At 32.9% G+C, this 72,089-nt stretch overlaps 1 protein-coding gene across 2 annotated transcripts; it reads right to left on the minus strand.

The window, feature by feature from the left end:
- Positions 1–32,881: 32,881 nt before the first annotated feature.
- On the minus strand, positions 32,882–33,785 carry LOC126892713 (uncharacterized). Of its 2 annotated transcripts, XM_050662350.1 has the most exons (3): positions 33,673–33,739; positions 33,098–33,257; positions 32,882–33,045 (listed from the first exon to the last, which is right to left on the minus strand). In XM_050662350.1, exons 1-3 carry the CDS (start codon positions 33,721–33,723, stop codon positions 32,930–32,932), a joined length of 327 nt encoding a protein of 108 aa, XP_050518307.1. In that variant the 5' UTR covers positions 33,724–33,739; the 3' UTR covers positions 32,882–32,929. The 2 variants fall into 2 exon arrangements, with proteins under 2 accessions (XP_050518307.1, XP_050518306.1); XM_050662349.1 differs by having other exon boundaries at positions 32,882–33,257; positions 33,673–33,785.
- Positions 33,786–72,089: the final 38,304 nt, after the last annotated feature.

Genomic DNA, 72,089 nt, shown 5'->3' on the forward strand with positions numbered 1-72,089 from the left:
ATTCCACCCATTGCATGGAAAGTATTACCATCAATCGTGCAGGTGTTATGATCCGCGTTATCATAAATTAATTAAATATATGAATCATGTGAAAGGGAATGATTGGCAGGGTCCTGAATAATAGATGCTTCAAAGCGCAGAGTTTCTTTGTATGAAGAACACAAAACTAAGTTGGATAAAGAGTCGATCAATCCTTTTGACGCGTATTTTTTGTGCATCATCGACGACAAACCAAGTAAAATTGGAGATAAAACGAACGTGGCCTAGAAGATGTGATTATGCAATGAGATATTGTAGCAATTTTTTTATCCACCTTACGAACATTGACACTACATTTTTCTTTATAAGGTTTACACAGTTTTTAAAAAAACTTGCAAAGTTTTAGGAACATCTTTAAAAATATTTTCTTCATTTAAATCTGGAATTTCGTAACAAGTCATATCATATAATTTAGAACGTATATCTTCAAAAACAATTTCACCAGCCATTTCAACAATTCTGATTCGTTCTTCTTCTTTATTTCTTAATCTGTTTTCGTACCAGTCTTCGCGAAGTTTCTTACTTGCAGAACCATTTTTGTGTAAAATTATCATGTCTCTTTTGAATAAATGGCACTCGATTTCATTCTGAAAATGCTTTTTCAACTTATTTTTAATTGTTGTGTAGTCTGGAAGATCGCCTGAAAATTCCTCTTTTATTTCATTGACAGAAAATTGACATTCTCTTTCGTTGTCAATGATGTAATTAATGAGATAATCAATAAAATTCTTTGTATTTTCATTTTCTGGGCGACCAAACTTTCTGTCACTTCTCCTATAAAAATTACCCATACAATCCTTGTGATAACACGCTTGTACTTCAACTAAATTAGGTACATTTTTCAAATGAGCTAAAATGTTTTGGTCAACGTCAATCACATTTTTTTGTTCTTTAATATGTTTTAATAAATTTTCTGTTGTCTCCTTATTTTGAACATATCTCACTTTTTCTTTTTGAACCTTGAAGCCGTCTGTTGTGAACCGGTTGTACTGCAGCCACTTGGCTTATTGTACATCTTCCATTGTTTATGAAACCCATTCCAGAATTCTGGAACCCTGTACCAGCTTGTACAGGTCTAGTGGGTGGGTGCCATATAATTTTGGAGTCATTTCGATGTCTCCGAAAAGTGTTTGCCGCCTCCGATCCAATGCCTCACAGTCATGCAAAATATGGTTGACTGTTTCAGGTTCTCTGTTACAGAGTCTGCAGCTCAAGTCTCCATGAAACAGCCCCATTGTATGCAGGTGACCCTTAACTGGCGCATGTCCAGTGAGGAAACCTGTTATGACTCTGAGCTGATTCCTGCTTGTTTTCAGCAGTAACTCAGCTCTACTAGCACATGTCCGTCCGATATACATCTTGCCATGTGTTTGACCGGGTACACTCTCCCAGTGTGAGTTGTGTTGGCTTCGGATCCAGGCTTTTTTTCGTTCGCGGACGGTGCTTTTTGGCACTCCCACGGCCGGCTCTGGACCCAGGTATTTTGTAGCTGATGCTCTCTTGGCAAGTGCATCAGCTCTTTCATTGCCGTATATGCCCCGATGACCTGGAACCCATACCAGTATAACACTGTTATGTTGTGCCAGTCTATCAAGTTCTTGTCGACATTCCCACACCAGCCTAGAGTTCACCTTAGGGCTTATAAGAGCCCCAATGGCTGCTTGGCTATCTGTGCATATGTTAACCCGCTGCAGTTCGAATGCCCTCAGGTTGTTTTCTCTTGCACACTGCAAGATTGCAAAAATCTCTGTCTGAAATACGGAGGTACATTCTCCCAGTGGAATAGAAATGTTGAAATTTCCACCACTATAGAATATTCCTGCGCCCGAACCGTCTGCAGTTTTAGACCCGTCCGTATACCAGGTGCAACCCTGCAGTCTGGGTCGAGAGTTTCCTCTGTCCCATTCGTCTCGTGGGCAAATGTCCACTTGAAAAGGTACTTCAGGCATATATCTTGATGTCATATGGTCAGAAATCATCATCCATTCGGCATCATTAATTTCATTCGTTATTTTACTATGTCCTGATTTAACTGGTACGTTGCTCAGGTTTTCTCGCAGTCTATAATAGCCCATTCTCGCCTCACCTCTTATTGTTATATGTAAAGGAGGGAGATCCAGTAGTGCCTCCATAGCTGCCGTAGGTGTGCCCCTCATAGCCCCCGTGATCCCGAGACAAGCAAGTCTTTGCACCTTGCTTAATTTGATGATGGCACTTTTTTGCTGCACTTTTGGCCACCATACCACTGATGCATATGTAATTGTGGGTTTTACTACCATGTTATAAGTCCAATATACCATATCTGGTCTCAAACCCCACATTTTTCCATGAGTACGTCTGGCTACCATTAACGTAGATACCGCTCTCTTCGTTATTCTTTCTATCTGCTGATTCCAAGTAAGTCTTGAGTCTAATATTATCCCGAGATACTTTACTTCACTCACCAGATTTAAATGTATACCATTTAGACTTAGAAGGAATTTAGTAAATTTCATGATTTTGGACTTTAGAGGACTGATGTTAAGCCCTACATTTGAAGTCCATTCTGTAACTACTGTCAGAGCGTGTTGCATTCGATCTCTGACTGTACCATTAAATTTTCCGTGGGCTAAGATGACTAGGTCATCCGCATAGCCCAGGACGTGATGCCTATCGTTGTCGAGTCTAGCTATCAGGCCATCCATGACCAGATTCCACAATAGAGGAGATAAGACTCCCCCCTGTGGGCAGCCTCTGGCTACCTGAGCTGACACTGTATCCCCTAGCAACGTAGCATATATCACACGGTTTCTCAGCATGCAGTCTATCCATCTACAGCTTGTTTCGTCTATTCCTTTTAGACGGATCGCCCTTGTGATCGCTTCGTAAGAGGTGTTGTCAAATGCTCCCTCAATATCGAGAAATGCACCCAACATCACCTCTTGGTTTTCTAGAACGTACTCCACTCTCTGTACAAGATGGTGCAGTGCCGTTTCTGTGGAGACTCCCACTCGATATGCATATTGTCCCCGATGTATCGGACTTTCAACCAATACACCATCCCTGATATGCCTATCGAGCAGTTTTTCTAAGGTCTTCAGTACGAATGACATCAGACTTAATGGCCGCAGAGACTTGGCCCTTTCCTGTCCGATTTTGCCAGGTTTGGGTATAAAAGCCACCCTTATCAGCCTCCATGCTTTTGGTATGTACCCCAGCCCTAAACTAGCCTGCAGTATCTTACACAATTTTTTGAAAAGAAGGTCGTTTCCCTTCTGTAGAAGTATTGGATAAATCCCGTCCGGACCCGGTGATTTATATGGCTCGAATGAGTTTATTGCCCATTTGATTTTGTCCTGGTTTATAACTTCTTTTGCCACATGCCAGTTTTCCCTAGAACCATAATTCATGATATCCAGTCCGGTTTGCCATGTGTCTAGTGGTATCAGTTTTGTCTCAGACTCAGGAAAGTGCACCCTGAAAAGCTCTTTCAGGGTGTCTTCACCATTCTGAGTGTATTCACCTGACTCTTTTTGGAGCGAGGGAATACTTATCTGAGGGTCCTTTGAGAGAACTTTATGGAGCCTTGCCATTTCTGAAGTCCCTTCTATCTCTTCACAATGCCTTCTCCACGATTCTCTTTTTGCCCTTCTCAGTTCCTTATTGTAGTCAGTCAGAGCTTTGCGATAATCGCCCCACTCGCCTGACCTTTTGGCGAAATTAACCTTTTTGAACCTTACGGATAGGAACACCGCACAAAAAGCATTTAGATTTATAGTCAAAAGTAAGAGCGTCTTTATTAACTTGTTTTCCTTCCATTGCTTTTATTTGCCATGAATCGAGGTATTTAGTTATTAGAGCATCATCATTATAATTTTTCTGACAACTTTTATGAATAAAAGCTGATGTCATATTTGCAAATTTTTTGTGTCTACTGTCAAATCTTTTTTTTAACAGACTCCACTAAACGTTTCAAAGCATTTTCTTTTATTTTATACAACTGCTTATTATCTGCCTCATTGCAGTTTATACAAACAGATTCTTCTATATCCATAGTGATAATCTACAAATAAAAAATCATGATTATACAATTTTCTCTTTGAGTAAAACTAAATTTGCTTGTGCAAATGAAAAAATTATTGTTTGTTAATATTGTACTGAAGTACCTATTTCTAATTTATTTCGAAATATATTGTATTAAATTATTATTAAAAATTTGTTACTTAAAAAAATAAAAAAAATTCAGGTTATTTTAGTCATACTATTTATGAAAGAAAATGATAATATTTCATTGATTAATTGAGAATAAGACAAAGGTAGTATTTACTTTTTTATGTAGATTCCACAATTTCCTTTAAAATAAATAAATTTGTCACTAAATTCTTTTCACAAAATTATGTTTAACACGTACGTTTGATTCACTGTATGTGTCATCATGGTACACATAATGGCCGCGGCGCGGCGTCTGGCTGGGCTGCACCTACTCGCTATGCAACTTACATTACGTCTAAGAATCTGAAAATGGTGAGGGGTTGCCAAATAAATTTCTGATTTTTGCCTTTTGTGACAAAACTTTCCACAGTAACGTATATATTTTTTTACAACATCAGAAAATAGAGGTTTCAATAAACAAAAAAAAATGCCAACTTCTTTAAAAAAGCTAAAAAAATTTCGGGAGATTTTTCAATTGAAAAAATGCATTTTCCCTTAAACAGAAAAACAAGAGTTTTAAAAAATATTTTTATACAAAAAAATTACAGCGTGTTTGGGACATAAAGAGGTAAGTTTCCACCATATTTGGTAAAAAAAAAAAATTTTTCAGTGAGAAAAAAAATAAAATCAGAAACATCGAATTTTCCAATTTTCTCGGATATTTTGAGGTTATGTGAAAAATGCTTATTTACATAAGTTTGTAGATCTTCTTATAGCCTACAACTTTGCGATTGAACTTTTTTCGATAGGATGTGCCGTTTTGCCACAAATCGTAATTAACCGTTTTCACCCCTAAAAGCGCTCCCCCAACCCATGTTCCTTTCATCCAGATTTGGTGAAAAATGTACCACATGTTATCTAATATGTGTACTTTCATTTGGAATTGGTCTCATCCTGCTATTAATTTTTTATTGTTTTTTTGCTATTTGCACTGGTCTATAAGAGTTATTAGCAACATAAGTTACATTACATTATTTTACAAATATTTTTACATTACAATTACAACAGATGAACTAGACCTACATTCTTCAAAAAGTTTATAACATTTATCGGATTACAGTCTTCTTTTAAAATCGAGAGGTTAGTCGCAAGGTTAGGGTAGGGTGGCCCAAGAGCACGCACGTAATATATTTTTTCTATTATAAAATAAATGGTTAGGTTTTAATTATCAAATCAAGAATGGCTGAAATATGTAATATATAAGATAAAAAAATGTAAATACTTTTTGACTCTAAAGTTGTACAAAACATAAAAATTTCAATAATACTCAAATGGTGCACATGCGTACTCTTGGGAATGCATCGTCTTAAGAGTACGCAGTAGGTTTCCTAAGAGTGCGCATACCTTTTAAAAGTACAACAGAGCAAGGAACATTGAAATAAACGAAAAATTACTGATCTGTTACATATATAAGTTTATTAATAATGAAAGTACATTAAAAATATAAAATAATCTTTAATTATAACAGAAATCACAACAGAACTGACCAACTGAATAATATGTGCAGGCTTCATGCCACCAGACTTTACATTTAAAGCACTGGATCCAGTATTCATCTGGTGGTTCCACAAACTGTTCATTACATGCAGGACAAAATATGTCTTTCTCAGGCATTTGATTCAATTCCGATTTATTTTCATTATCCTCAATATTTATTTTAGCTGATTTTGTTTTCGACAACACCTTTCTTTTCAACTTTTTCAAACTTTTCACCAAAGTGTTCTGATTTTTATCTTCATTTCTGTCTCCATCTATTCTGTCTCCATTTATTTGTCTTTTAACAGCCTTCTTTTTGTTGGAATTTTTTCTTTGAGCTTCTGCCTCTAACATCTCCAAAGAGTCCTTAAAAGGCGTACTTGTTAAAATTTCTGATTTTTGTGCTCTTCTTTTTCGAACCTCAGGACATTCCATTTTTGGTAGTGGCCTAATTTCGGATGGAGACCGAATGGGAGTTGATAGCTCAACGTTATCAACTAAAGAGTTAGTTGATATTTCCGGAACTTGTTTAGCTTGATTGTCTTCTGAACCATTTTTATTAATGATTATCAATGTTGGATCAGGAACATCTATTATTTCAACTTGATCCATACTGATTAAAACTGGTGTGTTCAAAAGATCAAATTTTAACTGATCTACTGATTCTTTTTCATTATTGTCAACTAAGGAAATTTCACAATCTACCACTTCTAATGCATCATCAGGGAATTTTTTTTTACTTCCACAAGCTTCCTCCCATGTGTTAACAGATTCTACCTCCTTTTCTACCTCCTTTTCGTTTTCTCTGTTTGGGGCAGATTCTGCTGCTTCCACCGTCAATATTTCCTGTTCAGGTTGATTTTGGGTAAATGGTCTATCACTTACCATAGAAGGAGCGAAGTCTTCTTCTGAGAATATTTGTGGATTGAACGGAAAAATTCCGGTCGATTTAAATGCGTTTACAGCCTTTTCAATGTTGGCAACTTTATAATAAGATTTTGAAAACAAACCAGCTACGTCAGTCTGGTTAATAACTTTACCAGGATGACTGACGAGCCAGCTGTCACAAAATTGGCTATAAGTCGACTTAAAAGGCGCAAAAAATCCTTTATCAAGCGGTTGAAGTTTTTGACTTGTGTGGGGTGGAATAGTCACAAGATGAATATGGTTCTTTCGGCAAAAATTAATGACTTGTAGGGTACGATGTGAAACATGATTATCAAAAACAAGCAAAACAGGTGTTTCTTGATTAGATCTCACTGCTTGTTGAAAATGTTGAATCCACTGAATGAACAAGTCTGCATTTATGAACCCTGATTCTGAAATTAATTTTAAAGTTCCACTTGGAGCTTCTTTGTAAAGATCTTCGCGCATCCTTTTCCTGGGAAAAATTAATGCTGGTGCTACGTATTCTCCACTAGCGTTAAAACAACAAACTGCCGTGATTAACTGACCACGTTCTGCACTTGCGGCCTTTCCAACACTTCTTTTTCCTTTAGCTGTGATAACTTTTGGCAGTTTATTGGGAACCGTACTAATCCCAGTTTCATCCATGTTATAAATGCGGTTGGGAGGAAACTTAAACTTTTCATACAAGCATTGAAGGTTGTCAAAAAATCTATCAATTTGAGGTTTATTAAAACCCATTATCCTCCCTATTGAACATTTTTCGGGTTGTCGAAGCGTTAATTTCTGCCGTAGACAAAAGTTTCTAACCCACTTGTCACCTGCAGCTTTCTTAGTTGAATTAAAAGGATGTTCAATACCATTCATGACAGCATATTCAAATGCTAACTGCTTAAGGTCTTTTCTTGTTAATCCATAAAACCTTACATCAAGTTGTCTTAGGTGATCTGCTAGCTGGATTTCCATTTCATTAGAAAAAGCACATTTGAATCTACCTAAAGATGTAGGTACCGTGCCACATTTTAAGCGCTTGCGAATAGTGGCCTCAGGAATATTCAGTTCTCTAGATATTTGCCTTTTCGATTTTCCATTTTCGATATCAGCTTGTATTTGTTCCATCAGTTGCTCGGTAAAAATCAGCTTTCTTTGGGACGTTCTCTTGTAGGTGTGGGCACTCATTTTCTGAAAAAAAAAACAATGCTATAAAAAGATATATACCTACCTAACTGTTATAACTGTTGATGTAGCAGAGTGATTTCTTTTGACTATTTTTCTTCTTAACAGTAAGTAATAATTAACCGCCCTTTAATAGTACACCTTCCCAAGAGTACGCACTGCGTACTCTTAGGAACTTTAAAATGCGTACTCTTGGGGCAGCATACCAACTGGTACATAAAATCGTTTTTTTTTATTTTCGAAACAAAAAACGTAATAAATCAAGGTAAAATAAATAAAGGCAAACATAATCTGTAAAATAATCATATTCAAGTGTAATAAATGTTCCTACTTACCACACAGCACGTTATTTTCAGCAAGAGCAAAACTATACATATAACCTATACTGCAATCACGTTTTTACACAATGGCCTCTAAACAAAGTGTAACTTGTCAATTTGGCATCAGAGTTTCTGTATTTCTACGGGTACAAGTTGAAAACGTATATAATAGATGTCACTACCACTTCTAAAATATATATTTATATAAAAACAGGTGTGCGCACTCTTGGGCGGGTGCGTACTCTTGGGACACCTTACCCTATGGTTAGTTCTTATGTTGTTGTGTTTGTTACACTCCGTTAGTATGTGATACACAGTTAGGTCTTTATTACAGAACTCACACTTAGGAGGATTGACTCTATTAAAAAGGTAAGAATCAGTCAATCTTGCATGGGCGTCCACAGGGAGGGGCAGCTGCCCCCCCTAGAGAGGCTGAGTTGAGTGTAAAATTGGTGAATAAGCAATATAGAAAAATACAAAGTTGTAACTTAATCTTGATTTTGAATGCAACCACTCTGTTTCTACATTTTAGCTGGGACGAAAATACCACATAAACTTAACAAAACTTAAACGAAAAGTTAAAACCTGATATTATTTTATTTACCTAATATTTTTAAATCTGAAAGCAACAGCAGTAGCAACCACCCCTGAATTCGTAGAACCAAATATTTTGATGGCCTAGTTTGATGGTATAGTTCTGGGAATACATTTAACTCAAACCGAAAGTATTTCCAAGAACAACTAATAAGTCCAAATATGCAATTCAACGAATTTTAGATTCTTTGAAGTTTGAGCACAAGCTTTGCTCTAGGATTCATTATTCATTTCAGTTTGTCAGTCATTCTTTAGCTTTAGTAGATAGTAGATGTTAAAGTAATAAGTTGCAAGAGTGATCTCCCGAATTTTAATATTCGTACGAGTGTTTTGTGTCCTTGGTGTATTTGTTTTACGATGGATATTAGGAAATTTTTTCCACTTGGTAAGCTATAACTAGTAAATTTAGATACTACTTTTAGATTAGTTACGCTATTGACTAGTCTTGACTATCATTTTTAAAAAGAATTTTTATTATTGAATAATATATGTTCGTAGGATACTTAAGGGGATGGGTACGAACTTTCGGCTTCAGTGCTATTTAAATGGGATTCATTTTTTTTTGGAATCCTGAGAAAACTAATAAGTATTTTTGAAAAATTGAAACGCAGAATGAAAGATTACGTTATTATCGAGGGACGAAAGTCCCTGAAAACTTCTATAATGTTTATTTTAATAAGCTACACAGGGGTGAAAAACTAAGAGAAAATTTAGTGTGATTTTTAATTTCAAATATCTCATTCAAAAGAAACTTTTTATTCATTCTAAGGGACTTTCGGCCCTCGGTAATAAAGTAATCTTTCATTCTGCGTTTAACTTTTTCAAAAATACTTATTAGTTTTCTCAGGATTCGAAAAAAATGATTACATTTAAAATACATTGAAAATTTTGACAGTCGTCAAAATTTTGCACTTTGTTCCTTTCCCCTTATATATAAAAAAAGATGTGTGTTTTGTTTTTGATATTGTTATATTAAGGTTTTTTGAAGGAAATTAAATTTTCAATCGGCATTTTTTGAAGTGTAAAAAATATTATTTTTTTCTATAGGTGATGCCTAGAAAATAATGCAAAAAATAAAGCAATATATATTTTTTAAATATTTGCCTATCACTTTTTTCTATTGCAGTCACATTGCTTCATGCAAAAAACTGGCATCTTTTACCTTTTGAAAAGTTGTGATAAAATTTGATAGATTTTTTTCAAATTTCGAAATTTGGTTAAATAGGGAAATTTTTTAGATAATTTGATGGATAGTGAACTCAGAATTAATTTACATTATTTGGTTTGCGAGAAAATTAAAAAAAAAAATTAAGAAACTTTTTAACCTAATAATTTCTAGCTAGTTTTGCATTGCCACGTTTCGGTTAGATGGAACTATCATCAAGTTTTTTATTTCCTATGAGCGTCATATTGGATTTTGTATGACGTCAATTGTGAATGCCCAGATAACACAAAGACATCTTAAAGTAATCTAAAAGATAACTTACTAACGATGTTTTAGACGTCTTAAAGATGTCTGGTATTTCCGGAAAGATATCTTTACGACGCACAGTGGTGAATTTCGCCGAAAACCTGGCCAAAATGCAAAAATTTAAGTTTATATATTCCCGGAAATTTTATATGAACCTTGTTTAGTAGGTTTCTGAGTATCATAAACGGCCGTTACGGTAGAACAATAAAAGCAGTTCACATATTTACATTAGTGCAAAGTTGGGATTGAACGACAACGGACCGAATAAAATTTAAGTGTGTTATACAATTGAGGTATTGTTCGGATTTTATTTAAAACTATAGACGTGTATTATTTTGTTATTTTATAGTGGATACTATTTCTGGGGGTAAGTGGAGTATTTTAATATACTTTTTAGATTTTTTTTCCTAAAGTAAACTTTATTTACAACGTATTTACAAAATAGTGGCAAGAATTTTCAATATTTTTCTGTTTTCCAAGTTTTAAAAAGGGAAAAGTAAAAAAGTCAGCCTTGGTCAGAAAAGATTTTTTGCGTAATAAATAGTTCAATATGTATATAAATAATCCCCAACAAAATCATCTGCAGCAAGTTGCAACCTTAGCGGAATTTTTCATTCAAAAAAAATATAACATGCTTCAGACTTTCTACATTAAGAGACTTTAATGTTATGGTTAGTTAATCAAGTAAGAACAAAATATGAAGCATCTTATCCAGTAAATGTACAGTTCTTTTTAAACAAGAGCCGCCGTTTTTTTTTTAGTTTTTTTTGCTTTCTTCTTCTTTTTCTTAATCTTTCAGTCATTTTCCGTTATGTATAGGCCTATCTGTTTGCATTCTTATGTATATTATTTTTTAATAATTTTGGTTGTGTGAGACTTTTTTAAAAAATTACATGCATAAACGAAACTTTGTATTAAGAACCCAAAAATTGCTAGGTCAACTTTTAATACATCTAATTTTTTGTAAATGGATCCGATTAATTATAATTATTTATTGCAGGTTTAAAATGACGCATATTGTTTTTACCAGAAATGAAATGGTTGAATTTCTAAGAAATTGTCCATTTAAAAGTTTTAAAGGCAAATATGATTACCTGTGCCAAAAAGTGAATATATCCATGAAAAGTGACGAACTATCTGAAGATTCGATGAAAAAATTGGAAAATTTTATTAAGCAGTATAAAACTAAGTAGGATTTATCATCGAGATCTTATCAGAGATTCTGTAAAAAAAATCAAACTTGGCTAGAAACTACTCTGGAATTCTCTGCGAATATCAGTAAAACTTCTCATGGGAGACCACAGCTAGATTTTTCTTCATCAAGTGAACGATCAAAAAGAAGGAAAACAGAAAATGTTCGTTCCAAATTGAGTTCCCAAGAACTAACATATGCAGCCCAAATGCAGTTTAGAGCTAAAGGTGAGGTAGATACAGCAATTGTAATGAAAGATATTGCTTTTACTAGTCCAACTCGGGCAAAGAAATATAAAGAAGCTTACAGTAATGCTAAACAAAACATTAAAATATTGACTTCAGATGAAGCGTTATCGATGGTGGTTGAGGGGAAATTAACAAAATCTCAGTATAACCTCATTAGAAATACCGCCAGAGAGCACAACAGTAATATGTACCCCAATTATGAGGCAATTATATCAGCCAAAACTAAGTGCTATCCTGATAATCTACATATCACTGAATCCGTTGCTGAAGTTTCTTTGCAAAACTTATTAGATCATACAGTGTCTCGACTATTTCTTAGTATTGAGGAAGTTACTGAATATTTGAAGCCTAAGGTATTGAAAACCCTTTACCTTATCACAAAATGGGGTTGTGATGGAAGTTCTGGTATGAGTGAATACAAGCAAAAATTTTCAGATCCCAATGTATCTGATAGTAATATTTTTCTCACTTCTATTGTTCCTATACAATTAATATCAGGTAATCCTAAAATAAAAGGAAATGTTGTTTTATGGCACAACCCTCGTCCATCATCTCCAAGATACTGTAGGCCAATCCGCGTGCAATTTCTTCATGAAACGACATACTCTACAATTCAAGAAGTGAAATATATTGAAAACCAAATATCGCGGCTACAACCCACATCAGTTACGATCAACAACTGTAAGATAATTGTTAACCATGAACTAGTATTTACAATGATAGATGGGAAGGTGTGCAATGCAGTATCTGAAAATTCATCAACACAAAAGTGCTATTTGTGTGGTCTTTCATCAAAAAATTTTAATAACATTGAGTTAGTTATGAAAACTCAAGTAATAAATAAAGAACATCTACAATTTGGATTATCCTCGTTACATGCTTGGATTCGCTTCTTCGAGTGTATTCTCCATTTGGCTTACAAACTTGTCATTCGTAAATGGCAAGCTCGTGGCAAAGAAGATAAACAAAAGGTTGCTGAAAATAAGAAAAAGATTCAAGAAGCATTTAGACAGAAAATGGGTTTATTGGTTGATAAACCAAAACCAGGATATGGCAGCTAAAATGATGGCAATACTGCTCGACGATTTTTTGGTGATCCCGAAACTTCTTCAAAAATCACTGGGGTCAACAAGGATCTTATTTCCCGTTTTAAAGTGATTTTAGCAACAATTTCTTCTGGGCACAAGATAAAAGTAGAACCATTTAAAATTTACTGTCTGGACACTGCTACAAGATTTACGGAACTGTATCCCTGGTATAATATGCCAACCACAGTTCACAAAATATTGATTCATAGTGCTGAAATTATTTCGTATGCCATTTTACCGATTGGCCAACTTGGAGAGGAAGCCCAAGAAGCACGCAACAAGGATATTAAAAGGTATCGAGAGAGCTTCTCTAGAAAATTTTCTAGACAGAAAAATATGGAGGATGTTTTCCATCGCCTTTTGATATCCTCAGATCCCTATATTTCTAACTTAAGAAAACTAATCCCCAAGGAATTTAGTAAATATCCTGCTGAAGTAATACATTTCTTGGAAGAGCCTGATGTTAACCGGGAACTTGCAGATGAAACATCCACTTCTGACACACAGTAAATAAACATTTGTTTGAGCATGATATTAACACTGTAATTTCAAAAAATTAAAATTTATTTGATACATTAAAAATAGGTAATTTTTAATTATTTAAAAATCCCTACAAAACTGTAATAATAATATTATGTTCAAAGTAAATTTCAAATGAAATATAAAAACGGGACATTCTGTATATATACATTTTCAAAACTAAAAGAATATTCTTTTATGAAGGTATATATCTATACTAGGTAGGTACTATATATATATATATATATATATATATATATATATATATATATATATATATATATATATTTATTTTTAGCATCTTATGACGTCCCCCCATGTTAAACCGTAGTCTCTCGTGGCTTCCAGGTCTTCGTGAACTCCGATATACGGTTGCCACGAGGACTTTCCCTAAAATGTATCGCAAAAGAAAGGTACCACTTCCTACAATGCTTACACAAAATATTGGCCGGACGTCCTCAGTCACGTTATCTGTATAATAATATACACATTACTTGGAGCAATTGCCGTCAGGCGCGCCATGTTCGCTTGCTGTATATCTAAAATCACTTTAACGGTTTTGATGGCATCCAAATATATATTTATTCAGTTTGCGGTTGTAGTGGTCTCCGTATATTTGAGTTTATGTCCTCATGGCTTCCACTGCGCTGTTGTCACCTCAAATGTTGGAATTTAGACTTCGGATATTTTTATAATTGATTATTGTAGTATGTTGAAAAAAATATTGTTGTGATATATTAATGATATTTTTTTGTATAATTAACAATATATTTTTTTCACTGCAAAAATAAAAAATAAAAAAGTATGTTCATTAAAATTGATGAATTTATCATAACCAGTTGCCGAATCTGCTGGTCTAATTGCTCAATTGTAACATTATAGAAGTGTTAAAATTGAATTCTTAATTTTTTATTACAAAACTTTTACATCGACAGCGTAGGGTACAAGAGGACGGCTTAAGTAAAGTAAGTACAAAATTTTTAATAATATAATTTGTTCAACTAATAGGTGCAAAGGTGTCTGGAAAATAATAAAAATGTTTAAAACATTGCTTACTTATTTCATACACTCAATGTATTTTTTTATGTAAGGATATAGAAAATAATATTTTGAAAAATATTTAAAATATAGTAGTAAGTCTTAAATTTCACATTACATAAAGTAGTTAAGTCTGCTAGTCTACAAAATTAAAAACAAATAGAATACATACTTAAAAAAAATTAAAGCACTCATGCCATACCAAACGAACTACATTCTTACATATTTTAAAAAGAAAAATCTTTAATTTTGCCCAACCCGACTAAACTATCGGCAGGTAAAAAGTCTGCAGTATGCGGGGGCCCTACTGTTGAAATAGATTAGAAAATTAAAATAAACTTATCTACCATTATGAAATTCTAATTTGACACAAAAAACTGTATCCTGGATTAAGAACAAGTGTGTAGAATACTCTCGTGAATTAAGAAGCGTTTCTACTGTAGGGTGACCATATCATAAATTTGAAAAAAATGGGACACATCCAAGCAGCAGTAGCGCACCTATAATTTTTCTCTGGGGGGAAGGGGGTTGGCTTGGGCGTCGAAATTTTTTTCTATATTTTGTGAAAGACAAGTTACATTTTCCTGCTATTATTTATATATTTTTCATATGCCCTGGGGGAAAGGGGGTTTAACTCCCAAACCCCCCCTGGGTGCGCTACTGCCAAGAAGGGTTTGGAGCGATAATACACAAACAGGGATTAAAACACCGTCTTTTAGCTAATTTGGAACCTATAAATCCTTTTCAATTTTAAATGTGTAATTTACGTACGATCAAGACTGCGAAACGCAGAAAACTAAAAAACTACGCTAGAATGACGTGGCTAAACAACCAATCCGTCAAAACAAAACAGGGAAGAATAAAAAATAGCGAGAAACACAGCAAACTCAACAAATAAAAAGAAGAAAAATGACGGGTTTCGCTGGAAGACATTAAAAAAGACAGAAAACCATCAAATATAACAATTTTACAAAAAAGTCAGATAAAAAAATACGTCCAGCATTAAAACAAGAGTACTAAAAAACAAAAAAAAAAAGAGAAACCCTGTTTGAAGACAAACAGATCAGCAGAATATGAGAAGAATATTACGAAAAAATGCTATTCGGTATGAAGGAAACAGATGAAGAAGAACAAGATAACAACGAAGTAGAAATTTTCACAGAAGAAAACGTACAAAAACAAATATTAAAAACATAGAAAACGGAAAAGCAGCAGAAGAAAATGAAATAACAGTGGAAAAATATACAGAGGAAGAGAATTACATAAGGAAATAAACCAGCTAATACAACAAAAAATATGAACAAAACAGACTACCAGCCGATTGGAACGCAGATATTATAGTAGGTACCTATATACAGTAAAACCCCGCAAATCCTAACTAATTGGGGGGACAGCCTTGTTCGGATTCCGAAAAGGTCGGATTATCCGAAAGTTAGCCTAACTAATAATTGAAAGTTTACTTTGTCGTTGATTTTGAGTCGCTGTGCCTGTCTCTCTCCCTCTTCCACCCATCTCAGATTGATGTCACTGATGCAGAGCCAGTGTCATTATTTGTGCTTAGTCGTTAACTCCATGGCTTGATTTCTAATTTGAATAAGCTCCATTTTTCCCCGTTCCCCTATACAAGATGGATCAGAAAACTAAGAAGAAAGTGTAATTACAGAATGGATTGAAGCTGACGACAAAGGGAGCGAAGAATTTACGGATGAATACATTGTAGACTTGGTTCAACCTCAAGGCAACCCTAATGGCTAATGAAGATGAAGAAAGCGAGGGAGAAGTTTCCCTGTCATATTGAGTGTCACACGCAGATGCCACTAAAGCTCTGGGTGTGGCTCTACGTTACGTGGAGCATAACTCTGCTGCATTACCAGTAGATGTAATGTTTATGTGTAAATAGAATTAGAATTAAACAATGGTTTCGAATTCACCTGTATAAGTTACAAGTTGGGAGGGTCAGGTAGTAAAAAAGTTACGAATTGGCCGGTGTACATTTTGATTTGAAAAAGTTTGTCATTAAGAGTTACGAGTTGGCGCGTGTCCATTGGAAGAAGGAGAATGTCACGGTTAAAGAATTTAAGGGACTGGTTTAGATGCAGTTCTATAGAACTCTTTAGAGCAGAGGTGGATAGATTAAAGATAGTGATGATGATATCCAACGTCCGATTAGGAGACGGCACTTGAAGAAGAAGAAGATATTAGATTTTACTGATTATGCCGCCCCCTTGTGATGCCGCCTGATGCGGCTGCCTCACCGCATCATAGAACGGCACGGCCCTGAAAATTACAGTCTTTTCGTTTAAGTCGCTACATGTAAAAATAAGTAATTAAATATCTTATATCAGAGTATTCATTTTTAGTAGATGAACAAAGGTTTAAAATGGCAGTTTTTGAATTTTGGTGCGATTATTTGTTGCTTCGGAAGTTGCAAAAATAAACTTTTGCAAAAATAAACTTAAGACTGATATTACATGAAAAATTGGGTCAAACAGTCCATGTTCAGTCCAGATATAACAAAAAATTTCAAGGTGATTCGTCAATTAGTTTACATTTTATTCAATTTGTTTAATAAAAAATCCTTTTCTTTGCAATGATAAAGCATGCTTTTCTTCATAAAATAATAATGATACAGCAATTTTGTGGAAACTACATGAAAGAAGAATACATATGTTTTCAAAGTTTTTAAAAAAATAATAAAAACTCATTTGTATCATTCCGAAAATATTTTAGTAAAGTAGAGTCATTTTTGGCTTATAAACAATTTGAATAACTTTGTTAGTATTGACTGCAAACTAAATTAATCGACTAAGGGATGGAAAAAACCTACCGGTTATACCCTAAACCCAGTTTTTTTAATTCGAAACAACCGGTTTTACCGGTTGTTTTTTTGTCCCGGTTATAACCGGTTTTTTTCTTTTTAAAGTAATAACCATTGAAAAACCGAATAAGTTGCCTGTGGAAAAAAATTAATTTAGAGAAAAATGAAGAAATTTCTATATATTTTCGATCTTAATCATATAATATTATAAATAATAAATGCGAAGTAATTAACCCAAACAACCATAATTCAACTTTTATTTACTAATAGAGAACTGGACGAAAGTGTCACATCAGCTTTTATGAAACAATTTTGAGAATAGTTATTTAGATTAATAAATCTTTCAAAGACTGGTGAAATGGTGCATCTGATGATAATATTTACATAAAAGTATGTGATCTGCTTGAAATCGATATTCCAACCATCATCAGCTAAAAAATTGTTTATACTTGAGTACTTGAGACTTAAGACTCTTGTATAATGTGAATACCGAAATACGATTAGGAATCTCCATTATGTAATTTTTAAACAATAAATAATTCTTACGAAATAAATGGTAGGTATTATACAAACGTATTAAAAAATATTGCCTACTGAAATTTTTTGATGGCAATAGAGAAGTAAATACTGAATTGGTTTATCTAATTTATTTTGTAAAATACCTATAAGTCATTTGGACATTTTTTAAAACTTGATAGATCCAAGGGACATTTTGATAGATCGATAGGATCATCACTTTTTGGAATATCCCAATTATTGACAACGCAATATACGCCGACGCCGTCTACAACGAGCGACGAATCAGAGATTGGGGTACTCTGGCCCATTTTTAGGGTAACTTGAAAGCGCCTGGGAAAATTTTTATAGGTTGAATTGGTTGGGGAATTTTTCGGGAGGAAAAGTGAGCAAACTAAAGTGCAATATAAATGTAACATTATAACTTAATGAGTATTTGCTTTTGATTAAAAAAAAACCGAAAACCTGTTTTTTTAACAACCGATTTTTTGACCGGTTATAACCGCCAGGTTAAACCGTCAGTTAAAAAAACCGGTATAACCAAAAACCGGTTTTTTGTTCAACAAGCGCCATCCCTAGACTTTAGGATTTAAAAAGCTGGTACTTTTACATTATTATTATATTATCGGTTTATAACGTTCTTCGTCTTCCGATACCCGTTCGCCATTCCTCTCTGTCCGTACATTGATCTACTTGCAGACCTCTTTCATCCATGGCTTTGTTTATTCCTGCCTGCCAACTTTTCCTCGGTCTACCTCATCTTCTTCTATCTTGCAGTTTCCATTTTTGCCCTTGTTTTGGGATTCTGTCTTCATGCATTCTTTATACGTGACCAAACCATCGTAGTTGTATTTCGTTGGTTTCGTCGTTTATTGTATGTGTGACCTTCATTATTTCTCGTATCCGTTCATTGGTGACATGTTCTCTTCTTGATCTTCCTGCAGCCCTTCTCCAGAAATCCATTTCGGTGACCTCTAACATTCGTTTTGATTTTTCCTTCATATGCCATACTTCGCAGCTGTATGTTATAATGCTTTTCACTACGGCGATATAGATCTTTTTCTTGTTTTGGTTGTTTACCTGCTTGTCCCAGAGTACTGAGTTTAGGAGCCTAATTGCTTTCCTGCCCTGAGTGTTTCGTTCTTTAACGGCTCCGTCTAGTGTTCCATCATTCGTGATTTTCATATTCATACCCAGGTATTTATATTCGTTACATTTACTGATTGTTTCTCCTCCTTCTATAGTCGAGGAAATGAAGCATTTTGACTCGCAATTTTTTCGTCCAGCATGGATTTACTTGAAATTTTCACAGAAGGTAGGGCGTAGGGAATAGGCCAAGGATCATTTTCTATATCATGCCGCTGTACGCTAAAAGCTTGGGGTGGTTGCCACCCCATCTCGGGGACGGGAAATTTTTATTGCATTTTAACCATGTAAATCTATGTAAAAAGTAATTCTAAGAAAGAAATGTTTTTTACATTTTCTTCGTAAAACTAATATTTTTCGAGTTATTCGCGCTTGAAAGTAACAGTTTTTCGACGAAAAAATCGACTTTTTTAGAGGGTTTTTTGAGAATACCTCGAAAAATATGCATTTTATCAAAAAATACTGTAGATATGAAAAATTTATCTTTTAGTAACACAAATTACCCCTGTAGTTATCACATTGTTTTCGATGTGTACTTTTACATAAATGTTAAAAAAAACTTTTACCTTGATTAATTACGGTCAAAGTTAGGCACTTTTTTTATTTAATTCACAGCTAGTTTCTTTATAACAATTAAGAAACCTAACTAGCGCTATTTTAAAGTTCAAGGTATGTATATAGTTTATGTGTAAAAGTTTGAGTAAACTTGAACAGAGTTGTTAATATATCTTTAAAAATGACGTCCTAACGAAATCGACTCGTGGTCTGTGGAGCGGAATTATTAAAATCCGTGCACTCAAAAAATGAAATTAACTTTTCAAAGATATGTTGCGCTTAATATCTCCGGAGTTTGTTGATGGACTTTTATCATTATTTTTTTAATTTATATATACCTGTAGTTTTGTAGAGTATGTTATGTACACATATACCCACCTAACAATACAAAATGTTATGTATACATATACAAGTATATGTATACATATATAATTTCATAAAAATCGTTCAAGCGGTATCGGAGGATTATGGCAACTAACATTACGACAGGAGAATTTGATAGATGTAAATAAATAGATAACTATTAAAAAATAGGGGTTGGTGGTAGAAAGGTGAAAATTAAGGGTTGTATATATTTTTAATGGTACATAATATAAAATGAAGGTAGACAATTTTCTCCAAAACAATAAAAAAGTGGCAGGGGGCAACCCCCCTTATAACGTATGGGTGTAAATAATAGATTACCACCTATTTTCAGTCCTACAGAATATACGTGTAAAATTTCATAAAAATCGGTCAAGCCGTTTCGGAGGAATATGATAACTAACACTGTTACAGGAGAATTTTATGTACATAGAAGTAACTGTGAATTAAATAAGTAATAAAAGTGGCTAACTTTGCTCGTAATTAACCTAGGCGAAAAGTTTTTTTTTGAAAATTCGTGTAAAAATATCAGCTTTTCAAATCCCAACGCAGATTTAGTCAATATGTTAATATGGTTATTAAAATTGTTTAGAAGCCAAAAATGATTCTACTTTCGTAAAATGTTTTCAGAATGCTAAAAATGACCTCTTATTGATTTTTTAAATAAGTTAAAAATATAAGTATTCTTCTTTCCTGTGGTTTCCACAGAATTGCTGTATTATTATAATTTTCTGAACAATAACATTGCAAAAAAAGCTCTTTGTGATAAACAAATCGAATAAAATTTAAACTAATTGACAAATCGTCTTGAAATTTATTGTGCATTATGGACTGTTTGACTCAACATTTCATGCAATATCAAAGTCTTAATTTCATTTTTATAACAATTTTTTTATAAGTTATAACAATTTTTTTATTTTCGAAATTTAGTTTTATTTTGCAATTTCCGAAGTAACAAATAATCGGATCAAAATTTAAAAATTTTTAAACCTTCGCTTATCTACTAAAAGGTGAATAATCTAAGTAAGATATTTAATTACCTTATTTTTACCTGTAGCGATTTAAACGAAAAACTGTCATATTTGACCCTTATTTGTTAATTACTAAAATTCTCGTCCGAACTGTGACGGGCATTGTTGTATTTATAATGTAATAGGTATAACTCCAAAAAACCCATTTGCAACCTGGCTGGTCAAGTGTCCCGACAAAAACCTTATTTTTCTGGACTATTGCAACTAAGAGAAGAAAGAAAGAAACTTAAAAAAAAATGTTACAAAAAGAAGCAACCGAAGAAGGAAAAAGCAGTAGAAAGGAAATACAAAGAAAAAATATAGCGGTTAAAAAGCAAGCCAGGAAAGACAAAAGATATTATGTATATGATATGGTAAAAATGTCAGAAAAAGCTGCGCAAGCAAACGACCTGAAGATACAGTACAATATCATCCGAAATTTGACAGGGAAAACACTAAACAGTAATAAACAAATCAAAGATAAACAAGGAAATATAATTAAATCAGAACATAAAATAATACAAAGATGAAAACAACACTGCGAGGAAATATACTCCAAACACCAGATATAGACGAAGATAACGTAATACAAGAAATAAACATTAGAACAATTGAAATTACGAAAGAAGAAATACAAAACACACTGAATCAACTAAAAAAATGGCAAAGCCGCTGAAAGCGACAACCTACCGATAAATTTAATAAAGGCGGGCGCAAACAAATTAGTAGAAATGTTACACAAACTCAAGATATGGGCCGACCAGGAGCTCCCACAGAAATGGAACGAGGGTGTAACCATTAAGATACCAAAAAAGGGCGATTTAAATAAATGCGAGAATTGGCGAGCAATAACACTGCTAAGTGCCACATTCAAAATAATGTCAAATATCATATTGAATAGACTGAAGCCAGAAATAGACAAGAAACTAAGACTAAGAAGCAACCAAGAAGGCGTTCGCGCAAAACGCTCCACTATCGACCACATTTGTACTCTATCAGCACCTCTGTATCTTGTACCTGTACCGCTGTATCTCCTGTACTCTATAATTATCTTGGAACAAGCTAGTGAATGGCAAAAAAATATAAATATAATGTTTACTTTGACTTTGAAAAGGCATTCGATAGTATAAACAGAGAACAAATGTGGAAGATTCTAAAACTATATGGACTACCGATAAAATACATCAACTTAATCAGACTATTTGACAACAAATATACAGCCAGACTAGAACATGCGGGAAAAATGGTAGTAGATGTAGTTATACAAAGCGGAGTTAAGCAAGGATGTGTGCTATCCCCGACATTATTTCTAATAATAACGGACTGGATCATGCAGAAAGTAAGCAATAATAAAACAGGTATTAGATTGAAATTGCATGACTAGTTGGAGGATTTGTAGTTCCCAGATGACATTTTTCCCCTAACCGAACATAGCAGCCATAAGCAAAAGAAGCTTGCAAAATACTCCAGGGTAATGGGCCTGAAGATAACGACAAAAAAAAACAAAACTTAAAAAACAGCAACCAAGAAACTAAAATTAAAATACAAGGAAGACAAATACAGGAGGTAGATAACTTTACATATTATCTGGGATCAACCATGGAAAAAAGGCGCTAGTAGATCAGATGTAGAAAAAAGGATAGTAAAGGCACAATATGCACTCATTATATATTCATAATGCATTAAGGAAAATCTGGAACACACGCGATATATCAGAATTAACCAAAATCAAAATATTTACAGGAAGAGACAGGAAGAAACAACTAGCAAAAAATTAAAAACCTTTATAAATAAATCGTTGAGGAAAATCCTGAAAATATACTGGCCAGATAAAATAAAAAACATAGATCTACGGAGAAGAACAAAACAAGAGAAAATAACAGTCACGATTAAAAATAGGAAATGGAAATGAATTACACGGACTCTGAGGAAGGATCGAAATAATATAACCAAACAAGCACTCGAATACCAACCAGACGAAAGAAGAAGAAGAGGAAGACCTGATAATAGCTGGAGAAGAACTGTAATAAGAGATCATGAAAGAATTGGCCTGAGATGGAGTGAAGTCAAAGAGAGAGCGAGAAACAGAGAGCAATGGAAAATACTTGTATAGCAAATTTCGAAAGAATAAAACAGATAAGGATGCGCTGGGAAGGGATTACAGGAAGAGAGAGAGAGAGAGAGAGAGAGAGAGAGAGAGAGAGAGAGAGAGAGAGAGAGAAACAGTACCGATTATTATCAAAATAAAATTTAATAATATACCTAACCTAACTTATCGAAAGGCTCATCAAACAATTATTAACTTTAAAAAATAAAAATTTGTCAAGGGTATATAGTGGTATTGTTAAGTATATTACAATATAACTTATTCCATCGAAATCTTCCGAAATCCATAATCTTCTTCCATCGAAATAAAATAGAAAATCTAAAAGTTTAGAAAATACATCATTCATAACTACACCCAAGAAATAAGTTTTTCTAACCTGATTTAAGAGTATAAAAAAAGAAAACAAACAATTTACAGCAAATCCTTATCGTATATCCGAGCAAAACCACCTAATTGGCAAAAGTTATAAATAGAATTTGTCTGGGTTCTACAACTAAATTTGCACTTAAACACGACCAAGGTTAAATATTTTACTTGATATTATAAGTACGTTGTTGCCAGTATAACGGATGCCAAAGCGAGCGCTAACTGTATGAAATTATTCTTGTTAATATACACGCTGTATATTGATCGGAAGTCACGAAGAGTCAAAACTATACAGAAGCCACGAGGGACGCAAATACAATATATATATATATATATATATATATACATATATCAAATGAAATAGAGAATGTGGAGAAATCCCCTTACGAATAATTCACACATCCACCATTTTGGGTTGGGAAAATTTTTTGAATAGAATTAAAAATCCAAACACTAGTTCTTAGAAATGTGTTTCGCCCTCTTCAACCTCTCTGGGCTCATCGGTAAGGATGAGAGGTTGAATATCCTTAGACACATTCCACTCAAAAACAACATTCGAGACCAAGACATAGCAGAAGCGTAGATCTACGCCAAATCTGAAAATGACAGTCTCAAGTTTTAATTCCCTAATTACTTGAAGTAAATATATATATATATATATATATATAGGTATATATATACCTATATATATATATATATATATATATATATATATATATATATATATATATATATATATATATATATATATAACAAAGGAGCACTCGTAAGTGTAGGGTTTTATCGGTCAAGTGGGTGAAAAAAGAGACAAAGAATTCAGCTACTTCATCTATTTATTGAAGACGTTTCGTCTACTGCTCAGTAGACATCATCAGTTCATCTACAAAAAGAGTGTTATAAGAAACAACATCCAAAAGAGAGGTAAAAAAGCACTAGCGTTACCTTAAAAAGACATGTAGCAAAAGATAAGATGTACATAGTAAAAAAAACCTTATCCATGAACCAATGTAATGTATAAGTATGTAACATTTAAGTGTATAGTTAATATTTAAAAACTTTAGTACAGCCAAAGACAAGACCATGTGGTAACAGTCACATATAAAAAACAAGTGGAAAAAAGCTGGCTTGCTTTTTTTCAAAGTCAAGAATGAACCAAGAAAAAACCAGATTCACACTTCCAAAAATTTAGTAGTGTTTAAGCATACTTCATTTTAACCTTAGGCAACATCATTAAATGAATATAGTGCTAATATGCAACTTCGAAAATTTAAAGTTGAATAGTTACCAGCAGGTCATCCTAGCCCAACGGACACACAAAAGAAAATGGAGTTTGAATTATCAGGTGTAAACTGACATCTCGCCAAGAGGCAGGCAACCTTTAAAAAATTTTATAACAAAGAGTGACTGACAACTGCAGCGCAGCGCGGTAAAATTTAAATTGATGTATTTAAAACAGTTATAAAAGTGTTTAAAAAGTGAAAGTAATATCAAGAAGTAATCAAGGGATGTACCTTATACCTCGTAGACAAGAATCACAGTTTATTTTAAACAAGTGAGGGCACTTCACACAATTATATGGAAAAGTGCCTACGTTAGTACTGGTCATCCAGTTACTAACGAATATATAAGATAGTACAATAGTATAACTCCCATATATCGCAGCTCAAAATGCAAGAAAAAATATGCAATAATTTAAGAAAATTTATAAATAAGTTTAGCAAATTGTAATTTATAATTAATATCAATAATGCAAAATTTTATCCTATGGAAAATTTTAAATTGTTCAATCTATTAAGTAACTGTTATTATCAAAAAAAAAAAAAAGTGGGAAAAGCTTGAAAAAACCACCAAAAACTTTTTTACAATAAAATAATTTAAGTGTAATAACATCTACTGATTCCGCAAGATCAATATTAAAAGAAGTGGGAAAAGCCTGAAAACCACAAAAACTTTTTTTACAATATAATAATTTGAGTGTAATAATACCAACTAATTCTGCAAAATCAATGCATGGTATATTTGACTCAAGTTACTGATGTCAGTTCTCTTGTTAAGTACATTAGAGGTTTTTAATATGAAACACATCTCTAAGAACTGTCTTTTCGACAGGTTGCGTTCATTGCAAAGGATCTTGGCTTCATCAAAGTCCACCTTATGTTTTGTATCTATTGCATGTTGGGCTAAGGCACAAGTTGGTTTTTTCAAATTGATATCACTACGGTGTGAAATTAAACGTGATTTTAAAGCTCGCTTTGTCTGCCCTACATAACATGCGTCACATTCAGCACAAGGTATGTGGTAGACCACATTAACCTGTTCCAAAGGGGACAAGGGTGTTTTAGTCTTAGAGAACAAATTTCTGACTGATCTTGCGTTCTTAATTGCAATCTTAACAGGAATATTATTATTTTTATATAGTTTAATAAGTTTATCAGTAACCTGAGGAAAATAAGGAAGTGAAGAAAACTGGGAAACAGGAGTCCCAAGATTAGTAGTAGGCAGAATTGTGATGTTAACAGTATTATTCGATATTGATCTAAGTTGGTCACCATTGGGTATGTCGTTCAGAGAAGAACCGTAACTTTGGGAAAAAAGAAATTTATTGATAAGGGATGAAGGGTAGGAATTATCTACCAATATACTTCTGAGTAACAGAAGGGATTCCCTTCGATTAACCGGATGTGTCAACCTATGTAGCCTGCAGCTTAAAGCTTTAATAAGATTTATTTTATATTTAAAAGGATGACAAGAATGGTAGTTGAGAAACCTATTAGAGGCCATTGGTTTCCTATACCAGCTTGTACAGAGTGTGTTATCTCCACTTCTAGTGACACGCATGTCCAAGAAGGGGATACTCTGGTTGTTGGGGTCCTCGAGTTCACATGTGAACTGCAAGTGAGGATCAAACCCATTGAAGATGGACAAGGTGGCCTGAGTCTTGTCTGGTGGTAAGGCTAGTAATAGGTCGTCCACATAACGTTTAACAAAAGGAACTTGAAAATCTAAATAACCCAGCCGGTCAGAAACTAAATCATCCAAAACATAATTCACTAGGATGGGTGAAATCGAGGAACCCATTGGTGTCCCAAAAATTTGTAAATAAAATTTGTCGTTGAAGACCAAAAAATTAGTGTCAAACACTAATTGGAGCAATTCTGCAAACACTTCCCAGGAAACTGGAGAATTAGGTTGGATAATATTCCAATGATTTCTTAGTGAAGTAAGGACACTAGCCAAGGGAAGGTTAGTAAAAAGTGAAACTACATCAAAACTCACCAAAATATAACCATGTGGTAGCTTCAAGTCATTAATAAATTCACTAAATTGAAAAGAGTCAACAATGTTGTAATCATTATTGTAATTATAAGATTTTGACAAGATATCAGTCAAAAATTTAGCAATATGTATATTAGGTGAATTAATTGAGGAAACAATAGGCCTCATGCTCAATGTGGGCTTGTGAATTTTGGGCAGACAATAAAATCTTGGAGCATAACCATCATAATTATGTAATGACTTAGCTAAAGTTTGATCTATGATCTTAATATTTTTTAAGTGAGTAATGAATTTATTAATTTTGTTAGAAAATTTTGAACAGGGGTTTGAAGTAAGAGGTTGGTAGTACCTAACGTCATCTAACAATGATTGACTGAGGCTGATGTATTGATCTTTATCCATAAGAACAGTGGCATTGCCTTTGTCACTGGTGAGAACGAGAAGATTAGGGTGGGTTTTTAAAAACGATACCGTTTCCCTATAAATCTTATCAATTTCAGAAATGGATTGCCTAGGGCGGTTGGTATAATTCAACAGAATGTTGTTAGAAGATGACCTTAGGGAAAGAAGATCAGCATTGTCTGCATGAGACAATATATTTTCCACATCTGCAAGGGTCCTACTGATTGAATAATCTTTGAAGGTAGGTTCCAGACCAAATTTAGGGCCCAAAGATAATAACTTTAGAATATTTTGAGGAACATCCACATTAGAAAGATTCTTTATCCAATTAGGATTAAATGGAATTTTGTGGAAGTCTAATCCTAATTGGATAAAGAATCTTTCTAATGTGGATGTTCCTCAAAATATTCTAAAGTTATTATCTTTGGGCCCTAAATTTGGTCTGGAACCTACCTTCAAAGATTATTCAATCAGTAGGACCCTTGCAGATGTGGAAAATATATTGTCTCATGCAGACAATGCTGATCTTCTTTCCCTAAGGTCATCTTCTAACAACATTCTGTTGAATTATACCAACCGCCCTAGGCAATCCATTTCTGAAATTGATAAGATTTATAGGGAAACGGTATCGTTTTTAAAAACCCACCCTAATCTTCTCGTTCTCACCAGTGACAAAGGCAATGCCACTGTTCTTATGGATAAAGATCAATACATCAGCCTCAGTCAATCATTGTTAGATGACGTTAGGTACTACCAACCTCTTACTTCAAACCCCTGTTCAAAATTTTCTAACAAAATTAATAAATTCATTACTCACTTAAAAAATATTAAGATCATAGATCAAACTTTAGCTAAGTCATTACATAATTATGATGGTTATGCTCCAAGATTTTATTGTCTGCCCAAAATTCACAAGCCCACATTGAGCATGAGGCCTATTGTTTCCTCAATTAATTCACCTAATATACATATTGCTAAATTTTTGACTGATATCTTGTCAAAATCTTATAATTACAATAATGATTACAACATTGTTGACTCTTTTCAATTTAGTGAATTTATTAATGACTTGAAGCTACCACATGGTTATATTTTGGTGAGTTTTGATGTAGTTTCACTTTTTACTAACCTTCCCTTGGCTAGTGTCCTTACTTCACTAAGAAATCATTGGAATATTATCCAACCTAATTCTCCAGTTTCCTGGGAAGTGTTTGCAGAATTGCTCCAATTAGTGTTTGACACTAATTTTTTGGTCTTCAACGACAAATTTTATTTACAAATTTTTGGGACACCAATGGGTTCCTCGATTTCACCCATCCTAGTGAATTATGTTTTGGATGATTTAGTTTCTGACCGGCTGGGTTATTTAGATTTTCAAGTTCCTTTTGTTAAACGTTATGTGGACGACCTATTACTAGCCTTACCACCAGACAAGACTCAGGCCACCTTGTCCATCTTCAATGGGTTTGATCCTCACTTGCAGTTCACATGTGAACTCGAGGACCCCAACAACCAGAGTATCCCCTTCTTGGACATGCGTGTCACTAGAAGTGGAGATAACACACTCTGTACAAGCTGGTATAGGAAACCAATGGCCTCTAATAGGTTTCTCAACTACCATTCTTGTCATCCTTTTAAATATAAAATAAATCTTATTAAAGCTTTAAGCTGCAGGCTACATAGGTTGACACATCCGGTTAATCGAAGGGAATCCCTTCTGTTACTCAGAAGTATATTGGTAGATAATTCCTACCCTTCATCCCTTATCAATAAATTTCTTTTTTCCCAAAGTTACGGTTCTTCTCTGAACGACATACCCAATGGTGACCAACTTAGATCAATATCGAATAATACTGTTAACATCACAATTCTGCCTACTACTAATCTTGGGACTCCTGTTTCCCAGTTTTCTTCACTTCCTTATTTTCCTCAGGTTACTGATAAACTTATTAAACTATATAAAAATAATAATATTCCTGTTAAGATTGCAATTAAGAACGCAAGATCAGTCAGAAATTTGTTCTCTAAGACTAAAACACCCTTGTCCCCTTTGGAACAGGTTAATGTGGTCTACCACATACCTTGTGCTGAATGTGACGCATGTTATGTAGGGCAGACAAAGCGAGCTTTAAAATCACGTTTAATTTCACACCGTAGTGATATCAATTTGAAAAAACCAACTTGTGCCTTAGCCCAACATGCAATAGATACAAAACATAAGGTGGACTTTGATGAAGCCAAGATCCTTTGCAATGAACGCAACCTGTCGAAAAGACAGTTCTTAGAGATGTGTTTCATATTAAAAACCTCTAATGTACTTAACAAGAGAACTGACATCAGTAACTTGAGTCAAATATACCATGCATTGATTTTGCAGAATTAGTTGGTATTATTACACTCAAATTATTATATTGTAAAAAAAGTTTTTGTGGTTTTCAGGCTTTTCCCACTTCTTTTAATATTGATCTTGCGGAATCAGTAGATGTTATTACACTTAAATTATTTTATTGTAAAAAAGTTTTTGGTGGTTTTTTCAAGCTTTTCCCACTTTTTTTTTTTTTGATAATAACAGTTACTTAATAGATTGAACAATTTAAAATTTTCCATAGGATAAAATTTTGCATTATTGATATTAATTATAAATTACAATTTGCTAAACTTATTTATAAATTTTCTTAAATTATTGCATATTTTTTCTTGCATTTTGAGCTGCGATATATGGGAGTTATACTATTGTACTATCTTATATATTCGTTAGTAACTGGATGACCAGTACTAACGTAGGCACTTTTCCATATAATTGTGTGAAGTGCCCTCACTTGTTTAAAATAAACTGTGATTCTTGTCTACGAGGTATAAGGTACATCCCTTGATTACTTCTTGATATTACTTTCACTTTTTAAACACTTTTATAACTGTTTTAAATACATCAATTTAAATTTTACCGCGCTGCGCTGCAGTTGTCAGTCACTCTTTGTTATAAAATTTTTTAAAGGTTGCCTGCCTCTTGGCGAGATGTCAGTTTACACCTGATAATTCAAACTCCATTTTCTTTTGTGTGTCCGTTGGGCTAGGATGACCTGCTGGTAACTATTCAACTTTAAATTTTCGAAGTTGCATATTAGCACTATATTCGTTTAATGATGTTGCCTACGGTTAAAATGAAGTATGCTTAAACACTACTAAATTTTTGGAAGTGTGAATCTGGTTTTTTCTTGGTTCATTCTTGACTTTGAAAAAAAGCAAGCCAGCTTTTTTCCACTTGTTTTTTATATGTGACTGTTACCACATGGTCTTGTCTTTGGCTGTACTAAAGTTTTTAAATATTAACTATACACTTAAATGTTACATACTTATACATTACATTGGTTCATGGATAAGGTTTTTTTTACTATGTACATCTTATCTTTTGCTACATGTCTTTTTAAGGTAACGCTAGTGCTTTTTTACCTCTCTTTTGGATGTTGTTTCTTATAACACTCTTTTTGTAGATGAACTGATGATGTCTACTGAGCAGTAGACGAAACGTCTTCAATAAATAGATGAAGTAGCTGAATTCTTTGTCTCTTTTTTCACCCACTTGACCGATAAAACCCTACACTTACGAGTGCTCCTTTGTTATATTGGAATTGACGGTCGTACTCCTTTATGATATATATATATATATATATATATATATATATATATATATATATATATATATATATATATATATATATATATATATATATATATATAAATCTGTAGGAAATATCAGGTATGTGGTCTATAATAAAAAATCTTTATTTTTTTTTAAAAACTCAATATTTCGCACATTTTTTTGATGGCTTCTTCAGGAGTATACTGTAACAACAATTTTAACAACTTACAAAGACGTACAAACTAGATTTTAAAATACTTACAGAAAGTTAAAAGATTTCACAAATAAATAACATTGACATTAAAATAAAAATTGTTACTGTCATATATTAAAATGCATCTTAAAATTAATATAAGGAAAGGTCTGAAGCAATAATCTAGTCAAATAATCACTTTGAATATATATATATATATATATATATATATATATATATATATATATATATATAGCAGGTATATAATATTTGCTGAACAGTTAGGAAACAAGGCTGAAATATTGGGGTAGCAGCAATCTCAAAGAAAACTCTTTATAATAGTTCCAAGCTTTCGAAAATGTTTATTTTCATCATCAGGGAAACTACAATCATAAATAGACAGTATTTAACAAATAGGCTAACTGAAATCAATAATAATTGCTATCTTTGTGTTACCAAAAATCCAGAACACCATAGTTTCCTCTCACTAAAACAGGTGTCGAGGATCCCCAAAAACACAAAAACAACAAAAAATTGTTTTGAGAAATGCAGAGTCAATACTTTCACTAAAAACACTGCACTACCAGGACAAAATTTCGTTTTATATGTCAGTGTTTAACAACTAGGCTCAACATCCTCAAATAATGTAAGTACAAACATATAAGTAACTCTTTAGTAAGATTGTTTTGTGATGTGCAGTGTTTTTAGTGAAAGTATTGACTCTGCATTTCTCAAAACAATTTTTTGTTGTTTTTGTGTTTTTGGGGATCCTCGACACCTGTTTTAGTGAGAGGAAACTATGGTGTTCTGGATTTTTGGTAACACAAAGATAGCAATTATTATTGATTTCAGTTAGCCTATTTGTTAAATACTGTCTATTTATGATTGTAGTTTCCCTGATGATGAAAATAAACATTTTCGAAAGCTTGGAACTATTATAAAGAGTTTTCTTTGAGATTGCTGCTACCCCAATATTTCAGCCTTGTTATATATATATATATATATATATATATATATATATATATATATATATATATATATATATATATATATATATATATATATATATATATATATATATATATATATATTATATATATATATATATATATATATATATATATATATATATATATATATATATATATATATATATATAGGTACATAATATATAATATAATATAATACTTTGCAAACACAAAAACAGATTCAGTAATTAGACAAGAACAAAAGTTTGGGACCCTCTGTATACTGCAGATATTTCAAAAACACAATGCATCGTACCTTTACTTAATCTGCATTAAATTAGCTTTCAAACAGTATATAAATTTTAAAAATCCGTTTGGTAGTTATGGAGAAAAAGATTTTGGCCATGTTTTCGGCGAAATTCACCACTGTGCGACGTTTAAAAGATGTACGGAAGTTACAAATCCTTACATCTTAAAGATGTCTTTTTTTGACATCTTAAAGATGTCTTTTTTTGTCTATTATTAAGGTGTTTAGGATCAGGGCCGGCGATAACGGGCCTGCAAGGGATGCACTGCAGGCGGGCGCCCCCGTTTTAAGGGGCGCCAAAATGAAATTTTTTTCTGCTGGTGTTAACATCAGCCAGCCCTTTGTGTCCACTGCTGGACATAGGCCTCCCTCATTTTTGTCCATTGTGCTCTATCTGGAGCACTTTGCATCTAATTTCTAGACATGGTGTTATACAAAATACTAATTTAATAAAACCCGAGGGCAATTTTGCTACTTTTGCAGGCGGACGCGCTATAACTTAGCACCGGTACTGTTTATGATAACTTTTCTTTTTAATTTTTTATGAAATATTTTAAATGAACTTTTAATAATAGTTATTTATGATATAAGTGTTAAAAGTACACTTTTAAGGCACGCATGTGAAAGTTCACATGAGTGTCTTAATTCATATGAGTGTCTTAAAAATGTACTTTTTAACACGCATATCATACAATATTTTTTCTACAAACGTAATTACAGGACAATAACTACAAAAACTTTTACTTGAACTTGACTGACATTCAATTTTTATATTTTTTTGACATTACATCAAAATTGTCTATACGGTCAATACGAACTGCAGTGCCTTAAAAATATTTTAAAGCACTAGTGCCTTAAAGTAGAATTTTTAACGCACGCATGGAGTGCTAAAAATTGCATTTTTAACACGGTTGTAGAAAAAAATAATTAGGGTCTAAAAATACGTTTATTGCTATTCAACTTTTACACATACATACTTAAAATATTAAAAACTAATTTTTACATTAATTTTTTTTATTGATTTTATAGTTGTTTCTATCAAATGCTCTTCTTAACCATAACTGAATAGCTGATTGTGCTTCTTTTGTCGTTTTTGCTAAATTTGTTGCTATTAATGCCTCTAAAAAAGGTACGAACATTATAAAATATATAAAATATAGAATAAGCTTTACCAATTATTAGATTTGCAATTCTGGTATCACAAAACTTTTGTTTTCCTTTCTGTCCCAGCCAACTGTACTTTAGAGCTTGCTCATTGGTAATAATTAATTTACCAACTCTTGAGACAAAATCATAGGCTTTCGATCCGCCTACTTTAACAAGCTCCGATACCTAAAAAATATATTTTTAAGAGCATATTGTTAAGGTAAGCTGTTGAATTAGGAGACATGCATTTACTCTTGATAACAAAGTTAATTTTTTACTTTAATAATATAACAATCTAAATCTAAACCTACTGCATTATTAAAATATGTGGAGTCTTCTAAATATCCTTCAAATAAAACTATATCTTCAATTCAACAGCTTACCTTAACAGTATGCTCTTAAAAATATTTTAAAAGCATATATTAAGAGCAAATTTTAAGGTAAGCTGCTGAATTAGCATCTTAACAACATGCTCTTAAAAATATATTTTTAAGAGCATATTATTAAGGTAAGCTGTTGAATTAGGAGACATGCATTTACTCTTGCGATAACAAAGTTAATTTTTTACTTTAATAATATAACAATCTAAATCTAAACCTACTGCATTATTAAAATTTGTGGAGTCTTGTAAATATTCCTCAAATAAAACCATATCTTCATCAGAAGATATGGGAGGAAATACCACTGAAGAAACTGATGTGAAAAAGCTTCTGCTTGTAGTTTGTGTTCTAGCTACCAGGTCTTGTCTTAATTGTTTTACTTCACCTAATATTTCCAACATCATGCCTCTTAAGATGTGACCTTGTTGTAAAAGTGGTTTTACAGTTTCACTTTAAAACAAAAAACAATGATTTTGCATTGTTACATTTAATATTCTTGTCATAGAAGGTATATAAGTACAACCTTACCTGTATATAAGGTAATGGTAAGTTTTTCTAAATGTACGTTGGTGAATGAATTTTAAACTACAGTCAAGTCATATTTGGTATTTTTGGCAAAAAGCGAGTTTTGCATTTATACGCCTCATTTGTCCTTGTTCTTTGCCATTTATTAAATAAGAATGAAAGAAAAATTACTAGATAATTATTCAATTTTTAATGAAAAGTTATTAAAATATAAAAAAAATAAAAATTCTTAAAAATACAGGGAGAAAATTTTTAACAAAGAGTAAGTTTCTAAACATTAATACTTCGAGGTTTTTATGTACAATTTTAGTCCTAGTTATATAGCCAAAAAATAAATACACAACACTAACATATACTTAAATAAAACAAAATCACAATCTTCTGTGGAGTGTAAATAAAAACAAAACTACAACAAATATAAGTTCACACAAAAAAATATTAGTTTAGCTTGGCGTTAGCTAGTTTCTTTGATTTACAAGTATTGCACATAAAATCTTTAAATGAAGATTTTTCTTCAATTACACGTTTCCTTACAAGACAGCTGATGTGATAACGTCTTGAACAACAGGAGCAACCTATACCCTTTTTCGTGTCAGATATGTTAAAGGTGCAAATAAAACAAAGTCCATTTTCTAAAATGCTATCTTCCGTAACTGCTGTGTTTTCATCATTATCTATCTTAAACAATTTTTTTTTCACTTTTTAAACTGGATTCTCTTTTGCTTTTGAGGATTGTTTATTTGTACTATGCAACATGTCGGTTTGCCTAAGAGATGTAATATGAGTGTCAGAGTTCTTGTCCTCATTCGCTTCTTCTTTTGCAGTTTCAACATTGTCGTTTTCTACTTTCTCATTTAAAACTCTTTTTGGTTTTTCCAGTGTAGGATCATTTGATTCTTGGTCCATTAATAATGAAGTCGTATTCGGCAATAGGTTCTCAAACTCTTCTAATTTAGCGTCAGTATCCGGATTTTTACTCTTCTCAGATGTAGTGGTAACTTCTGTTTCTGAGGTTTCTTTTGGATTTAGAATAATTTGGTTAGAGAATTAATCTTTGGCTTTTTTAGGGTTGAGGTTTGTTTTTTCTTCTTTTCTTTTTCTTTGGCTATTTTGGCAATTCTATTCTCCTCTCTTTTTCGCTTCCTCCCTTCAAGTGCTTCTTCTTTATTTTTTTTCTCCGTCATTTTTTTAATATGAATTTCTTTAAATTGTGCTGAAGTTATGGCAAACGGTACTCTTTCAATTTCTCTTTTACCTTTTCTTATTGGAGTGCTCGGCCAGTACAATATATCGCCTAATGTGGTATGCAATTCGTTGGAAACAGTTTCTACGTCAGCCACGGTTTTTGTATCATTAAGATCTACTGCAGAATTATCCTCTATATCATCAAGGACTTCTGTTGTACTAATCAAATCTGTAGCGAAATTGCCGTCTGTAGCAATAACAGCAGCTGTAATGGAGGTCAGATTTGTCATTAAATCATCATCTAATTGATTATCTATGTCTCTAAGTAGCTTATGGTCGTTGTTGATATTAATGTCAGATTCTTTATATTTTTTGAGGATGTTGTCAAATCACATAATCACCTGTCTCAATATTGTTTAGGCAGGTGCCATTGCCTTTAATAATTATCGGTATGTCTGAAAACTGATCCGTACCTTCGTTTATGTGATTGACACTACTATTTTCACTATTTTGGAAAGCCTTCCATATTTGAAATAATTTGTCCAAATAGGGTTGCTCATTGTATACGTCGCTATCCTTGTTTGCAGCAAATTCAGAGACAATATTATTTCCCACAATATCACAAAATGTTGTGTAGTTTATAGTAGAGACTGCAGGTAAGACATCGTTTTTCTTATTTTCGTGCCCCAAACACTTTGTAAAGTCAATGGAACTCGCTGTCCATGGAAATAAACCGGTCGCTCTAAAACCTTGCGTAATAGTATTGGGTTTAAGACAGTTATCTGAAACTACTTTTAAAATGGGTGCAAACTTTTCTTTGGTCAGATCTTCTGTTGGATGTTCGCGTCTCCACTTAAGGACTCCTTTTTTCCAAGCCTCTTTTAGAGGCTTAAATGCCGAAACATCGGCCGGCTGTAAAATGCGTGTAGCATTCGGATACAGGGCTATGAGTATTATTTCTAGTTTTGTACACAATTCACTTAATTTGTACGTAAGGTGAGTTTTATGTCCGTCGACAAAAAGGATTACTGGAAAAGTAGTTCCTTTTTTCTTCAGACTTGGATAAAATATATTAGAGATATACTCGTAAAAGATTTCGGCCTTCATCCAACCAGTTTCGCTGATTGCATATCCCCACTCATCTGGTATTGATTTAGCAATTTCTATGGTCCTCCTTTTATTTGGAAAGATTATCATAGGAGGTCTAACTGTACCATCGGCACAAAAAGAAAACATGACAGTTAACGTCGACTTTGCTTTTCCACCATCAACTTCGTATACGTTTTTGGAGCCTTTTATTGCCAACACCTTTTTGCCTTGCGGACACAGCTGGAAATTCGTTTCATCTCCACTGAACACCCTTGATGCATCATCCAATACTTTTCTTTGTCCTTCTTCGATTAGAAAGTTTTCTATGGTTCCAAACCAATTCTTAATATCGGTTTCGCTAATGGCAGAACTTGCTTGTGTAACACCCTCGGAGGTACGTTTGGACAAACATGGGTGGCGGCGAAGAAAAGCCTTGAACCAACCTTTGCCTGGCAAATTATTTTTGAAAGGATTATTTCTTGGGTGACTTTCTAAGAACTGTTGAACGCTTGCAACGACGTCATCTTCTCGACGAGGAAATCCTTTACGTTGACATACCTGGATCCAGGAGACAAGTATATTTTCTTCATTTAAGGTCAAGACAGGATTTGGTCCATGAGATGTTTTTACGAATTTATCGCTTAAGCGAAATATCAAGGTCGGCCTAGGAACATTATATATTTTCGAAGCCATTTTTTTGGACATGCCCTGTTTAATAGCTGACAGTGCTTTTTGAACATCTTCTTCGGTGTACGGTTTTTTGTATAATTTTTCTTTTTCTACTTTAGGCATGTTGAAGCTCTCACCTACGGAAATGGGTTAGTATCAGTTATTAACACCCAAACGAAATAGTTACTGACACCTACATCATCTAATTTTATCTCATTTTCACTTAATTTAAAACTATGAAATCATGGTGTCAATGACTATTTACTAACACTAGCATAATAAACTTTATATCCCTAAAATATTATCTTTAAGAAAATAAAGCTGGCAATATCAGAACCGTGCTAATTATTCGACGCTATGGATATATAGTTATTGCCACCCCGTGTCAATAACTGTTTTTGACTTATTTTCGATATGTAGTAGTTGACACCCCGAAAATTAATCAAGGAAATGAAATTTTCGAATAGATTACACCTAATTCTTACAATTTAGGATATACTTTTATGTTAAAAACTTACCAGAGTTAATATTCGTATGGCAAGTACCGAAATCAAACGAACTTATAGGCCAATCACCTTAACAATCCGATAGTATTTGCACTTTGCTAACCGACCGTTGCACATGGCTTGCTGTAATCGCCATTACTGTTTCACACTACCAACTCAGACCTATGAAAATTACTACGTTTATAACTAGATCATTGGCGTACAATATTTTATTTTTAGATTAGTGAACTAAATAAGAGTCATCTTAATATTTTGAAATTTAATAAACAGGTGTCAATAACTGTGCTAGTGTCAATAACTATACAATTTAGCCTAATTGTTTACGTTTTTTCAACAAGTTTTGAACAAGAATAATATTTTTGGTTGCAAAAATTAATATTTTGGGCTGCAAAAAATTAATATTTTGCCCACTCTCAGAAATGCAGATACTATTCTTAAAAATGCAAACCTAAATTTACTAGAACTCAGAAATATTTTCATGTAGGTAGGTACCTATACCATACTTATCAACATATTCAATCATAAAAATTCCGTTTCGATTATTTTCCTGATTATTTCAAATTTTTCATTATGAACAATAGCCTAAACTAAAGGATGGGGAGTGGATAGGAAAACATGAAAATATTGGGGTACCAGCATTTTTCTATGCTTTTAGGTTCGCAAGGTCAGAAAAGAAAAAACAATCCAAACTCTCCGGTGCCTAATTGCAGAGATGAATGCGATTATAAAATAAGCAAACTGGATGTTCCATCAACTAGTTCAGATGTTCCAACAGGGCCGCCCTTAGGAAATAAGAAAGACAAAGAAGTATCAGATACCGAGTTATCGTCCTTACATACTGATGACCACATTTATGATACTGGCAATATCTACGCTGTCAGTTCAAGAAAAAATGAAACTGCTGAAAGAAACTTGGGTGCCGCCTACAGATTATGATTTTGTGAGAGATGCTGCATATTTAAAAAGAAAATTTAACCATAAATGGTTGGACTTATATAGCCCGTGGCTAGTATATTCAAAGCGCTTGAAAGTAGCCTTTTGTAAATTCTGTGTCTTCTTTCCTCCACAGAAAGGGACAATCAAAGGGACATTGGGGTCACTTATGATAAGGGCCTTTAATAAATACAAAGATGTCCACACATGTTGCAAAGATCATGCAAAAAATCAATACCATAAGATGGCAAGCAAGGCTGCGGAAGCTTTCTTAACAGCGAAACCAGTTGACATTCAAATCAACGAGTTTGCGAACCAAACAATAGAAACTAACAGAGAAGACTTATGTTCAGTTATCTCATGTATCGTCTTCTCAGGCACTCATGATTTACCTCTCCGTGGGAAAGAATCGAGTGAGGGTGTTTTCCAAGACTTGTGTAATTTTCGAATTGATGCCGGAGACAAAACTTTGCAGGAACATTTTGAACATGGCGCTAAGAATTCCTCATACAAGTCAGTGAGGATTCAAAATGAAATAATTGATATCTGCGGCCACGTAATTAGAAGAGAAATTTTTGAAAAAGTCAGAAAAGCAAACTACTATGCAATATTAGCTGACGAAACCGCTGACATTTCAGGCAAAGAACAGTTGCCAATTGGTTTGAGATATTTTGATGAAGAAGCAGAATAAATTCGTGAAGAATTTACAGGGTTTGTTCAGCTCGATGCTCGGAATGCACCAAGCATTGCAAAGGCAATTGATGATTTCCTGACAAATCATGAAGTTGATCCGCTCAAATGTGTCGGCCTGGGGTTTGATGGTTGCTCCACTATGTCGGGAAAGGAAGGCGGAGTTCAAGAAATTTTAAGGAAAAAATACAGCAAATCTTTTTTATCCACTGTGCGTCACACAGATTAAATTTAGTTGTGAACAATTTGAACCGTTTAAATGAAGTGCGTAATACTATTGCCACTATTAAAGATATAACCAATTTCTTCCATGAATCAGTATTAAGAAGGAATAAGATAGCAAATATCCCTAGCCTCTGCGAAACACGGTGGTCCGAGAAATACAAAGTAATCAGGGTTTTTCGAAAAAATTTCATTGAAATTGTACAGGCCTTGCAAACCTATCCGTTGAAGGAAATTTGGCCACTTTGGAAAAATATCTTATCAGTTGCATTCTGCGGCATGCAAGTTAGGATTTATCGTCGCTGTTATTTTGATGGCAAAATATTCTAAATACCTAGAGCCTATAGTCAACCGCCTACAATCTGCGCAAACTAATGTTTTAAAGGTAGCGGAACATATTCGTCAAATCATGGATATTTTAAAAAAAACACAGACAGAACGCAGAGAAAGTAGCAAACACTTTATTCCATGAAGCCAATAAGATAGCCGAAGAATGCGGTTTTGAATTATCTACACCTAGAACTGTAAACAAGCAACAGCATAGAAGTAATCAACCAGCTGATACGCCTAGTGAATACTGGAGGCGATCCATGATTCTTCCGTATCTGGATTCTATCATATCTTCTCTAGAGACACGGTTTTCCGAAGAAAATACGCAAGCCTTCGGTCTGAGTCTTCTGCATCCCAAGAATTTTTCAAAAATTGATTTAAATTGCCTTAAATTAGAACTGAGACAATCCTTAAACCACTTTGAAATAGATGGAATAGATGCAGAGCTAGAAGTATGGGTAGAACATTGGAATAAAAAACTCCTTAATAATAATGAGTTAGACAACTTCAACACCCTTGAAATTTTTGAACTGGTTCGAGCGTCCACTACTTTTTATCCGTTAACAAAAAAATTGCAGGAAATTCTCGTAACATTGCCTTGCATTACGTGTACAGTTGAGAGGTTGTTCAGCAGTCTTCGAAGAATAAAAACATGGTTGCGGAGTACAATGGTCGAAGATCGCCTTAATGGGTTAGCTCTAATGAGCATTCATCGGAAACAAATATTACCAAAAAAGAAAGAGTTCGTAGAGAAAGTTTTACAAGAATTTACAATTAATCCGCGTAAATTGTTGTTTAAATAATAGTGTTCATAAACAATTGTTGTGTAGTGTTTGCAGTGTAAATAGACAATTTATCTTGCTTCACAAATCGAAAGCTTATCAAGGAGGAAATAAACTTGTTAAATTTGCATCACCTTTTTGTAAAAAGCATTAAAAAGTTTTTAAATATTTGAATTATATTTAGTTTGCTTCATTTTTGTATGAAGGCGTTGGGTTATAATTTTGGCTCCAAAAACGTTATTTTCAAAACTTTTCTGAGGGAAATCCCTTCCCCTCACCCCTCTCAATTTACGTCTATATTTATTAGTGCTTATCTAACCAATTTTTTTATTTCTCAAACTTGCCCCTCCTAGTTTTGATCCTGCGGACGCCCATGTAATCTTGTATGACCCAGACGTAACCTGTCAATTTTTACTTGGTTCACACGACTTATATTTAGTTGTTTCCACGGTTTCACACACGGTTTTATTGTTTTAAGTTTCGCTGCAGTCATATTCCACTTGTTTTGCCACATACGCATTATTTTATTTTTAATTGCCGCTTTCATATCACTCGCTACCACTTCGCGCACTATTGCTGCTTCGGTGCTGGTTGTTGCTTCTTTAGCATAGAAATCTGCTTTTTCATTTCCGCATATGCCTACGTGTGATGGAATCCATAATAACTTGATTTCTAATTGGCGAAGAAAGAATAGTTCTGATTTTATTAAGTTGGCGATTGGATGTTTAGAGTATAACTGTTGGATGGTGTGGATGGAACTTAGAGAGTCTGTAATTATTATTACCTTGGAGTGATGAGTCGATTTTGCAAATATTACTGCTTCTAAGATGGTATACAGTTCGGCTGTAAGGATGCTGTTAAACGAAGATAATTGAAAAGTTTTAACAGAATTAGGAAATATTACTGATGCTCCAAGATGTTGATCGCGTCCAGGGAGGAGGTGTTTCAGTATTTGATGCAAAGAAATCTGGTAGTTGTATCTTAAGGTTATTTGTATATTGTCTAATTCTTTCGTAAAACGGTTGATCTTGTCTCTTATTCAAGTATGTATTAGGGAAACGGCTGGTTTTGATGTTATAAATGACTGGATTATTGTCATTTGCAAGAGCAGCTGACGCATACGATAAGCTTAAGTACATTCTTCTATATTCTAAAAGTGGTTCTTCCGTTAGACATTGAAGGCTTTCGAGGGGAGATGTTCGGAAAGCTCCCGTGGCAATTCGTAATGCACTGCTTTGTATTGTATCTAGTTGCTGTAATAAAGATTTATTAGCAGAAGAATAAACAATAGAACCATAATCAATTTTAGACCTGATGAGACATTTGTGTAAATACAGGAGGCTATAGAAGTCAGTTCTTAATAAATTTATACGGTTTTGACATGTTTTTTTTTTTTTTTAAGTTTACAATGTGGTCTCCCCAGGTTAGTTTTTATCAATTTTTTTTTATTAATGTTTTGTTAATATGTTTTTGTTAATGTTTTTAGTGTTTTAAAGATATGTCTTATTCATGGTTGTAAGAGCAACGATAGACAAATATTATTTTGCTTGTTTTTGTCCAAAATCTGGTGTTTCTAATAATAATTTCCTTAGCATTTGGTTAAACTATATTATTGAAATACATACAATAAAAAGTCCAAAAACGAAGCGAATAGTATATTACCATGCACGATAAACAACGTATAGTTATTAGGAAAATCACAAAAATAACCTTCGTTTGTCAACCAGAGGTCACGTGGTCTGGATTGCCTAATACGGAACTATTTTGTATATTTTTTAAGTTTTATAACTAACTATACTTGCTCAATCTTTTAAATGTGTTGTCTGCTTGGTTTAGGTACAGATTCAAGCCATGACGAAAATATAAATGATAATAATGACCAACAAAATCTTCAAGCAGTCCCTGTACCAGCTAAGGCTAGACTTTTTCTCTTACATTAGAGGAATGGGGGCCAGTAATGATCATCCTCATCCCCTAGACTTTATGTATCTATTGAGGTGGTACATACTAGGCAAAAACTAAGCTGCTGTATTTACAGAAAATTTAAACACCGACGAAGACGGAGAAGACTGTTTGATAAAACCTCTAGAAGAACATCGAGATAATGTAATTGAGAATAGTGATTGTTTAACACAAAATATGCTGGGAAGCCTAAGGTAACATCCTAATAATGTATAAGAAAAAGATGAAGAGGAAATGCTAATGCCATACACATTTATTGAACCACAGTATCCTGAATTATCGGTAAGTGATTTTTCCAGTGATATGGAAACATCACTTGATTTTTCCAACGAAAATTTAGAGGTATTCCGACATTTTGAATGCGGAGAAAAAATTAAGCAAGAATCTTTGAAATATATAGCAGGATATGTTGCCCATAATTTCCAACATAGTATGATTTAGGATGCAAAGAGAATAAAATAAGCATTACTGGCATGCCGGATTGGATACAATTTGTTTCAAGAGGTGGTTTACTAAATCCTAATGACGACTTACTTTTTACTGCTCAAATAATGTATCAAGAATTTCATTCATTGCATGGGTCTTTAGCAAATGATATCAATTTATTTCATTCATTGCATGGGTCTTTAGCAAATGATATCAATTTATTTAAAACTTTAACCGCTAGGACCATGGCGAGATTAGAAGGAAGTAAAGATATACGATACGGTATGAGGTAGTTTATTGTTTAAACAGAACACGTATCCACATTAGATTAAGACATCTTAATAAAAAAATTAGTTTCGAAAACTGCAAGAGAAAACTAGAGAAAAAAATTTCAAAATTTACGAATTGCAAGATGTCAAAGAAATAGGTTAGTATCTAAGTAGTAATAAATTTAGGGCAAGCATAATACCTGTTTAAGTATATATATATATATATATATATATATATATATATATATATATATATATATATATATATATATATATATATATATATATATATATATCCCGTTCACAGCGTAATACGCCTTTGGGTTCCCGTTCGCCAAGCCTGTCTATTCTGCCAGTCTTCTTCAGATAGATTTCTTGCTGACATTGCTTTTGAGATTCCTTGGATCCATGTTGTTGGTGGTCGTCCTCGTTTTCTTTTCTCTGGTGGTACCCATTCTAATATCTTTTTGGGTAGTCTTTCTTCCCCCATACGTCTAACATTTCCGTACCATATTAGTTGTTGTTTTTCGATGTCTTCTATAATTGATCTTTGTACTTTCATTTGTCTCCTGATGTCCTCATTTTTCACATGTTCTAATCTAGACTTTCCCGCTGCTCTCCTCCAAAAATCCATTTCAACTGCCAATAGGTTACCTTCAAGTTTTTGTGATAACTGCCACACTTCTGAGCCATAGACGATTACTGGTTTTAATATGGTATTATATATTCGTTTTTTCGTTTCCGGTCTTATATTTTTTTGCCATAATACTGAATTCAACGCACCTATAACTTGTTTTCCTTTGGTTATTCTGTCTTTTATGGCTTCATCACTTCGTCCTGTCTTTGTCAGTTTTACCCCCAAATATGTACATTGGTCACATTTCTTAATAGTTTCATCTTCTAAGTCGAGGTCATCTGGATTATTTTCTCCTCCTACGCAAAGATATTGTGTTTTTTGGACATTTACTTCGAGGCACCATTTTTTGTACTCTTCCATTAGTTTTCTAGCCATATACTCCAGGTCTTCTTTGTCTTGGGCAATAACTACCTGGTCATCTGCATAGTGCAACGTATATAACGTTAACCTGTTTAAGTAAAGGGCAAATATTATGCATTGTGCGTGTTTCATTGTAACTTCCATATCTTTTAAACTAGCTCTGTACAATTTTAATACCTGTAATACTGTTTTAAATGTAATAACTCATAAGGTAGACATTTGTTTCCTTTTTTCTATTCACAACAGATTACAAACTAAATGTTTGCGTAAGCAATTTTACATTTGCTTCAAACGAAAACCGTCTTTTCGGTTCATGTTTAGTCATTAATTATTTTATTTATTTTTACCTATATATTTAGTGGACTCTCTGATCAACAAACTAATAAATTCTGTATGCAGCGAGGAGTACGGCAAGGAGACACCATCTCACCAAAGCTGTTCACAACCCTTTTAGAACACACTTTTAAGAAGGCAGATCTGAACGAATATGGTATCAATATAAATGGAGAGAAGCTCAGTCATTTGAGATTCGCAGATGACATCGTCCTTATAGCCGATCGTATGGATGATGAAATACTAATGTTGAACAAGTTATATCACGCTCCGTTAGAGGTCGGACTAAAAATTAATATCAACTAGACGCAAATAATGACTAATCTGGTGCTAAATCGTAATATTGTTGTTGATGGAATGGATATTGAGCAGACTGTATCTTATAAGTACTTGGGACATGAAATTCGGTTTTGACGAGATAACCAGACGTGTGAGCTCCCACGTCGCATAGGATTAGCCTGGGCAGCGTTTGGTAAACTGAGCTATGTATTTAAATCGGACTTACCAATGTGCCTCAAAAGGAAAATCTTTGACCAGTGTGTGTTGCCCTTACTCACTTATGGGTCGGAAACATTAACACTTACAAAAAAGGTAGTGAACAAGATTCGCATAACTTAGAGGGCTATGGAGCGCCAGATGTTGGGTGTCTCCCTGAGGGACCGAATCCCAAACTAAGAAATACGTCGTAGAACAAAAACAACGGACGCCGTCGAAAGAATCGCGTCGCTCAAGTGGAATTGGGCAGGACACGTCGCCAGATTGTCAGACAACCGATGGACAAAACGTATTGTCGAGTGGAGGCCACGAGAAGAAGTACTACTGAGCAGAGGACGACCACCAACCAGAGGGGCTGACGATTTGAAGCGTATTGTCGGCAACTGGATGCAAGCCGCACAAAAGAGAGAAAGATGGAAAGAGCTGAGGGAGACCTATGTCCAGCAGTGGACGAGTACGGATTGTTGATGATGATGATTTAGTGGAATTATGTTTATGTAGCTTTTAATACAATTTGAATTAGCATTACAGTATATTAATTTAAATAATACAGTTTAAATGCTTTCTTTATCTTATTTTAGGCGAATATTATATTGTATTATTCTCGTAAACCAATATTACTGATGTTCACGTTGCTTCGCAGTGACGTCACAGTGTGAGAGCAATAGACTCAGCATTCACTTGCTCTCTCTGCGTGTCGGCATACCGGTGTGAGTGTATCGTGGATACTAGAGATTTAATAAGTTTACGTGCAAAGTATCATCTAGACTGCTATAATAAGGTGATTTGGGAATATGAGCAGTCAATAAAAACTCCTGAAAATCATACTCAAATAAAATAGATCAAGCAATGGAAGATATCTTCGAATTTATACTTTCAAGTGAAGAATGTCAATTTACTATTACGCAACTCAAAGAAGTTGTCAAATTTTCAGACGTAATTCCAAGTGAAAATACAATTTAAACAACGTTTAATAAATAAAATCCACAAGGAAAGAAAAAGTTTTCCTGTAGTTGGCTGTATACCATCAATCACAAAATTGGAAAGAAATCCTTTGTAAAAGGTATAAAATTTTTTTATTAAAAATCCTTTAAAAGGGCTACATCACAACAAAACATTTTCGATTTTTATAAAAAATCATCATCAGTGTTCGATCTAAAAATAAGTATAACCGATTTAATGAATATAAAAAAGTTAGTATTTAAATTTTGACAAAGGTTAGAGCAAGTTGGTTATACTTACAAACTGGATGCTAGCTGAGCCACAAAAGAAAATATCTGGGTAAAAACCCTTTACATAAAATATAGATGCCTTAAAAGTGCATACTTCAATAAAAAGGCCTGTGATGGTCACATGGCAAACAGGATAATGCCCTAAGGTAAAGTATACAGGTTTCCCAACACGTGGGATCCAAACTGAGCTGATCACATTTCAATGACTTAATGGCAACTGAATGCGAAATGAGTGATGTTTCTGAAAGGTGTCAAAAGACAGATGGACAACGTGACGTGGAATTTACCCTGTATTACGACAGCCAACTAATTGTTAGTAAAATATTTAATGAAAATTAACATAGTAATAACAAACATCAACAAAGTGGTGGCTATAATTACATTTAAGTAAGTACCTTGAATATGTAAGATGAACGTGGAGTATGAAATTATTTTTATAATGTAAAGAGAGAATTAGCCAGAATCTAAGCAGCCACCTATACATAATTCAAAGGTTGATGAATGCGGTTCCTATTCAAATTGAAGTAAGTCCAACTGTGCTGTTGAAAATTTAATTTACTATGAATTAAAAGGAGTGTTTGGTTTAATTGTACTAATGGCAGAGTAAATTGGAGAGTCTGTAGTAAATGGAAGTCTGATATTAAAGTAGTGTTGAAATTAAGATAAGTTGTATGAGTCACAGGAGGAAACTGATATGATATAATGATATGTGAATTAATTGGTTACAGATACCTGAGTGTTGATATTGGAAGTGAAGAAGAATATCAATCGAACTAATAACCTGGCAAAAGTATGAGGTCCTTTTATGTAACATAGGCATCTAGGACTAAACATGTTTGTGAAATAGGGATTTTTCTATTTTTTATTTTTTATACCAAGTTATCGAGTTGAATTGAAAAGGTTTAAAACTGGATAGATGTATGAAGGTGTATTGGAAAACAAGCAATATGTGTAAAATTAGAAGGTAGTGAATAATTTGTGATTTGACATCAGAATTGTTTACTGTAATGAGGTGTGATGAAAAAGGCTGGGCGCCCCAGAAACCAGACCCCACATCCTATGGATAAGAGAGTGGAAGAATTAGTATAAAAACCTTTTATAAATATTTTTTTGAAGTTTAGTTGGACCTATAACGAAAACCTGATCAAATGGCGATAAGTTATGAAATTGGGTGGAAGAGATCAAATAGTGTGACTGGTCGATTTAATAAAAACTGTGGAAAAAGTTAAAGTAGATTATTTTGGAAGACTAGTAGAAGTTAAGGGATAATGAGTTGATGTTAGAAATGTCATCTGTTAAATAAGTAAATATGGAGGAAAAGTTAATATAAATGAAAAAGAGTTTGGAAACAGCAAAGAAGTTTGGAAATTTAGCTTAAGAAAAAAGTTGACGATGTAAGGGATTGAAGTCACGATTGAAAGACACATGGCGGTTAACACAGTTAGGGCTTCTTTGCTTTTCTCTAATTATTTCCAAGTCCTCGTATAGGTCCAGTCTTAAGAAATTCTTTTGAGGTATGTTGTGTATTAGAGAAACATTTTCCGGAATGTTAAGAGTATGACTGTTTTGTTTTAAATGTTGAGAAAAGGTGGAAGTGTTCTCTCTTTTTGTGTGTTCAAGGGAACGAGATGTTAGTGACCTACAAGTTCTTCCTATGTACGTAGCATCACAATCAGAGCATTGAAGTTTATAAACCCCACTACGATTCATGTAGTTGATAGGGTCTTTGGAGTTGGAAAGACATTGTCCTAAATTATTGGAAACTTTAAAAGAGATGTGTATGTTGTCAACTGATCTCTTGATAATATTACTGATATCACCGGAAAGGCTCTCTTGATGGAAAGGTAATGAAGCATAAATGGGTCTGGTGGTCAGGTCCCTGGGAAACGCAGCCTCCCTCAGAACCCTCAGTTGTCTCTTATGAAGGAGTTTGGTTATATAGGGGAGTGCAATTAGAACGAAAAGATACAATGTTTCGTAAAAAATCAAACAAGGTTATATTTTTCTAAAACTTTTTTTGTTAGTTTATATATATGTTAAAGTAAAAAGTTCTACTCACAAATTTCGCCGCTAATTGTTTATTAATTGTTTAAACAATAACAATTGTTTTGTATAAATAATGCTAAGAATATGGGTGAATTCAACATTTTATTTTGCTAAAAAATGATTTTATTTTAGTTTTGATTATATTGAACCCGAATCTGACATTACAATTTGCAAATTCAAAATGGCGGATTCAAAATGGCGGATTTTTTCCTAAAAATCCTTAAAAAGTAGTTGTAAAATCCGAATGTTTTTGTAAAATCCGAATGTTTTTTATAAAACGTGTTTGTTTACATATATGTGGATATTTTTGAGAGGCTGCTGAACCTGAATCAAATTTTGATAATTTAAATTATAAAATGGCAGATCCAACATCGCGGATAACTTAAAAAATAGTTGTAAAATCATAATTTCTTTACAAAATGTATTTATTTCTACATATATTTATTTTTGAGAGCTTTGATTATATCCATATTTGATACTTAACTTATTAATATGGAATTTCATTCTTAAAAAAAAGATAAATAAATAATTTTCACAATAATATTAAAAATTAAAATGTATTAGACAGAAAGAACAAATTATTCAAAATCTATCTCGTCAATATTAAAAAAAAAATGTTGCATGGGATCATAAATAAAAAAGTTATTCTTAGTAAAAAGCTCTGCGTATTCTAAAACTTTAAATGCAATAATAAAAAATCAATTTTTATTAATTTTGTACAAGATATGTCAATAAATAAAAATTTCAGTTAGGAGTAACATACCTATATTTTTCATAATACTGAAAATTGTTATTATGGAAAGTTGTTCAGAATTAAAAACGATGTGTAAATATGCAATTACACTCTTCTAATCGAAATATTGTGAACTATAAAGGTACATATTTATTGCGCGAAATATAATATTGATAAAATATAATATTTTATATTTGCATATTAAGTGTTAGACCATGCACAGCTATTTATGACGAATAACTTTCTTTATAAAATTAATAATAAAACAGTTATCATAAATAATAAGTGAAAATCAATGTTGTTGGGTATAATTAATTTGAAACAATATTAAAAAAAAACAAATTTTCGATTAGAAGGATATAATTACACATTGGAACATAGTTTTTAATTCCAAACAACTTTTCTTTATAAAAATTTTCGATATTGTGAAATATAAAGGTACTTTACTCTTGAGTGAAATTCATATTTCTTGACATACCTCGTACAAAATTAACAAAATTTGATACTTGATCGTTGCATCTTATGTTATATACGATACAGAGTATTTTATAGAGAATAACTTTTTTTCGTAAAACTGATATTAAAAAAGTTATCAATAGGTTCCAAGTTACGCAGACATACTGTATAAGAGCTAAAACAAAAATTTTTTTGTTGAACATTTATTATTGTTGAAGCTTATTATTAAATGTATTTTAGGTAAGTTTTACAGAAAAAAGTTTTGATCGCACTGTATATACATTTTTTCAGCTGCTAATTTTCGGTTTTTGCATTACATTTTTGTTATCTTTCTTAGTTTTCTCAAAAAGAAATTGTTTATTTCATTTTAAAACTAAAATAATTCAGTGTTTTCTAAAAATTACATCATAAGCTTTAAAAAAATATCAAAAAAATTGTATTAGATTTATTCAAACTTGAGTAATACAGTATTAAATTGGTGGGAATTCTGTAAAACTACGAAGTTTTCAAAAATTACATTTTTTGAGACATCGTATTATTTGAATTAAATTTTTGAGATTTTTTTTGAATGAAACATCGTTTAGTAAGATAATTGAGAGGAAAGTTGTGCAAATTTGAGAGTTTTGTAAGTAAAATTGTATTAGTTACACATTTTTATATCATTTTTAAACAAAATTCATGTAAGGCTCATTTTCCGCCCACACCGTACTTATGTCTATACATTTTATTTCTTTTTATTACAACCATAAGATAGCTTATTTCATCTTCTTTCATGTCCAATTTGTAAAATTTCTTTTGATCCAGTAGTTAAAGAATTACATTTAAAAAACTCAACCGTGCACTTCTTCCAACGCTAGTTTACAGTGCGCCAATGTGTGTGAGAAGGGTGACTTTAGCGTTATATAGAAAAAATTACAGAAGCTAGAGATTTAATTTTAGAAAAATCTTTATATAAGGTTTTTTTTGGAAAATTGTCTGAGTTTTTCAATAGTCAAGTCAGTTTTTTTCTAAAAATTATATTTTCGGAGTTATTTAGAAAAACATCTAACTTCGCTGTTCATTTGTTTAATAAAAAATGAAGGACCCACTTCTCGAGTAGAACTTTTTGATATGTTGTTTATTAAACATTTCTTAATGAAATTACAAAAAGTTTTATCTTGTTTGATTTTTTCCGAAGTGAAAATCTAAATGCACTCCCCTAATAAGGTTTGGTTCGTAACCGTTATTGAAGGCAATTTGTTTGATAGTGTTGAGTTCTTTAGAGTAGTTATATTGAGATAGGGGGATGGTTTCTAGACGGTGTATGTAACTGTGGAAGGCAGAGTATTTATGTGACATTGGATGGTTTGAAGACAAGGGTATGACATGATCAGTCTGTTGGTTTCCTATAAATACTAAAATCGAAGTGGTCATTTAATCTGGTAATAGTGAGGTCGAGAAAGTTAATTGAATTGGATGATTCAAGTTCCATAGTGAACTTAATGTTGGGGTGGATTTGATTAATTTTAGAAAGCAATAGCTCAGCTGGTGTGGAGGGTCCTGTTAAGAAAACTAGACATTTCATTAAATCGGTTAAACTTATTTTTAGATCGAACACTGATGATGATTTTTTATAAAAATCGAAAACGTTTTGTTGTGATGTAGCCCTTTTAAGGGATTTTCAATAAAAAATTTTTATACCTTTTACAAAGGATTTCTTTCCAATTTTGTTTAATAAATAGATTTCCGGATAAAATTGTCATATCAAGTAGAATAGATGGTGCAACTTACGTATGTTTTGCTAATAATTTATACGATATACTCACTGACTCATGGAATAATAATAGGAAGCAAGATATTAAAGACGAAGAAGATAGATTGATCGATGCTGCTTCGGAATTAGTTCGTCGGAAAATAAGAAGTACAGTATGTCGTATGGATGAATATCCTGCCAGTGACAAGGTCTTCGATAACGTCGACCAAAATGTACCATCTCATTTGTTCAGATTTTTGCACAATATCATTTACAAAGATAAAAAGCAAAATGACAACAATAATATATTATATTCTAGAAAAATTGTATCTATTGCTCACGCCATTATGTCTGCTGCTCGACCAAAGAGTTTTATATCTTCTCTTCAACTTGCTGTTGGTTCTACCGTTTACAGAAAGTTTGGATCCAAAAATATGGTTGAAATATGTCATCAACTTGAATTTTCATGCAGTTACTCTGAAGTAAAATTATATGAAATATGTGCTTCTACTCAAATGGAGAGAAAACTGAGAAACCCTTTTATACAAATTGTTAGCGACAATAGTGACTTTAATGTTTGCACATTAGATGGAAAAGGAACATTTCACAATTTAGGCTCTATAGAGATCATTACGCCAGGTGGTATTTTACAGGAAAGAAGTCCTATAGAACGCTTAAACAGATCTAAAAATCTGAATGAGTCTGAGTTAGTGGTCTTACTATATACAAAAAAAAGCAGGCAGTGGTTTGAAGCTTAAAAAATTGAAAGTATTGAAAAAATATCCTTCATTTAAAGCAACGACGATTGTTCAGTTGAATACTTTATGGTTGTTTTTCAAGTACATAAGAGAAAACGATTTTTTGGGCTGGAATGGATTTATGTCGATGCTTTCTAGTTGTCGAAATAATTATGAAGTTTCGGTTATAAATTTTTTAACTTTTATCAGCTCACCGCCAAGTGATTATAACACTCTGTATACTGCTTTGGAAAATGCTTCTCGGATAGTTTTAAAAGAAGGCATGAAAACTTGTGTTATCACATTTGACCAGCCACTTTATATAAAGGCTCGCGATATAGTAGGAGCAATAATTTTCGATAAAATTTTAATTGTCGTACGTCTTGGAGGATTTCACCTTGTCCTTCATGGGGTGCATTGGAGAAATCATGGGTGGATCTGGTCTTATAGGGGAGTGCAATTAGAACGAGAAGATACAATGTTTCGGAAAAAATCAAACAAGGTTATATTTTTCTAAAACTTTTTTTGTTAGTTTATAAATATGTTAAAGTAAAAAGTTCTACTCACAAATTTCGCCGCTAATTGTTTATTAATTGTTTAAACAATAACAATTGTTTTGTATAGATAATGTTAAGAATATGGGTGAATTCAACATTTTATTTTGATAAAAAATGTTTTTATTTTAGTTTTGATTATGCTGAATCTGACTCTGACATTACAATTTGCAAATTCAAAATGGCGGATTCAAAATGGCGGATTTTTTTCCTAAAATTCCTTAAAAAGCAGTTGTAAAATCCGAATTTTTTTATAAAACGTGTTTGTTTACATATATGTGGATAGTTTTGAGGGGTTGCTGAACCTGAATAAAATTTTGATAATTTAAATTATAAAATGGCAGATCCAAAATGGCGGATAACTTAAAAAATAGTTGTAAAATCATAATTTCTTTACAAAATGTATTTATTTCTACATATATTTATTTTTGAGACCTTTGATAAACCTAACTTAAAGGTTAACATTATAAACTATAAAATGGCGGATCCAAAATGCGGATTTTCTAAAAAGAACATAAAAAAGAACATTTTTCTAAAACATTTATTGTCTTTATTTTTAACAGGTTGTTGAATCTGAATTAAAGATTAAAAATTTAAATTTCAAAATGGCGGATCCAAAATGGCGGATATTTAAATGAAAAACAAGTAGAATCCAATCAAACAAATATGGAATTTCATTCTTAAAAAAAAAGATAAACAAATAATTTTCACAATAATACTAAAAATTTAAATGTATTAGAATCAAAGATCAAATTATTTAAAATCTATCTCTTCAATATTCAAAAAATTGTTGCCATGGGATCATAAATAAAAAGTGATTCTTAGTAAAAAGCTCTGCATATTCTAAAACTTTAAATGCAATCACAAAATATCAATTTTTATCAATTTTGTACAAGATATGTCAATAAATAAAAATTTCAGTTAGGAGTAAAATACCTATATTTTTCATAATACTGACAATTGTTATTATGGAAAGTTGTTCAGAATTAAAAACGATGTGTCAATATGCAATTACACTTTTATGCAATTTTTTTACATAATACCTCGTATAATATTGATAAAATATAATATTTTATATTTGCATATTAAGTGTTAGACCATGCACAGTTATTTATGACGAATAACTTTCTTCATAAAATTAATCATAAATCGGTTATCATAAATAATAAGTGAAAATTTAATGATGTTTGGTATAATTAATTTGAAACAATATTAAAAAAAAACAAATTTTTGATTAGAAGGATATAATTACATATTGGAACATAGTTTTTAATTCCAAAAAACTTTTCTTTACAAAAATTTTCGATATTGTGAAATATAAAGGTACTTTACTCTTGAGTGAAATTCATATTTTTTGACATACCTTGTACAAAATTAACAAAATTTGATATATGATGGTTGCATCTTATGTTATATACGATGCAGAGTATTTAACAAAGAATAACTTTTTTTCGTAAAACTGATATTAAAAAAGTTATCAATAGGTTCCAAGTTACGCAGACATACTGTATAAGAGCTAAAAAAAAATTTTTTTTGTTGAACATTTATTATTGTTGAAGCTTATTATTAAATTAATTTTAGGTAAGTTTTACAGAACAAAGTTTTGATCACTCTGTATATACATTTTTTCAGCTGGTAATTTTCGGTTTTTTTATTACATTTTTGTTATCTTTCTTAGTTTTCTCAAAAAGAAATTATTTATTTCATTTTTAAACTAAAATAATTCAGTGTTTTTTAAAGACTACATCCTAGGCTTTAAAAAACATCAAAAAAATTGTATTAGATTTATTCAAACTTGAGTGATACCGTCTTAAAATGGTGGGAATTCTGTAGAATTACGAAGTTTTCAAAAATTACATTTTTTGAGACAGCGTATTATTTGAATTAAATTTTTGAGATTTTTTTTGAACGAAACATCATTTAGTAAGATGATGAGAGGTAAGTTGTGCAAATTTGAGAGCTTTATAAGTAAAATTGTATTAGTTACAAATTTTTAAATAATTTTTAAACAAAATTCATGTAAGTCTCATTTTCCGCCCACACCGTACTTATGTCCATACATTTTATTTCTTTTTATTACAACCATAAGATAGCTTATTTCATATACTTTCATGTCCAATTTGTAAAATTTCTTTTGATCCATTAGTTAAAGAATTACATTAAAAAAACTCAACCGTGCACTTCTTCCAAAGCTAGTTTACAGTGCGCCAATGTGTGTGAGAAGGGTGACTTTAGCGTTATACATAAAAAATTACAGAAGCTAGAGATTTAATTTTAGAAAAATATTTATATTAGATTTTTTTTGTAAAATTTTCTGAATTTTTCAATGGTCAAGTCAGTTTTTTTCTAAAAATTATATTTTCGGAGTTATTTAAAAAAACATCTAACTTCGCTGTTCATTTGTTTAATAAAAAATGAAGCACCCACTTCTCGAGTAGAACTTTTTGATATGCTGTTTATTAAATATTTCTTAATGAAATTACAAAAAGTTTTATCTTGTTTGATTTTTTCCGAAGTGATAATCTAAATGCACTCCCCTATTAAGTCCATTTTATCTCTCATTTTTGCAGAAGGATCAGTTGATAAAATATTGAATGGGCATTCGTATGCTCGAGCAGTGCGAGCCCATATACTTCTACAGCAGGCATTATCATTGTTAATTTTTGATGAACTAAAGGACGACAGTATTGCATTTAAAAAAAATTACTGAAAGTAAAGATAATTTTACGCATGATATGAATATTGACGACATACAATCAAATGAGTCATTCAAAATACTTAGTGAGTTATTTGAAAGTCATATTAACAAAATCGAAAAAAGAGGAAAACAAGTAAATTATGGGTCCAATATTTTCGAATGGTTTCTTTATTAAAGCAGTTCCTTGCTGCTGAAAGAATGGGTGATTGGGAATCACACCTTCAATGTATCGAGCTTATGTTACCTTGCAGCTGGTCATTTTAATTACGCAACATCTGCGAGGTTGTATCTGCAAGATATGAGAAGTTTGAAAGAAAAAATGGATCCAACAAAATATAAAAAATTCACTGAAGATGGATTTTTTACCTCTCGTAGAAGTAATTCTTATTGGTCTGAAATTTTTTCTGACCAGACAATTGAACAAACTTTGATGAGAGCAACCATTGTGGAAAGTGGACAATTTAAATGAGGCTGTACGGAAAGCGTAGTATTTAAGTGGATAAAAGGTATTATATATTATACCAAAAATATTATTGAAGGTCTAGAACGGTACAGTAATTTAGAGTTTAGTAAGAGTCACCAGCATGTAGATTCTAGAGATGCAAGGATTAAGAGAGACATGAAAGATGTTCAGAGGCTTCAAAAATTTTTATTAGAACACAATCCATTCGCAGATATTGAAAACTTACAACATATTGTAACTGGATTAATTGGAACGGAGGAGATAAATTGCCACAACGCTTTGACCACTGGAATCCGAGCAATGAAAGCAATTGATGGCGAATATTTTAACAAAATTAAATTATCTAAGACAAAGTAATTTCACTGCATGGTGTCAATAGTAAATTAAAAGTTGTCGACAATACATTTCCTGTCGATCCGCTTTTATTATTCCAAAGAATTTGTGTAATGAAGAAAACTGACGAAGAATTAGAGCACTTTTTAAAATTTGAATTAGCACCATATCCTCTATCTTTGTTTGACGATGTAGGAATGAGGAAAACAGCAAAATCGTCACTATATCCTCTATTTCAATCTATTGACATCATTTTGGATAAAAATAATCCTATATATTTTATTGATGGAGGTATGTTATCGTCGTCGTCAGATCCAAACCTCGTATGTACAGGGTTATTCACTATATTTTGACCCCCCTGTAAACTACTTTATTTACAGAATTAGAAAAAAAAATGTAAAATACAAAAGTTATTCCATTTTTAAATTATGATTTTTTGACATATATATCGTACTAGTGACGTCATCCATTTGGGCGTGATGACGTAATCGACTATTTTTTTAAATGGGAATAGGAGTCGAGTGCTAGCTCATTTTAAAGGTTATTCAATTCCCTATTCAGTAATACAAAAATTAACATGATTAATTATACAGGGTGTCCAAAAAAAATGTTTTTAATTAAATTAATTGATACAAGAAGAAGAATGTATGTAATTCATTTAATTCAAAATACATTCTACTGCTGTCAGAAAACAGAAATAAATGTTTATTCAATAAATAAACATTACTTTTCACTTAAATTCAATGTTCAAGCTGCCACCCATCTGCCTCTTGGTAGTTTGAACATTGAATTTAAGCCAAAATCAATGTTTATTTGTGCAATAAACTTTTATTTCTGTTTGTTACATATTAAATTACATATTATATTATTCTTTTTGTGTCAATTAATTAAATTTAAAAAAAAAATTTTTGGACACCCTGTATAATTATTCATGTAAATGTTTATATTACTGAACAGGGAATTAAATAACCTTTCAAATGAGCTAGCACTCGACCCCTATTCTGCCGTGTTAACTCAAAAGGGCGTATCTGCTTTAAACTAGTTTGCGAGAAAAATCAGTTTTAGTGGTTTTGATTAGGCAATCGTGATTTTTAAAAAGTTGTGACTTGTACCATATAGAAGTTAACAAATAGGTTTATACTATGATGTGACAGATTTTGGTAGAGTATCAACTTGTTAAAACAACACTTTTGACAGATACGCCTTTTTCACTTAACATGAGGTATATAATTAAGAACGTAACTACATGATTTTTTGAAAATATTTATTGCATTAAACAAATGAACGTTACAATATTAATGTTGTATTAATTTCGTAAGTTATTCTTAATAATTAGGAAAAGTTAAAAAAGTAAACAACAATACAGACTAACTAAAATATCATACTCAGTCAAACAAATATAAATAATTAATACTTAATTTTCTACTCCGAACTAGTTATTATATTATATTAATCATCAATTGTGGCCACATTTTCGCTGACAAAAATATTTTTCCAAAATGTAATGCGATTTGGGGGCATTATTTGACCAATTTTAGTGATTACATTCTGTTTTCTTTCCATGGTATTACCTCGTGGTTGAGCGATAGAGAGTGGTTTTGCAATGCCATTTTTTTGGATATTAGCCTTTAAAAATTGGCACTTATGATTTCTCCTTCAAAACTAGTTTTATAACCTCGGACTATGACTTGGAAACCTCTCATGAACTGAACTTCCACCATTTGTTGAAGGTACGGACGAGGGACCAACCTTGTTATTTTATATTGAGATGATTCGTCTTTCCAGTTGTAAAAATCATTAAAAACCATGTCGATAACTTCGACATTACGTGTTGACGTTTTAACCGCATTTACAATAGTGATTGCTCGACTCTATGGAGCAATAGTGATTGCTCGACTCAATTTAGTGATTGCTCGACTCTATGGTGAAATGAGTCAGCTGCCATAAATGTATGACCTGACTCAAAATATCTTAGAGTTCTTTTCCTAATGTTCAATTCTAATGAGTTTACAGCATACACAAAAAATGTGTACAAGCACCAATTTTTGTTCTGACCGGAACAATTATCCAGCCAAATAACAACTTCTTCGGGATCCCTAATTTTGTTTAAAAATGCATAAAATGTGCTAACAATATCAGCCTTTTTTCGTCCAGAAATAGCTTTATGCCATATAATACAGGCAAATTAAGCCGTAAATCATCAAGTAAACAAAAAAATTGCGAAGTGGCTGTAACTTCTTACACTCATAAACAAACATATTCTTTTGAAAAATCCGATGAGTCCCGAGCATTAAATGTTGTGCTCGACCCGAAATCCAGGTATAAAGACCCCGGCGCTCCCCTCCTCAACTACGTGACGGTCACCGGCAGTCAACCAAATGCTTGCGTACTGGTTAGTTGTCTTTTAAACAGTGTGCGTCTAGTATCGTATGTTGTAAGATATTTCGGTTGAGCAGTATTAAAAAAACTTGACAATCACCAATTATTATTGTGCATTTTAAACATTCTGTGGGTTAGACAAACATTGTGTAATGCAGCTGAACACATTTCACCCTTTTGAAGCTGTTTTATAGGTTGTAGCAATCAGGGGTAGTTTTCACCCTTAAAAAATAAAAAGCGCCCGTCGGCACAATATAGATTTTGAAGTAGTGAATTAGGTGAACTTATTTCCAAATTTTCATGCAAATTGATCCATTCTGTAAAAATTGCGAGGTTTTATCCTATTTTAAGCTTCATTACTTGGACTGATTGTTATTTACACCAAATCTAATAATCTAATTTCAGCAACAAACACATTACAACTTAAGTTAAATCGACTTCAAAACTGGGCATTACAAACCGGATTCAATTTTTTTGCAGAAAAAACTCAATACGTCATTTTTAGTAAAAATAACACTCGCCATACAATTAATTTAACATTAAATGATTTACCTATAAAGCAATCAACGGAAGTAAGTTTTTAGGCCTAACTTTTGATAAAAAACTAAATTGGAATGTGCATATTAATAAATTACAACAAGCATGCCAGAACCGTTTAATAGTTATTTATGATATAAGTGTTAAAAGTACACTTTAAGGCACGCATGTGAAAGTTTGCAGTTCACATGAGTGCCTTAAAAATGTACTTTTTAACACGCATATCATACAATAGTTTTTCTACAAACGTAATTACAGGACAATATCTACAAAAACTTTACTTGAACTTGACTGACATTCCATTTTTATATTTTTTTGACATTACATCTATACATACGGTCAATACGAACTGCAGTGGCATAAAAATTTTAAAGCACTAGTGCCTTAAAGTAGCATTTTTAACGCTCGTATGGAGTACTAAAAATTGCATTTCTAACACGGTTGTAGAAAAACATACTCAAAATACTATCTAATAAATTTTGGGGTGCCGACTGTCAAACATTAATTAACCTTTACAAAACACTTATTAGAAGTAAATTAGATTACGGTTGCATATCTTACGTTGCCGCAAGCAAAACTGCATTAAAAAAAACTTAATATCATACAATCTGCAGCTTTGAGATTAGCACTGGGTGCATTCAGAACTAGTCCTATTAGTAGCTTACAAGTTTTAGCGAGGGAACCCCTCTGTATATTAGACGCCAACAACTATCACTAAACTATATAAGAAAAATATCAGCACAGAAACAACATCCAGTATTCTCCCAAATTTGCAATCCCAATATTGGTTCTGTAAAACTAACTAAAAATAGTACTCCGTTTATAGAACGAATAAAATCTTCTAACTTTGATATGGATAAGTTAAGTCGATCTCTACAAGTTAGTGTAAATTTCCCTACATGGACAATCCAACCACTTACCATTGACTTAACCCTCACAAAATACCCCAAATCAACTACAAATCCGATTGTCATTAAACACTTATACTCCGAAGTTATATGTCATTATCCTAATTATCTCCAAATCTTCAGTGATGCGTCTAGAGCTCGTGGCGGACATGCTGCTACATACTATTGTAAATACACTACTCACAGTATATCCATACCTACAAACTGCTGCATCCTCACAAGCGAGACGACAGCCATTTTGGAAGCCTTAGTTTTCTTCAAAACGCGTAGTGAGAATAAATGTGTCATCATCACTGACTCATTAAATGCCCTATTAGGTGTAAAAGGAATATACCCTACAAATCCAATATTTCGACCTATAAAAAATGAGATAAATATAATTCAATCAACTCAAAAAGAAGTAGCATTTATCTGGGTACCGTCGCATGTAATAGCTGGAAATGAGAAAGTGGACATCCTAGCAAACACAAGTCGAATAAACTCACAATATACAACGAAATCAAGAAATTACCCATGCTCCGGATCTCAAGAACCTAATTAAAGACCACAGTATGAACATATGGCAAGACTACTGGAAAGATGCAAGAACCAAACTAAATGAGATTTATCCTCTTGTGAAGACCATCTTGAATAATCCATCCAATAGAAGAGACCAAGTAATAACTAACCGACTAAGAATTGGACACATTGCACTGACCCATAAATTCTTAATCAACAAAGAATCTTCTCCAACCTGCAGAAACTGTTCTCTCCCATTGACGGTGAAGCATATTCTGATTGACTGCCATTACTACGAAGAAACAAGAAGAAAATATGGAATCTCAGATGACATCAAAACCACTTTAACACTCTCTCTCTCTTCAATCCTGACCCCCCGGAGGGAGTGTAGTGGTCGACGTGATGTCGTGTATTGTCCGTCTCCAAAGATCTCTGTCTCTGGTCATTTCTTTTAACTCATAATTGTCAAAATCAAACTTTTCAAAATCGTTTAAAATAATTATATTTTTTCTATTTATATCTTATTTATACATATTTTTATACATTCAAAGGGGGTGTAATGCTAGTTCGCGTCCGCAGGTAATACTGCACGTGCACCCTAGGTAAACTAAAGAGCTAGCACAAGAGGCGCCAGACAATCTTTCCTAAAGATCTCCTGGCAGATATCACAGTTATTTTGGAATAATTATTAAAGATCACAGAGTTATTGAATGGAGTTTCCAAAGAAGAATTTACAAAAGAAATTGGACCCAATGTAAGAGCTTGCCAATTAAATATAGAAGGTATAAGTAGAGCCAAATGTCAAATTATACACAAACTATTAAAATATAACGATATTGATCTGGTCGCATTACAAGAAACGCATACAGAAAACGAATTTCAATTGAGTTCAAGAGGAAAAATCCCCGGCTATGATCTACTGGGTGCTACCTACGACAGAGCCTACGGTGTATCAACTTACGTACGTACAGACATAGAAAATGCAGCCTTGATTTCTACTTCTACCAAGAACAACATCCACGAGGTAACTGTGAAATGTGATCTTTATTTTTATACAAAAACTGTGATAGAGCCATACGCTAAATAAATTTTAACTCATGCATAGGTCTTTTGCATATTCCTGTAATTTGATCGATCCATCTTGTTGGGGATCTTCCTCGTGATCTTCGGCCTTCCACCTTTCCTTGTATAATGAGTCTTTCCATGTTTTCTGTGTTGGCTCTCATAACATGTCCAAAGTATTTTAATTGTTGGAGATGGACTTTACTGGAGAGCCGTTGGCTAACTTTTAGCTCTCTTAAAATCGAATTATTTGTTCTATGGTCGGTCCAAGGAATTCGTAGCATTCGTCTCCAACAGAACATTTCAGTGGCGTCTATCTTTCTTCTTTCCGAATTTCTCAGGGTACAAGATTCACATCCGTAAGTCAGTATTGGGAATATTAAGCAGTTGATCAACCTCATCTTTAACGCTCTTGAAATTTGACAGTCCTTCCATATTGTGGTCATTTTCGCTGTGGCGACTTTTGCTAGATCACATCTACGTTTTATTTCTTCCTGTAGTGACCCTGTGTTTGTGATTAATGATCCCAGATATAAGTATTAGCTCACAACCTCAAACCGATCAATTGTGGTTATATGTGGATGATTGTTATGTAGTCTATCCACTATCATGATCTTTGTCTTTGATATGTTTAATTGCAGACCAAATATTTGACTTTCGGTTTCAACCAGTCGTATAAGATCAATCAGCTCTGCTTGACTATTTGCAAGAAGGGCTGTGTCATCTGTGAAACGTAGGTTGTTTATTTTATGACCCTTAATTGAGATGCCTTTTTCCCATCCTTCAAGTGCTCTTCTCATAATATGCTCTCCATATATATTGAATAATTGTGGAGAGAGTATACATCCCTGTCTGACACCCCGTTCTGGATGAAATTCGTTTGAAAGTGTGTCAAGCACTTTAACTGATCCAGTAGTGTGTTCGTATAGTTCAGTTATAAGCGAAATAAGGTGTTGGGGTACGCCCACTTCTTTTAGAATTTGCCATAAGTGCCTCCACTTGACCCTGTCGAACGCCTTACGATAATCTAAAAAGCATATGTACAGTGGAATATTGAATTCCCTAGATTTTTCGATTATCTGTCTTATATTTAACAGGTGTTCTCTAGTACCTCTACCTTTGGTAAATCCAGTTTGCTCTTGTGGGATTTCTCTTTGAAGGAATGTTTTTAGTCTCTCGTTGATTATATGTAGCATTATTTTACTGGCATGTGATATAAGAGAAATAGTTCTATAATTGCCGCATTTATGGAAGCTGCCTTTTTTATGAATTGTGGTTATTGTAGATTTTGTCCAATCTTCAGGCCATTGTTTTGGATGCCATATTTGGTTACAGAGTAGATGAAGTAATTTTACGCCACTCTCTTCTGTGGCTTTGAGCATTTCTGCTGTTATCATATCTGGACCTGGTGCTTTATTATATTTGAGCTTACTGATCGCGAGTCTTACTTCATTTTCAAGTATATCAGGTTCTTCTTCCACCTCGTCAGAGATTCGGTTAACAGGTTTTAGGCGTTGTTCATTTTTATATAGGTCCTTGCAATACAATCTCCATGTCTCTGCTATATCTTCTCTGTTTGTTCTCAGAGTTCCAGTGTTGTCTTCAATGGCCCAAGTTCTGGCTTTAAAGTCTCTTGTTAAGTAACGTATTTTTCTAAATAGATCTCTCGGCTGATTATTCTGATCACGTCTCTCAATTTCTTTGCATATACCCTGGTAGTACTGGTTTTTGTCTGTCTTGCATCTTGGTTTTATTTCTCTATTGAGGTTTCTTAAACTAGCTTTTTCTCTTTCACTAACTTTAACACTAACCATGTAATAAATTATTTAAAATATTTACGTTTATATACATCTATTTATGTAAATAAAACGAATTCTTGTGTACGTTACTCCACCAATAACCCTGCGTGGTTGATGTGGATTGTGTTTTTCTAAATAAAAAAAATCTTTATTTAGGAAGATGTGTGATTCTTTTATAGTTGGTTTTAGATTTCTATTTTCTTCGTATACTGTTTCTCGGAAAAAGTCCAGAAGAAAAGTCACGATTGGAAATAATGAAGATATAAAAATAAATGGTGTACAATTTAAAGGTGTTCCTAAATATACGGACTTGCATGCTTTTAGGCTAGACCCATCAATGTCTAATGAAAATTTATTGAAACTAATACAGAACCATTGTGCCGAGGCTATGAATAGCCTTCGGAAGTCAAAGTTTCCAGACCAGTATTCATCCTTTAAAGTGAGTATTTATAACCAACATTTCGAGAAAGCTATGGACCCTAGCACATGGCCCCAAGGTGCATATGTGCTGCGTTTTTTAGTGAAGAAGATGCCTTTACTTCAAATAGTATAAATCAGTCTCAAAAGTTGACGTTTGTCACTTAAATTTTAGAGATTTGAGGTACAAAATTCAATATTTGGAGGAATTGACGGTGTCTCTAAATTACCCAGAAGTATTTTGTGTTAGTGAAGTGTGGTGTGATAAACATGAAATGTTAAATTTGTTCTTGGACTCTTATGTATTAAGCGATTTCTTCCATCGTTCAGACTCAGGTGGGGGAGGGACCGCAATATTTGTAAATGTAAGTTGTGCATTTTCTATTAAAAACTGCTCGCTTGCTAAGATTGATAAAATATTTGAGTATGCCTTGATTGATTTGGAATATCAAAATAACATTATAACTGTTGGCTGTTTTTACAGATCATCAAAAGATACACAAACTTTCATAAATAAAATGGACGAAATGTTATCAGAAATATTAAACAAAAATAATATTATTTTCATCTGTGGTGACTTCAATATAAATTTTGATCCAAAGGTGCACAATATAGATGCATTAAGATTAAAAAATGTTTGTACCTCTTATGGTTTAAATCAATGTATTTTTGAATATACTAGAATACATAATGACTCTAAAATGGTGATTGATAATATTTTCTGCAATGTAAATATTATTATCTTGTTCTGTTGTTTATACCGATGTGAGTGATCATTTTTTACAGAAAGTTGAATACAACTTGAATGCTTCTTTTTCGGGGATAATATTGTTTATAAACGTGATTTTAATAGCAGTCTTACTATTAATTATTTTAATCAATTGCTCTCTAGGGAATCTTGGTGCTTTCTAAACTCACATATATCTTCGGATAACAAGTTTTGCATATTTTATGAAAAAATTATGGAACTATTCGATAAAGCATTTCCTTTGCAAACGGTTGATACTAGACGATTTTCTAAACAGTCTATAAATAAGGGCTGGTTGACTTCTAATTTAATTAATGAGGAATATTTTATTAGAGACATTTTCAGATCTATAAAATATTCAAAGTCATGAACTCAGAATACGGTATAACATTCTAAAAAAAATCATGAATACAAAGTTTAGCCAAGCAAACTTATTTTAATAATAAAATGATAAATGCGCAGAATAGTACGGCTGAGGCTTGGCGCATCATAAATCGAAACACTGTCGGAGGTAAAAACCGAAACTCCTCTAAATACCCAAGTAAATTTAAAAATAATTTGGGAATTTCTGTGGATGACCCTCACGACATAGCAGAATCTTTCAGTCAACATTTTTCGAATTCCGTAAAAAATTTAATTAGTCAAACTTCACCTGACTATACAGTACAACCTCGTTTAACCGGACTAACTGGGACCGGAAGCGATCCGGTAAATCGAAAATCCGGATAATCCGGAAATATAATAAGGTTAATAAAACTACATGTGAAATGATAATTTTCTATATTGATTTACGCAAACATTAGTTTTTACTTACAAAAAAGTCATTGATCTTCCCCTGTTTTAATTTTGTATGAAGTTTCAATGCATGCAATGACGATAATGCGGTATGTACATACAATTATCATTTTTTTTTATTTTTTCATTTCGGATTGATCCGGATAATTCAGACATCCGGATGAACGAGGTCCGGGTTAACGAGGTTGTACTGTAATCCTAAGAATCTTTCTTCGCCTATACACTCCCTTTTCCTTTATCCTGTTAGTGATGAAGAAATAAAAAGTATCATTAAAGATATCTCAAAAAAATCCTCGGCTGGACTGGATGAGATCCCGTATTTTATGTTAACACATGTATCTCATAACATATATAAACAGTTCACATTTCTAGTACACAGTTCATTTCAGGAAGAGATTTTTCCTCAAATTCTAAATACTGCTTTAGTTGTGCCTATACATAAAAAAGGTGACAAATCAAAATTTGATACCTATCGAGGCCTATCACTTTTATCTGTGTTTTCAAAAATATATGAGAAGGCATTTCACACACGTCTCCTCTCGTATATTAACAAGCACAACATAGAAAAATCTCAGTTTGGTTTCCGTGAAGGTATAAGTGTGCAAGATGCACTAGTAGCGCTGTGCAATCATATTTTATAGAACTTTGATAAGGGTAATAAAGTTATGTTTGTTTTTTGAATTTGCACGAACTTTTGAAACTGTAAATCATCCAATACTGCTGGAAAAACATTATCATAGTGGTGTTAGGGAACTGCGTTAAAGTGGATCCACACCTTTTTATCGAAAAGGTTTAAAAAAATTAAGGTCAATGTGAATGGAAATATAATATTTTCTTCAGAAGAAAGTGTCCTATCCGGAGTTCCACAGAGAAGTATCATTGGCCCTCTCTTATTTTTGATTTTCGTCAATGATTTAAATCAACTGATAAACGATAGCTCAACATGTTTGGTTCGGAATCCATTAGATAATTTTTCTGATGCAATAAGCGTTCGAGTAGAAAACGTGGAACAGCAATCAGGCTGTTATGTCACTCAATTTGCTGACGATACCACAGTTGTACTAAATTCCAATAATTTTTTTCATGTAATACAAAAAGCAAACTGTCTTGTAAAAAGTATGACTCATTACTGTTTAAATAATGCCCTAATCTTAAATGGCTAAAGACCAATATGGTAACCTTTTCACCTTCTACTATGCAGATGAGTCCATTAGTAAAACTTGACAATGGGTCAGTGGTAAATAGCCACTTCACTAGGTTGTTAGGTGTTTACCTGGATTCTAATTTGTCTTGGAGCTCTCACGTTGATTATGTAGTGGGAAGATTTTCTGTGCACTGTTATGTTCTATGGCAACTTAGGAATTTTGTCTCCCTAGATATCTTAAAACTTTACTATTTTGATCATGTACAGTCAATTTTGCAATATTGCAAATTGCTCGCGAATTAATGAGGTGCTTGTTCTTCAAAAAAAAAAATTATTCGTACCATGACGTTGAGAAGGCGCTTGGATTCCTGTAGACCAGTTTTTAAACAATTAACTATTTTAACTGTAATTTCGCTGTATATTTTCAGTTGTGTTGTTTATGTAAAGTCACATAGATGCAATTTTATTTGCAGAAAAGATGTTTCCTTAATGAGTGGCTACAATTTTCGTTAAAAAAATGAGTTGGTGACCCCTGTTCGCCACGTGACCGTTGTGGGCAAGGGTCGTTACCCAACATGCGTTCGTTTGTATAATAAATTACCTAATTATGTTAAAGAGTCAAATATTTATGTATTTAAGAGAACAGTTAAGGACTTACTTCTGGTAAACACTTTATATTCGTTAGAGGAATACTTGCAGGCATCTTTTTAATAATTTGTATGTTTTTGTGTATATTTTAGTCAGTTTTAGTCATTTGCCGTTGTTGCCGGACTTATGAAACTAATAATGTGATGTAAATTCCATTATTTATATTGCAACGTATATTCGATATAGTTCATTCGATCGTCGACCACGATGGAAGGCGGTTCGAGCAGTGAACCTCCTGACAAATGTAAATTTTGTGCTAAATTTACTTCAACAAATGACATTAAATGTTTGGGTAATACCTGTTATGTTGTTGTGCACGTCAAGTGTTTTGATGCAATTTCGAAAGTTGTATTTGTCGATAAAAACTCGTTCTATTGTCGTAATTGTTCTGTAAATAAAGGACATTGTTCTGCTCCAGTGTGTGATAAGTTATCATGTGAAAAAGTTGTATTGGAGAAGGAGATTGAATGTCTGTCACGAGAAAGGGAATTTTTAAATAAGTACATTTCTGAATTGGAATACACAAATAAACTGCTTAAATCAAAAACGCCGGTAAGTGACAATTTTCAAGTACAACCTTCTAATTCTACCAGTTCATTTTTGCCAATTAGTGATAGGCCAGCAAAAAGTTACTCGGGTGCCTTGAAAATAAACAAAACTGGCTGTTATTCTGTTTTGCTTGTAAGGTCAACGAACCAAAATATTGCTAACGTTCAGGTAGATAGCGATATTAAATCGAAAATTAATCTTTCTTCTACAAAAGCTGCTGTCGATAGTACTAAGTTGGTAAAAAATGGAGTTTTGATTAACTGTAGCAACGCAATGTCTTAAGAAAAATTAAAAGAGTGCCAATTAGGATATACTTATTCTGTTACTGAACCAAAGAAGTTAAATCCGAGATTAATAATTGGTGGCGTAAATGCTGCCTTTCTGGAAAAAACAAGTTTTTTGCAAGAACTTATTACTTTAAATGATCTCAACGTAAATGAAGATGATATAAAAATAGTAACAAAATTTAAGTTTCAGGAGCGTTTCAACGTCGTGTTGGAGGTTTCACCAGCTTTATACAAAGTGGTAATAGAAAGAGGTTTTCTGTATATAGGCTGGCTCAAATGTTATGTTAGTGAACACGTTAATATTGTCAAATGTTTTCAATGTTGTAAAGCAGGTCACCAGAAAAAAGATTGTCTTAGTAATTTAGTATGCCCGAAATGTTCTGAATCTCATGAAATGAAAGATTGTACCAGTCAGACTGTGTTGTAATAATTGTAAAACGTTAAACTTAAGATACAAACTTAATTTAGATACAGTTCATGTTGCAAACAGTTCAGTTTGTGGTTATTTACTAGGTAAAATTGAGCAACTTAAAACTAGAATTGAGTATGTCTAACAAAAAGCTAAAATTAGCTCATTTTAATACACGTTCTTTGTTTTCAAAATTTAACGTTTTCTTAGATCTAGTAACTGATCACAACTTTGATATTGTTTGCCTGCCGAAACTTGGTTGACTTCGGATATCTCAGGTCAGAGTGTATACATTCCGGGTTTTAAAATAATTCGTAAAGACCGTGGTTCAAGAGGTGGTGGAATCGCTGTTTTTGTACGTGATTCAATAATTTCAAAGTCAGAACTTGCTGACCTTCCTTGTCCATTAGGTATCGAACAAATATGGATTTCTGTGAAAATACAGAAAACAGCATTGTTAGTCGGTGTTATATATAGAACTGAGGCGTGCAGGATGCTAAATTTTATACAGTATTGTGATGATATCCTTTCTCACAGAGTACCTCAATTTAATAATATTATTTTAACTGGTGATATCAGTGTTGATCAGCTAGTAGATAATCAAATAAATTATTGTTTTCAGTCTTATAATTTTGTTCAATTAGTAGCGGAACCTACGAGCATAACTAACAGTTCACAAACATTGCTCGATGTTATTTATACAAATAAAAGTGAACTCATTATACATTCAGGCGTTTTAGATCATGAACTATCTGACTATAGAGCAGAGTACTGTGAATTTGATTTAGATATTCACAAAACAAACTTTTTAAAGATATATAGAAATTACAAATATACTTTTCAATATCTTCTTTTAACGCAGATCTGGAAAAAATGTCATGGGATAATATACTGTACGAAAATTTTATAGACAATAAAATTCGAATTTTCAATGACATGTTAGTTTTGCTGTTTGACAAACATGCTCCCTATGTAGAATCAAGAATGACAAAACCACCTGCTCCGTGTCTAACACCCACAATACAGAATATCATGAAAACTCGTAATGCTGCTCTAGGCAAATATAAGAAAACTAGAAACGTCTTAGACTATAGTTACTATAAAGACCTTCGAAACGACTTCCAATTACACCTTAAACACAATCAAAACCAGAAAATTGGAATATCTCGGACATATTACACGTGGAGAGAGATACAACTTGCTCCAACTCATTATGCAGGGAAAGATTCAAGGAAAAAGAAGCATAGGGAGACGCAGAATATCGTGGCTACGCAACCTGAGAGAATGGTACGGATGCACATCAAACGAACTTTTCAGAGCAGCCGTCTCCAAAGTCCGAATAGCTATGATGATTGCCGACCTCCGTCGCGGAGATGGCACTTGAAGAAGAAGATAAGCACCCCACCTCCACGAGAAAAAATGCTTGTTGATAAAGATCTATCCTTTCGGTGGATGTTGTAGTCAAACATTTGTAGTTCAGAATTGTTAATGTCACTAGTCAAACATGTTTCATTTAGCACTATAATGTCATATTGTGAGTATGATATATTCTCATAGAGTAGATTGAGTTTTGTTCGCAGACCTCTGACGTTATAAAAATAAACAGGTATTGACGAAGTGGCTTGAACTTTTAATTCTGTTGATTTTCTATGTTTTTTGTGAGCAATTTTGGTATACCATTTACATATTTTAGAATAAGATTTGGTTCACCATTACGCTGCCTTTCTTTATGTTATGTTTTCAGAAAATTAACCTCTACACGTTGTTCGTTAGTTAGGTCAGCCTCAATAAACACTTTTAAGCTTCTATAGAGTCTTCTTTTGTTCCTCAAGATTGAACGAACAATCTCAGGAGACTCAAGGGTTAGGCGTAATGATTGATGTCCATTTCTATTGTGTTTCCCAATTCTGGCTGAGCTCAGTATGTTGACTGGGGAGTCTGACAGACCCAAGAGGATGTCGTTGGCTCTAGATAAATCGTCTTCCTCATTGTTTTGGATTAAATTAAACATCATCAAGTTACATGCTCTCTTTTGCCTCTCAACATCACATTATTATGTGATGTTCATAACTTTCAACATCACATTATTATGTACCACTGCTGCAGTATTCCCGGAGCCACACGGTGTAGACGATGAGGTGGTGGAACTTTTAATAATGGAAAGATCCTTTTTAATATCACCAAGACATGATGAAAAACTAGTTCTCATACTCTTAACTTCGTCTTATATCACACCAACTTGTTTCTCGAGCTCCTCGATTTTCTGGCTGTTGTCAATTTTGACCTCACTTAAGACATCCTCCAGGACTCAGTTATCAAGACACTGCTGACTTTATTACTGAAATACGCAGAGATCTCTCTCTCTTTCTCTCTCTGTCTTTCTGATCTCTGAATAGAAAAAAATATTAAATGCATTTATCTACCTGCGTGTATACTCACATATTGAGTAGAAGGAAACAGATTTGTTGATCTTTGCCTCGTTGAATTGATGTGTTTGTGGACTGCAAATATAGACTCCCCATTCATCACCCTTTATTCGTTGCAAATTTTAGAAGGATGAGGAGTAGGTATAAGAGAGAATCTGTTTTCGACAGAAGAAATCCAAAGATTTTCTTTTAAATATTTGTTTGCTTGAACATGGAGTCGCTTGGGTTTCGCCTTTCCTCAAAGGATTATATTTGTAGAAATATTAGTAGCTAGAAGTTAACCTTGGCTTGTACATGTAGTGTTTAAGGCATATTAAGAATAAACTAAGAACAAATCTTTGAGTGAAGCTGAGTTGTATGCCTTACTCCTACCAGATAGTGAGAAGATGGCATTGAAGAGCTGGACGAAATCAATAATAAAGCGAGTGATAATGACGGTTGTGAGCCGGAAGCATATGAAGGTCATTTATCAATTATTGAACTCGAGAACGAGGAAGTTTTAGCGAAAACTTCTGAAAATACAGATAGTGAACGATCTAATGTGATGCTCTGTGCGAAGGCCGAACATGGTGTTATTTAGCTCCAAAAAAGTGTAAGACATGAGCATCTAATTTAGTGCAGAAAAACTACGAAAAGTCAAAATAATGAGACATGAATGGATTCCTTATTTATTTTTTTCTGATATTATAATATCAACGATTCGAGTGTACCAATAAGAAAGCTATTGAGTTCACAGCTGCGTATAACAGTAACAACGAAAAAAAATGAAGGATTGGATTGAAGTTGATCTAGTCGAAACGCGTATTTGCTTTGGTATACTTTTATGTACTTTTAAATATTAGGTGAAAGATTCAAAGAATCTCATGAGAAGGTGCATAATTTATGGTCCAATGTAAATAATGCATTTACGCGTCCTATTTATAAAGCTTCTCTAAATCGGAATAGATTTATAAGTATTTTGAAGTATATTCGCTTTGATAATTTGGATATGACAGAAGAAAGGAAAGAAGGAGATAATTTAGCTCCTATTCGAAAAATCGCTGATCTCTTTGCCCAAAATTAAGATATACAGGGTGTTTGGTAAAGAATGGGCCATAGCTTAACCTCAGGTTCCTGAGGTTAAAATAGGCCGATTTAAGCTAACTTACCTTAGTACAAAGTTTATAATAACCAAGATACAGGGTGTCAAAGTTAAACTTTTTTTTATTTATTATTGAATATTTCCTGACAGGTATGAGATAACAACATGAAATTTGGTATGTGGGGGTTTTTTTGGTCGAGAAAACTAAATTCCCTACCAAAAATTATGTATTGCCCAGAGGGCGCCACATACGCCTTTCAGCACTCATTTATTACGTTCATTTTTTTTATCCCTCACTCTGTATAATTTTGACATTAAAATTTTTATTCTCCTATTAGTTTTACTTAAAAAAGGTATACTTCTTTCATCTCCCTAAACTCAACCGTTTTCAAGATAAACGCATTTTAAATCTGCGATACACCATCATTTTTAGCATAATATCATTGTAGTTACACCCGAAAAAATAACTTAAAACCGTAAAATTATCCAAAAATGTATCGCAAATTTTTTCAAATGAAATTTGCGATGCAATGACATAAATTTGAGAACTGGCA

Source organism: Diabrotica virgifera, chromosome 9 (assembly GCF_917563875.1).
Source record: "Diabrotica virgifera virgifera chromosome 9, PGI_DIABVI_V3a".
NCBI classification, from domain to species: Eukaryota; Metazoa; Arthropoda; class Insecta; order Coleoptera; family Chrysomelidae; genus Diabrotica; species Diabrotica virgifera.

Coding starts and splice junctions, on each gene's coding strand:
- LOC126892713 (XM_050662349.1), bottom strand. CDS start 33,723: ATGGTTTTATTTGAGGAATATTTACAAGACTCCACAAATTTTAATAAT. Junction 33,258..33,672: donor CCACAAATTTTAATAATGCA/GTAGGTTTAGAT, acceptor TATATTTTTTAG/GTATCGGAGCTTGTTAAAGT.